Genomic DNA, 72,089 nt, shown 5'->3' on the forward strand with positions numbered 1-72,089 from the left:
ATAAGTTCGTACCGACTAAGGTCCAAAGCGAGGGGAAAGATCCACCGTGGTATAACAATCATGTACGAAAGGTACTACGGAAACAAAGAAAGCTTCATCATAGGTTTAAGAATAGTCGAATCATAGCTGATAAGGAAAAGCTGAACGAAGCGAAAAAGAGCGTAAAGAGAGCAATGAGAGAAGCATTCAACGAATTCGAACATAAAACATTGGCAAACAATCTAAACAAGAACCCTAAAAAGTTTTGGTCATATGTAAAATCGGTAAGCGGATCTAAATCCCCTATTCAGTCACTCGTTGACCACGATGGCACCGAAACAGAGGACGACCGAAGAAAGGCAGAAATACTGAATTCAGTGTTCCGAAACTGTTTCACTGCGGAAAATCGTAACACGGTCCCTGACTTCAGCCGTCGCACGGACGCCAAAATGGAAAATATTGAAATAAACGATATCGGAATTGAAAAACAACTGCTATCACTTAGTAGCGGAAAAGCATCCGGACCAGACGAGATACCCTTAAGATTCTACAGTGATTATGCTAAAGAACTTGCCCCCTTTCTATCAGCAATTTATCGTAGATCGCTGGAAGAACGTAAAGTACCTAGCGACTGGAAGAAAGCGCAGGTCGTTCCCATTTTCAAGAAGAGTCATAAATCAGATGCGAATAATTATAGGCCTATTTCGCTTACGTCAATCTGTTGTAGAATAATGGAACATGTTTTGTGTTCTCGTATTATGACGTTCTTAGATAATACAAATCTCCTTCATCATAACCAACATGGATTCCGCAAACAGAGATCATGTGAAACTCAGCTCGCCCTATTTGCCCAAGAAATTCACAGTGCCGTAGACACTGGCGAGCAGATTGATGCCGTATTCCTGGACTTCAGGAAGGCATTTGATACGGTTCCGCACTTACGTTCAGTGAAAAAAATACGAGCTTACGGAATATCGGACCAGGTTTGTGATTGGATTCAGGATTTCCTAGAAGAAAGAACACAACATGTCATTCTTAACGGTTCAAAATCTGCAGATGTAGAGGTAATTTCGGGAGTACCGCAGGGAAGCGTGATAGGACCTTTATTGTTTACAATATACATAAATGACTTAGTTGACAACATCGGTAGCTCCGTGAGGCTATTTGCAGATGACACGGTTGTCTACAAGAAAGTAGCAACATCAGAAGACTCGTACGTACTCCAGGAGGACCTGCAGAGGATTAATGCATGGTGCGACAGCTGGCAGCTTTCCCTAAACGTAGATAAATGTAATATAATGCGCATACATAGGGGCAGAAATCCATTCCAGTACGATTATGCCATAGGTGGTAAATCATTGGAAGCGGTAACGATCGTAAAATACTTAGGAGTTACTATCCGGAGCGATCTGAAGTGGAATGATCACATAAAACAAATAGTGGGAAAAGCAGGCGCCAGGTTGAGATTCATAGGAAGAATTCTAAGAAAATGTGACTCATCGACGAAAGAAGTAGCTTACAAAACGCTTGTTCGTCCGATTCTTGAGTATTGCTCATCAGTATGGGACCCTTACCAGGTTGGATTAATAGAAGAGATAGACATGATCCAGCGAAAAGCAGCGCGATTCGTCATGGGGACATTTAGTCAGCGCGAGAGCGTTACGGAGATGCTGAACAAGCTCCAGTGGCGGACACTTCAAGAAAGGCGTTACGCAATACGGAGAGGTTTATTATCGAAATTACGAGAGAGCACATTCCGGGAAGAGATGGGCAACATATTACTACCGCTCACATATATCTCGCGTAATGATCACAACGAAAAGATCCGAGAAATTAGAGCAAATACGGAGACTTACAAGCAGTCGTTCTTCCCACGCACAATTCGTGAATGGAACAGGGAAGGGGGGATCAGATAGTGGTACAATAAGTACCCTCCGCCACACACCGTAAGGTGGCTCGCGGAGTATAGATGTAGATGTAGATGTAGATGTGGAAGACGTAGTATACCGTTAGCAGAGCCTGTTCTGTTGATGGTGCGAATGGAGCGGTCTAAAGTTATGGCAGTGCTCACGTACGACTGTGATGGTGTTATCCTAACGCATTGCGTTCCCCCACGGCAGACCGTCAACGCACACTATTACTGTTCGTTTTTGGAGCATCACCTGCGACCAGCTTTGGGAAAGAAGCGGCGACACTTTCTGCGCAACACACTCATAATTTTCCACGACAATGCGCGGGCTCATACAGCGCAGGCTGTGGGTGCTCTATTCGGTCGATGGGACTGGGAACTACTGTACCATCCCCCATACTTCCCCGGCTTAAGTCCTTGTGACTTTGATTTGATTCCGAAGATGAAGGAATCACTTCGTGGCATTCGCTTCAGAACTGTTCCAGAGATTCGACAGGCAGAAGAGTGCTCCACTCGCTCCATCAACAGAGCAACAGGCTCTGCTAACGGTATACTACGCCTTCCACATCGCTGGCAACGGGTTCTACACAACGCTGGTGACTACTTTGAAGGACAGTAACAGCTGCAAACATGTAACTAGTTTGTATCGGTTGTGAATAAATAGTTGCCACTATTTAAGTTCCAACCCTGCGGTTGGATAGAAAGTTTTCTAACAGACGGAGAGCAGTATGTCGTCCTGAATGGGGAAACTTCAACAGAAACAAGCGTAACATCAGGTGTGCCCCAGGGCAGCGTAATAAGTCCGCTGATTTTTGCGATTTACATAAACGATCCGGTTGATGGTATTGACAGCGGCATTACACTGTTTCCCGATGATGTTGTAGTCTACAAAAAAGTAGTGTCTCATTAAAGTTGTGAACAAATCAATGAGGATTTGCAGAAAATAAATGCGTGGTGTAATGACTGGCTGTTATCTCTCAATATTAGTAAGTGTAACCTACTGCGTATAACAAGGCGAAAATCCCCATAAATGTAAGAGTAGAAAATAAATGCCCAGTCTTTGGAAGAAGTAACATCCGTCAAGTATCTGGGTGTGACTATTCGAACTGATCTCAAATGGAATTATCAGATTACACAAGTAACGGCTAAGGGGAACTCTAGATTGCAGTGTATTGGTAGAATCCTGAAGCGATGCAGTCCTTCAGCAAAGTAAATTGCAAGGAATACGTGAGTTCGTCCAGTCTTAAAGTATTATTCGTCTGTATGTGACCTTTGGAGAAAAGAGAGCCACTTGTGCGAATATCAAGAGCTCAGATGGAAACCCAGTTATAAGCAAAGAAGGGAAAGCAGAAAGGTGGAAGGAGTATATACAGGGAGGGGACTGATGACCTAAGATGTTAAGTCCCATAGTGCTCAGAGCCAGCCAGTATATAGAGGGTCTATACAAGGGCGATGTACTTGAGGACAATATTATGGAAATGGAAGAGGATGTAGTTGAAGATGAAATGGGAGATATGATATTGCGTGAAGAGTTCGACAGAGCGCTGAAAGACCGGGGGTCGAAACAAGGCCCCGGGAGTAGACAACATTCCATTGGAACTACTGACGGCCTTGGGAGAGCCAGTCCTGACAAAACTCTACCATCTGGTGAGCAAAATGTATGAGACAGGTGAAATACCCTCAGACTTCAAGAAAGCATGTGTTGACAGATGTGAAAATTACCGAACTATCAGTTTAATAAGTCACAGCTACAAAGTACTAAGGCGAATTCTTTACAGACGAATGGAAAAGCTGGTAGAAGCCGACGTCGGCGAAGATCAGTTTGGATTCCGCAGAAATGTTGGAACACGTGAGGCAATACTGACCCTACGACTTATCTTAGAAAATACACTCCTGGAAATTGAAATAAGAACACCGTGAATTCATTGTCCCAGGAAGGGGAAACTTTATTGACACATTCTTGGGGTCAGATACATCACATGATCACACTGACAGAACCACAGGCACATAGACACAGGCAACAGAGCATGCAGAATGTCGGCACTAGTACAGTGTATATCCACCTTTCGCAGCAATGCAGGCTGCTATTCTCCCATGGAGACGATCGTAGAGATGCTGGATGTAGTCCTGTGGAACGGCTTGCCATGCCATTTCCACCTGGCGCCTTAGTTGGATCAGCGTTCGTGCTGGACGTGCAGACCGCGTGAGACGACGCTTCATCCAGTCCCAAACATGCTCAATCGGGGACAGATCCAGAGATCTTGCTGGCCAGGGTAGTTGACTTACACCTTCTAGAGCACGTTGGGTGGCACGGGATACATGCGGACGTGCATTGTCCTGTTGGAACAGCAAGTTCCCTTGCCGGTCTAGGAATGGTACAACGATGGGTTCGATGACGGTTTGGATGTACCGTGCACTATTCAGTGTCCCCTCGACGATCACCAGTGGTGTACGGCCAGTGTAGGAGATCGCTCCCCACACCATGATGCCAGGTGTTGGCCCTGTGTGCCTCGGTCGTATGCAGTCCTGATTGTGGCGCTCACCTGCACGGCGCCAAACACGCATACGACCATCATTGGCACCAAGACAGAAGCGACTCTCATCGCTGAAGACGACACGTCTCCATTCGTCCCTCCATTCACGCCTGTCGCGACACCACTGGAGGCGGGTTGCACGATGTTGGGGCGTGAGCGGAAGACGGCCTAACGGTGTGCGGGACCGTAGCCCAGCTTCATGGAGACGGTTGCGAATGGTCCTCGCCGATACCCCAGGAGCAACAGTGTCCCTAATTTGCTGGGAAGTGGCGGTGCGGTCCCCTACGGCACTGCGTAGGATCCTACGGTCTTGGCGTGCATCCATGCGTCGCTGCTGTCCGGTCCCAGGTCGACGGGCACGTGCACCTTCCGCCGACCACTGGCGACAACATCGATGTACTGTGGAGACCTCACGCCCCACGTGTTGAGCAATTCGGCGGTACGTCCACCCGGCCTCCCGCATGCCCACTATACGCCCTCGCTCAAAGTCCGTCAACTGCACATACGGTTCACGTCCACGCTGTCGCGGCATGCTACCAGTGTTAAAGACTGCGATGGAGCTCCGTATGCCACGGCAAACTGGCTGACACTGACGGCGGCGGTGCACAAATGCTGCGCAGCTAGCGCCATTCGACGGCCAACACCGCGGTTCCTGGTGTGTCCGCTGTGCCGCGCGTGTGATCATTGCTTGTACAGCCCTCTCGCAGTGTCCGGAGCAAGTACGGTGGGTCTGACACACCGGTGTCAATGTGTTCTTTTTTCCATTTCCAGGAGTGTAGATTAAGGAAAGGCAAACCTACATTTTTAGCATTTGTGGACTTCGAGAAAGCTTTTGACAATGTTGACTGGAATACTCTCTTTCAAATTCTAAAGGTGGCAGGGGTAAAATACAGGGAGCGAAAGGCTATTTACAATTTGTACAGAAACCAGATGGCAGTTATAAGAGTCGAGGGGCATGAAAGGGAAGCAACGGTTGGGATAGGAGTGAGACAGGGTTGTAGCCTGTCCCCGATGTTATTCAATCTGTATATTGAGCAAGCAGTAAAGGAAACCAAAGAAAAATTCGGAGTAGGTATTAAAGTCCATGGAGAAGAAATAAAATCGTTGAGGTTTGTCGATGACATTGTAATTCTGTCAGAGACAGCAAAAGACTTGGAATAGCAGTTGAACGGAATGGACAGTGTCTTGAAAGGAGGATATAAGATGAACATCAACAAAATCAAAACGAGGATAGTAGACTGTAGTCGAATTAAGTCGGGTGATGCTGAGGGAATTAGATTAGGAAATGAGACACTTAAAGTAGTAAAGGAGTTTTGCTATTTGTGGAGCAAAATAACTGATGATGGTCGAAGTAGAGAGGATACAAAATGTAGACTGGCAATGGCAAGGAAAGCGTTTCTGAAGAAGAAAAATTTGTTAACATCGAGTATAGATTTAAGTGTCAGGCAGTCGTTTCTGAAAGTATTTGTATGGAGTGTAGCCATGTATGGAAGTGAAACATGGACGATAAATAGTTTGGACAAGAAGAGAATAGAAGCTTTCGAAATGTGGTGCTACAGAAAAATGCTGAAGATTAGATGGGTAGATCACATAACTAATGAGGAGGTATTGAATAGAATTGGGGAGAAGAGGAGTTTGTGGCACAACTTGACCAGAAGAAGGGATCGGTTGGTAGGACATGTTCTGAGGCATCAAGGGATCACAAATTTGGCATTGGAGGGCAGCGTGGAGGCTAAAAATCGTAGAGGGAGACCAAGAGATGAATACACTAAGCAGATTCAGAAGGATGTAGGTTGCAGTAAGTACTGGGAGATGAAGAAGCTTGCACAGGATAGAGTAGCATGGAGAGCTGCATTAAACCAGTCTCAGGACTGAAGACAACAACAACAACAACAACATGTGACCCTTACCAGTTGGGTCTGATTCAAGAAATTGAGAACGTCCAAAGAACAGCGGCAAGATTCGTGATTAGTACATTTAGCCATCGCGAGAGCGTTACAAATCTCAAAAAAAGTTTGAAGTGGGACACATTTGCAGATGGACGACGCGCTAAACGGAAGGGGCTGCTCACTAAATTCCGAAATCCAATCTTCGCCGAGGATGTCGAGTATATTTTACTACCACCAACTTTCAAATCGCGCAGTGATCACCATTCAAAGATAAGGGAAATCAGAGCTCGTACTGAGGCTTTGAGACAATCGTTTATCCCTCGCGCGATCCGAGAGTTGAACAGAGGGGGGGGAATATGACTTTGGTGCGAGTAGTTCCCTCCGCCATACACCGCTTGGTGGCTAGCAGAGTATATATGCAGATATAGATTCAAGCTCCTTCTAAATATAGCTCCATCGTTCAAGAAAATACCAGATTTCTCCAGTAGTGCGGGTCTGGAACTGTTTAAGCAGCGCCACGTGGAAGTATAAAGCAGTTCCCATTTGATTAATGATCTGATAAGACAGTTCTTTCTAAACGTAATACGAACAACGAGTGCAAGTTAGTAATATTTAAAGTGTGTACGGCGGGCATATAGGGCGTTAAGTGTTTAATGACGTGGTGACGGAACGTCACATAAATTGACATTTCGAGAAAAATTAAAACGGTTTTTTGTGCGTTAAAAATTAGTGACGTGTGAACTATAAATTATTGAAAGACTGCGTTCGTGCACGCGATGAATATCAAATATTAAGAAGTGTAGTTTATTATCTGCAAAGCTCGCAAACAGCGATGTGTTTAACAAATAGCCTTTTGTTTATAGGATCTGTGTAATGTAGATGAAGAAGAACACAGATAATTTTTTTTGGGTTAGACTTTTTCCTAGCTTGTTTCGTCTAGCGGAAGGTCGCCATTGTATCACAGTCTGATATTTAATGTAAGTCTGTCTGTAAGTTATCAGAATATATATCCAATTGTTATTAGAAGGTGTTGGTTATTGAAGTAGTGAGGACCTCCCATAATAGCCACTATTAATTGTAATTAGTAACTCTATATCAGAACTTCGTGTTGTGGAGAGCTCTCTTTCCTTAGTAGCATTTGGTCGGCCATTAAGCTGACGATATTTTTTAGTTAGAAATTCAGTGTGTTATATTAAATGTAAATGCGGGACACTTCTCTATTTTGATGTTTTAATAGTTTCAAAGCTAGTAAAGTAAAGACAAAACCCATTCCTTAATATTTTCGTACTGAATGAGTTCTATGTTTAAGATTGGCCGCTTAACGGCAGATGAGATACTCGTCAGTGTTTGCCTTGCAGATAAAGAATAGTAAATACAGAAAAATAATCCGTTTAATAAGCATAAAGAATATCTCAGTTTCTTTGTGAAGTTGGACATAAACGACCAGTAGCCCCTGAGAACCAAATTAATCATTACAGTTTGTGTAAAAGCATGCATATTTTCTCTCCATAATAGCAGCGCTGACGCGAACTATCTGTTAGAAGGTGATGAGTCGCGCGCTGTGTATAAAATATTATTTCGTGCGTACTTCGGTATAGCCGATTTCCGTACGTATGTTATCGTAGTATTGAGTTATTTCAGAGTCTCATGCTAGCCCACAATTAATATTGCAGTATTTAGTATTTATTTTTTTGATTTATCACTGCATATATAGAATTTAACAAAACTCCCAATCCCGAGTACCACGATAACGTGTACTTCGATGATTAAAGTATTATTTTTCGATAATTACCGTCTAATAAAATTATCACAGCTTACGCCTAAGGATGGAAAGAGAAAAGTGTCACCTTTCGAACGATTACACGAAAGAGTGGTCTTTTGTCAAGAACGGACTTAAGGATCAATAAGAGTTGCATGGCATTTGTAGCTGTTTCATCTCAGAAACTCACAGAGGTAAGACACATATGAGGCATCATCTTTCTACGAAGAATCATACAATACATTCGAGGCAACATCGGAATCAAAGGCTAATTTTACATTCGTGATTAAAAAAGGTAGCCAAGAAGTAACATCGTTACTGCTGCAGAACTGACAAAAGTTTACAAAGTTGTCAAGAATCATCAATCCTTCAAGCCTCTTGACTGTATCGTAAAACTGAATATCCTGAATCCAAAGAAATCGACTGCCGCCAGGGTCTGTGGAATCAAATCTTACAGTGTTGTCCGGCAGCCTCGTCCAGCGGCCAAGTCCCGTTCAAGGTCACCCGCCTAGCGTGCAACCAAGAGCGGCACGGCCACCAAAACAAAAAGTGAATAGATTTTTTGAATAAAAAAAGGGAGGGAGATAAGGAAAAGAGATAAGAAAAGGACAAAACACACTTTATTGTGTATAATAAATCATACAATCACCGTTGATCTTTATTAACGGAAACGGCCGAACGCAGTCCATTATCAGCGCCTATTGCGCAACCGGAAGTGAATTATTCTGCAACACGATCTAAGTAGAACTAGAGATCGTGTGTTGCAGCAGCCGCGCCAGAGACTAAGTCCCGTTCAAGGTCACCCGCATTAAGATGCGAAACGTAGAATAAACTACAAGCTGACTTGCGGATTTTTATAAATACGTAAAAGGGAAAAAAGACTTGCTGAAAAATGCGAAATTTTCCGAAAACTGTGGTGTACCAACTACTTCTGCCGCGACAAGTTCCATATAATGTGTTCTCAATAAAAAGTAATTACATTTAGTAAATTAATATCTCAGAGTGTCCCGACGAGGCCTCAGCTAGATGTGGCAACCTAGGTGTGGGTGCAGTCAGTAACGGAAAGGTAAGAGTTACAAGTGACAGCTTTATGTAAATACAGTAATCCATACAACAAATGTAACATCTCTGACTGTGTCCAAGCTCTCTGTGAAGCCATAGTGTCATAATATGTTTGTAATTTATTTTTATTTCACACACATTGTCCGTGATTGTTTGCACGTGTGTGGATTTCTGTGTAATGGCACAGTACCTCGAATAACACACACAAATATGTTATTTTCTAAGATTAGCCGACTGTCTGTGGGAGACGATGTGGGGGCGACGCTTTTTTGAGTTGCGTGTGAGTGGGGTGGCGGTAGAGATGTAGGAGGGGAAGAGGACACCACTTCACTTACCTGTTTCACGGCCACGATGACCGTACTTACACACCTGTATGCCTATATCTTGCTTAAATTACTTTTATTCACTTTCCAGGTTTCAGAATCAAAGGTCAGGATGGGTGTATAGAAAGGTCAATACACCATGTTTGCCTCCTATGACGTATCTTTATTCCACACAAAGCTCATGTATGTTAGCTTATGAAGGAAAACATTCCTGTAGAACATTCATTGTTCTCTCTCACTGACAGAACCAATCGTCAACAATGCAGACTACAATGCGCTAGTGAAAATGTTTTAGCGTGTGAGTGTGTGTGTGTGTGTGTATGTTTCGGTGATCTCTTGGACTACAACAACAACTACAATGTGTTGTTCAGTAGATACTCTGAAATACAAAATTGTTGTGGCTTCCATGTCCATGTGTTAAGGAATTTCCTGGTCGCCTCGTCTCGAGATTTTCGGCCAATAGTTTAATGATTTTTCTGACGATGGCGCGACAGAAACATACACACTGCATCCCAGACGAAACCCGACAGGCAAATAGTCAGATCTTCTGAAACTCTGATAACTAAACACGATGAGATTTTTTTAGCTCTAACCAGCGTACTATATAGAGGCGTTTTAATATACCACGTCGGCACACATTGCATGCTCCACCTCTTGAGGCAGAAGTATTGTAATCAACAATATTTAGACTATTACAAATAGTTAAATACACGAGGTGTTGTTCTCTACATTAAGCCAGTTTGGAGAGATACATTTTTACAAGGATTTGGGGAAATAACAAGTGATGTACTCCTCTTACTGTTACTGTTACCAATTTATTTCAGCCTCGCAGCAGTTAGCCATCAGTCGTATAAGTCAGAAACAATGCGGGAACCAAGTGTAGCAAACATCATCTGACGTGAATCAAAAGTAAACATGAGCTACATACAACACAGAACATGAAAGATGAATCATTAAATAGACCTGGTCATTATCATTCACGAATTTTATACCACCTTAACCAATAAATAGATTTTTAAAAAATCTTATTTCTGGTAACGTATCAATAGCGAACACAAATGTGTCTGATACTTCCTGGCAGATTAAAACTGTGTGCCAGACCGAGACTCGGTCCCGTGTTCGAGTTTCAGTCCGGCACGCAGTTTTAATCTGCCAGGAAGTTTCATACCAACTCACACTCCGCTGCAGAGTGAAAATCTCATTCTTGAAACATATATGTCTCTTCGCAATGACCACAGTTTTTATCTGAGAAGCACAATACGTTTGAAACATGACACAAGAAAAAACAATAAATTTTTATTTTGTGGTTGTACATGTAGTTTATTAAGAACTCGAACTCACAGTAAAATTTACAATGGCTAAATTGTATCAATTCTACAGCGAGATATTATTTATTCAAAGTGGCTAAAAATGTTGTATCAGTTCGTTAAAGGATACAGATCCAAACTCAAGGAGGTTTCAGTCCAACCATAAAATTGGAGATTTTCAAGACACACGACGTTGTAATGCCTTCCTTTACTGCTTAAATGTTTCACAAAATGAAATTTACCCACTAGAAATCAGGATGCAATAAGAGATGGAAAACAGTCTAGATGACTTTATGGTCAGCATCATACACTTGCATTAATATCTTCGAAACGATGACTACAATCGTTAATAATACATATATTTCAATATAATTTCAAAGTAAAAAACTTAAAAACGATGTTAGATACCAGGTGTATAATGCTCGCAATTTTAGTTTAGTTTACACAATGGATGAGCGCTTCTGCCATGTATCTCTGAAAAGAATTCTATGTTCGTCTCAGTACAGCTCCTTGAAGGATTCCACGCCCCTCCCCCTTCCCAAAATGTCTACGCTAAATAATCTCGCTTCAACGTGCAGATAGAAAACAGTCTCGAATGTGCTTTGACAGTCCCTGTGAGAAGTTTAAAGAGTAATAGCATTTGTACGCATGAATTCTACTGCCCCCAAGGAACAGAGGCGATTGGTAGGAACCGCCTGAACGCCGAATGCCCCCCGGTCCGGCTCAGAAGAATTTGTTGAGCGTGTCCACCATCTTCTTGGGCTCCGTCGTGGGCGCGAACCTGGCCACTGGATTGCCGTCGCGGTCGACTACAAACTTGGTGAAGTTCCACTTGATGAAGTTTCCCAGCGTCCCCGGCTGCTTGTTCTTCAGGAATTTCCATAGGGGATGAGCATTGTCACCATTGACCTCCACCTGCACAAGCGAACAGAAGGTAAACACAACACTGTGCCTTTAAACTCTGTCCTTCATTGTAACTAGACACGAACACATCGCTATGATAATTTTTTTAGAGCATGGAGAAAAAAAATTTTCGACCTTAAAGGGATTAGAAAGTCAAACGGGCCGACTTGGAGCAGGAGAGGCACCACAGGACATTCTGATTTCCACTGTCTATACTTTTACAAATAAATTCATTAAACTTCATCAGCATGACCAGGAAGGATTCAGGATTCACTCTCATAGTAGTGGAAGTTCAGAAACATAACAAAGTACATTTTTTTACATGTGAAATTTCATAATTTTTTTCACTTACTATTGGCTGCATTTGTTGCTGTAGGTACACTTTTCTTCAGAAGTAAGAGAGATTCTTCGATGAATTTTGCACAGAATACAAACCATACTTACGGGTGTGTGATGCTCTAGAATTTTTTTAATTTATGAAAAATGAATGAAGTGTTACATTTTAAACTTCACGTTCAGAAAAAACTCAGGTTTTATAGTTAATTATCTCAATTTTTACCACAGTTTTTAATAGGTTTGGAAAATTCTAGAGTTTCATACACCTGTAAGTATGGTTTGGATGCTGCGCAAAATTCATCGAAGAATCTCTCTTCCTTATGAAGGAGAGTGTACCTACAGCAACAAATGCAGCCAATAGTAAGTGAAAAAATGATGAAATTTCAAATGCAAAAAAATTTATTTTGTTATGTTTCTGAACTTCCACTGCTATGAGAGTGAATTCTGAATCCTCCCAGATCATGCAGACAAAGTTTTATGAATTTATTTGTAAAACTATAGACAGTGGAAATTAAAATGTCCTGTGGTGCCTCTCCTGCCCCAAGTCCGCCCCTTTGATGTCCTACATCCCTTGAGTCTAAATTACTTCGAATTTTGCAGGTCACCCAGTCACTCTTATTATGATCTCGAATTTTCGTTTAAAAATTGTCTTATATTGTCCACAGTAACAGCTGCTGTGTACGAGCACAAGAGCAGTTGAACACCCTAACTTTTGACAACTTGCACATTTATTGGTCATTTTCTTTGAATGCTGTTAAACGTAACATAGATGCTACATTCTGAAAGATAAAGCACTTAAATCTACCGCGCTGCTGCTGCTCCAGACTCCGTGAAACTTGCCATCAGAGTGGCGAGCACATCTCCTGTTGTGCACGTTTTAAGGAGATTCTGCGCATGCGTAATTCGCGTGACGTAATTAGCTTATGGGCCAGATACATATGCATTTGATGAAGAGCGTGCACAGTTCACGATGGGCACAGCTAGCCCTTGCCATTCAACTAGAAGTTTACGTCAGTGCACCCAGGTGATAGCACATTACGGCAGAATTTATCACCGTTCGCTCAGCATAAATCCTGCTATGTGATAGCACACTTCTCAGATACGCTAATTCACACACTAATAGTAAATTTAGATCGAATGTCAGTATATGTCGAAGTTGTGCTGGCAGTAAACATATTTTGTGGGTTTCTGAATGAGTTATAATACACTCCTGGAAATGGAAAAAAGAACACATTGACACCGATGTGTCAGACCCACCATACTTGCTCCGGACACTGCGAGAGGGCTGTACAAGCAATGATCACACGCACGGCACAGCGGACACACCAGGAACCGCGGTGTTGGCCGTCGAATGGCGCTAGCTGCGCAGCATTTGTGCACCGCCGCCGTCAGTGTCAGCCAGTTTGCCGTGGCATACGGAGCTCCATCGCAGTCTTTAACACTGGTAGCATGCCGCGACAGCGTGGACGTGAACCGTATGTGCAGTTGACGGACTTTGAGCGAGGGCGTATAGTGGGCATGCGGGAGGCCGGGTGGACGTACCGCCGAATTGCTCAACACGTGGGGCGTGAGGTCTCCACAGTACATCGATGTTGTCGCCAGTGGTCGGCGGAAGGTGCACGTGCCCGTCGACCTGGGACCGGACCGCAGCGACGCACGGATGCACGCCAAGACCGTAGGATCCTACGCAGTGCCGTAGGGGACCGCACCGCCACTTCCCAGCAAATTAGGGACACTGTTGCTCCTGGGGTATCGGCGAGGACCATTCGCAACCGTCTCCATGAAGCTGGGCTACGGTCCCGCACACCGTTAGGCCGTCTTCCGCTCACGCCCCAACATCGTGCAGCCCGCCTCCAGTGGTGTAGCGACAGGCGTGAATGGAGGGACGAATGGAGACGTGTCGTCTTCAGCGATGAGAGTCGCTTCTGCCTTGGTGCCAATGATGGTCGTATGCGTGTTTGGCACCGTGCAGGTGAGCGCCACAATCAGGACTGCATACGACCGAGGCACACAGGGCCAACACCCGGCATCATGGTGTGGGGAGCGATCTCCTACACTGGCCGTACACCACTGGTGATCGTCGAGGGGACACTGAATAGTGCACGGTACATCCAAACCGTCATCGAACCCATCGTTCTACCATTCCTAGACCGGCAAGGGAACTTGCTGTTCCAACAGGACAATGCACGTCCGCATGTATCCCGTGCCACCCAACGTGCTCTAGAAGGTGTAAGTCAACTACCCTGGCCAGCAAGATCTCCGGATCTGTCCCCATTGAGCATGTTTGGGACTGGATGAAGCGTCGTCTCACGCGGTCTGCACGTCGAACACGAACGCTGGTCCAACGGAGGCGCCAGGTGGAAATGGCATGGCAAGCCGTTCCACAGGACTACAGCCAGCATCTCTACGATCGTCTCCATGGGAGAATAGCAGCCTGCATTGCTGCGAAAGGTGGATATACACTGTACTAGTGCCGACATTGTGCATGCTCTGTTGCCTGTGTCTATGTGCCTGTGTTTCTGTCAGTGTGATCATGTGATGTATTTGACCGCAGGAATGTGTCAATAAAGTTTCCCCTTCCTGGGACAATGAATTCACGGTGTTCTTATTTCAATTTCCAGGAGTGTATATTAAGCTATGAATTGTACCATACAATAATCCATTTGAGGCGATGAGAATCATTATGGCCAAAACACATCACCGTCGATTGTGGCATTTATTCAGGCTTCTGAATCTGTTGATCTCATGAAGAGTCACGTTTAGCTGTGCTGTAGGCCTGCAATGTACATATGAAAATTCGCGAAAAGCTGTGTCACTGGTTTCTGTGATATTTACTTAAATATGGGTTCAGCGGCAGTGTTCTTTAGGCCCTTTTTGGATCTCAGCGCCTCACTTGTGCTCTAGCCAAGTGACGATGTTGGTACACATTTTACTTAAGTTTAATCATTTCCACAAACGGCACTTCGTGTTTGGAGTTGGTTGTTTACTGTGCGGGAATCGGCTTTCGTGTGCAGTGTAAACATGAACTATGTTGAATCTGTTTTAAATGCTAACAGAAAAGTAAAGCTGTGAGGACGGGTCGTGAATCATGCTTAGGTAGCTCAGTGCCCGCGAAAGGCAAAGGTCCAGAGTTCGAGACTCAGTCCGGCACACAGGTTTAATCTGCCAGGAAGTTTCATACCAGAACATATTCCGGTGCAGAAAGAAAATCTCGTTCTGGAAACAGAAAAGTAAATTACCAAGAAAAGTTAGCCGCAAAGAAACTAGGGTCTCCTGGAGCTGATCCTTCGAAAGAGTGACGATATCAAACAAGCGTGACTACAAGCGAACATTTAACAAGGAAGTGTACAGTTAGCACAAGCTATTGTGTGGATGCACCGTAGGAATATCAGATTTTCAGCCCGGAAGTAAATTCGTAACGTAATACATTTGTCCGAAAAATTGAAAAGCACGAAAACTCCCACTCACACAAAAATGCGAAATGGAGAGTTGCGAAAGCTTACACATTATTTTCGTTATTGCCCTAAACTGTGCTTAATTATGTACAAAACAACAAAATTCCACAAAAACAATTCTTTCTTTTGTCAGCTAAGTTATGCACCTATTGCTATTACTATTATTATTATTGACAGTGCCTGTAGTTGTATAAATTAGTTGATACTGCAGATGCTATTAATTTCACACTCTCAAATTTATCTGGATCTAAAAGTTTGTAAACACCCAGAATGTATACTCAGGAGCCGCCACTGATGTCCAACTACAGGGTGGCACACGAATAGTCGGCCCTAGTACTACACAGCTCATTGTCACCCACCAGTTGTCATCTACTGTTCCGAAGAAGTTCTGATATTGTTTTGTATTGTCGGTACGAAAACCGTTGCCAATTGGTTAAGACGTGTTAAGTAAATATCTCAGCGAGATGTATCCTCTTCCAGAAAGAACCGTAATAATGGAGGCGTACATGTTTACCTGTTCGTTTAAGGAAACGCCGGACATTTATACGAAGAAATTTTCTCGTGTTCCCATACCAGCAAAGCGCGGTATGCTGGTTTTGATTACAAACTAGCCTACTACAGGATCAACTACAAATGCAAAAAACATCGAGCCCCGTCCGTTAAGTAAACCGGCTGTGACCGCGTGCATTCGAGAGTGGATCCCAGACTCCAAAGAAGCCGACACGTAAATTGCCGCAACAAGTGAACGTTTCGCGTGGGTCTTGTCAACATGTTTTACACCACATAGGGATGAAATGTGTACAAGAATTGAAAGAGAAAGGGTAGACAAAAAGTGTGAATTACCGTACACCGTCAAACAACTGAGAGCGGAATTTTGGATCCGCTGCTGTGTTTCATGAGTGATGAAGCCTGGTTCCATCTGACAGGACATGTGAAATCCTAGAGCACCAAATAACAGGCAACAAACAATCACTGTACGATTAATGAGGAACCTCTTCATGCTGAAAAAGTCAAAAAGTAGTGCGCCGTGTCATCAAGTCGGATTGTGGGTCCCATATTTTTTGAGACGACAAAAAACACTACAGTGCTGTGTTTATACGAATCTTCGCGGAATTTCAAGCACTGTTGACCTCTCCCCCACCCCCACCATGATCGGACGTATGCTGTCTTTCAACAGGCTGGGGCGACCTGTCACACTTCACGCGAGTCAGCCTCACAGACTCATGAAAGATTTCCAAAACAGAGGACTGTCGGCAAACGATTGTGGTCGCCGCCATCGCCGAACTTAACCACTTGTAACTTTTATCTGTGGTGTAGTCTAAAGGAAAAAGTGTATGAAAATAACCCAATAACTTAAGAAGACCTGAACGACAATATTCGTAAGGAAATTATGAGAACTGATGCGGCAGACTTGCGCAAATGTTAGAGAGTACGTAAACGTACACTAAACACTCGGATGTCATTTTCAGCACCTAATGAAATGTAACGTAAAAGATAAGATCAATTCAGTAAATATACACCTTCGCATTAGCTTTTTTATCATCTCTTTGATATCTAATTATTACATGTTTATCTAACTGTTGTTGTATCTCCTCGTTTCGGGTAGCTATTCGTGCATAATTTGCGATTAATGTGTACTCTGGGCCGGTGTTTCATGCGCCTCCCTGTAAAATTCACTGTAGCAAACGTGTGAAGTATGATCGACACCTGAGCGGAGGCTGTTACTCTCCTGGACTGCTGACACTTCTGTAGACAGAATAAACACGAACTTCCCAGAAAAATTTCGGAGGTTGTTCAGAGATATTTTCTGAGCATTTTGGTTTAGGAGACCCGTCTTCTCCAGTTACAGAGACTCTGTATGTAAACTGAATGAGTCACTTTATTTCGCTGAAAACTGTTGACGTGTATCATAATATGCCCTGTAGTATAGCATTCGTCAGTAGCGTGATATATGAAATGTAAAAGTCGTGTTGTTCTTTGCTTTTCCCTGATGACGGTTAAAAACCGAATCCGGTTGGAATAAATATGTAAAATTCAATACAGCAAAGATAACTTGCATTTTCTGAAACATTTTTTAATCGTAGAATGCAATTATCAATGAAAACTGAGATTAAAAATTTGAGGTAATGCAGTAGCCCTATCAGAAACAAGAAGATATGTCTGTGTGGTTATGAATAAAACGAAGTAACACCTTCTTGGAAAATTATAAACAGTACTTCTAAGCACAGTTGCAAATGTGAGAAATCTTATGGCACAAATATTTAGAAACAACAGTAACTACCCGGACCGCTCCAGGACCACGTACTCTCTTCCCTCTCTTGCTCCTTCCCCTCGTTACTTTTTTATCAGTATGATTCTTTCAGAGTTACTTTTACGGCTATAGGAATGTACCTCACGTGCTAGAGCAGTCGTTAAAGTGTCGGACATACATAATTACTTTAGTGGGAGGCATCGTCCGTAGAGCAAAGAAACGTACTGCCACTACCAAAGAACTAAAGGTGAACAACTGTGTCTCAAATGTCTCGCCTTGAGTTACACTGTTACGGTAACAGATGCAAAGTATTAACACAGCGGATACCTAATGACGTAAGTTAGCCATTAGCCTATCAGCTTTTCTCATCATAAAAATCACCCATGTTAAAGATTTGGGAGCTCTGTAGGACAGTATTCAATTTCAACAGATAGCTCCACAGCAGGCAAGATTGGATACGGGACAGAAAAGAACGAACAATTTTTGTTCGACCTAACACCCATATATTCATTGATTTGGGAGATATATGAAGAAAGCTACGGAGAATCCTCGTCCATGCGAATATTTTCACTCAGCGATTTGCCAGTTATAAATGTTTAATGAATTTGGATCAAAAGAATCGAAACTTCTTAGGTTCTGGCGTGTAGCATAACACAGTCGTCAACTGGATTTACTGCACGAAACAAAATAAAATCAACATTACTGCTGTAAAAGTCATTCCGAGTAATTCGATCTTGTTTATGTTTGTTAACCGACAATGAAAACTAAAATTTCTGAAGCTAGCGTATCAACGTACTGTTTATGGATCGCAATGTCCGCTGACCTTTCAAGGAATATTAAAATTCTTAACCTCTTTGGCGGCAGCAGTAAGTGAATCTACAAAGCGGTCGGCAGTAATAAATTTTCACGTAAAACGGTCTGAACTAAGTTCATCAGCTCTGTTCTCCCGCAAAAACAATATTCTAACGACCTTGTTGGGGGATTTCTAAATTTCGTAGTCTTGCCTCCCGTTTAGTTGATTATAGAGTACTTCGAGTTAACCACCATCTTCAGCAGTATACACTTTATTTTTTTTTCTTTATCCATAAAAAACTAATATTGCACCATCATCTTCAAACAGGTGCGGGGTGTCCTAACTAAATAAAAGTAACCTGCAAAAGATTGTTAAGTGTAACACGAAATTAGTTACCTGAGTAGCTGTACAGAAGATTTACTCTTTGCGTAAGATCGGAATGGCCAAAGTTGGCGCTGGTGCAACACTGCGCAGTATATCAGTGAGACAGGTTGTATTATCGTTGCTCTGGGCGTAGCAGGATTAGCATTTCCAATGTTCTCCTTTCGTTCTTCCAGTGTGTGCGTAAATTTGAGTGCACTCGATCCTCAACTTTCCTTGCAGGTAAAAATCTCAGTAAGAGAGAGATCGGATCATCTTGGACACCAGGAGATTTTACTTCCTTTGTTGGTTACCATCGAATGCTTCATGAACTCGTGCCGTTGCTCCATATTTCTGAAAATATCCGAGCAACTTTCTTTTCTTGTAATTTCCTTACTTGTTGGATTATGTTGTCACTAAATGTAAAAAATAAATAAATAAATAAATAAATCAGGCTTGTTTTATTCTAGCTGCCCCGAATTTACTGATAAGAATCATAGCTTTAACGCTGTATATATTTCGTAGATATTCATTGACGTATTTGTTTCTATAATTGGCTGCGTACCTATGTCGTGCAAACAAACTTTTATTTGCAATTTGGACTTTGTAACTAAGGCAGCTTTTTCTTTTATATGTCCGTGCCTAACAGAAATAGATTTGTATCAAGTAAACAACACAGCGTTTAAGCACTGCTTTGTGCCCAGTAACATAGTATAGGCATAAGAATCCACGTCAAAAAGCAATGAAAAGTTAGTGGGAACAATCAATACAAATGTTTCCTTGTTCACAAACAACGAAGATGGAACGTGAAATAGCAAGGTCACATATGAAATCGATTTTGGTCACGAAAATTCAGATGCAGAAGCTCACGTCCAAAACCAGAACTATCAACAGGTAAAAAAAAATGTATCAGCGCAGTTCAGATAATCACAGTAATATTTTGTTTAGGCGAAATATTTGTTCCACAAAAAGATAATACTTCCATTTGCGCATGACAAACTGTTGAAACGTTTCGCCAACGCCAACTGAGGTAGGTAGCACAAAAAGAGAACAGTATATAAGGTATGAGTTTGAAAAAAAAAATTATGTTAGGTCTATTGTGAGTTTAAAACAACAGTATGAAAACCGCATCAAAATCGTAAAGGGTCATAATTTATTTTAGTCATATTATGCCATGTGTAAATGAAATTTCACTGAAAGAGAACTATTATACCTCTAAGATCGTAGTACAATATTAATAATTTTAATTGTGAATTATTATGACTTTCATTATTTTTTATAACAAGAGATAAGTTCTGTAAATATTCAGTACAAGAGACGACTATGCCATATCCAAATCTATACAGTATTCATTGCTACACAACAGAGTCTTTTCTGTATCGTAGTTCTTTGTGATCAGACAGAGCTTGTCATTTGTTTTCAGAGCAGTATAATACACGAAGTTCTACCTTGATGCTAGACTGTTATCTGGCTGCTCTTTAAATGATTGTGGATACGGCTTAGAAAGTCTAAAACAGGGCTTTCCTGTTCTTTAACTTAGAATAACTGTCGAGGTGACGTTTCGCTCTTCAGTTTGTTGAGGAAATTGTTTTAGTGTTGATATTTATTTGGTTTAGTCTCCAATGAAGACTACGTCTTACCTGTCTTTCAATGGCAGTGGTTCGCTAACAAGCCTGTCTCCCATATATCATATACTGACAGTTTATGGCAAGGCAGCCCATTGGCTCGGAAGGCAATTCCGAAATGTGGTCGTTTAGCACAAGAATTAACTGCCACGGCAATACAACTGTTGTTAACAAACAGCAGTTTGCATGCACAAATCTATAGAAATAAAGGAAAGATCAGAAATTATTCATTTATACGGCACCATACTTTGCAAACTCGGAACTACAACGCATGTAGCAAAAATAAAAAAAAATCTCAGAACCACCAAAGCACTACTAACAAGGGAACCTCCCCATCGCACCCCCCTCAGATTTAATTACAAGTTGGCACAGTGGATAGGCCTTGAAAAACTGAACACAGATCAATCGAGAAAACAGGAAGAAGTTGTGTGGAACTATGAAAAAAATAAGCAAAATATACAAACTGAGTAGTCCATGCGCAACGTATGCAACATAAAGGATTGCCTCACATCAGGAGCGCCGTGGTCCCGTGGTTAGCGTGAGCAGCTGCGAAACGAAAGGTCTTTGGTTCAAACGTACCTCGAGTGAAATTTTTTTTACTTTCAGACTATTATCAAAGTTAAGGCACTCAAACATAATCAACTTCGCTCTCCAAAATTCCAGGACATGTTCAGATTTGCTTGGACACATGCAGGATTTGACGGTCTACACACGGAAAAATTTGAAAACGTTAAAAACATATGTTTTGACAGAGCACAGGGAAAACTGTGCGACTGTGAAACTGTTGCATTCATTTGTTGCAGTTCATGTGACAAACTCTTATGTTTTCATCACTTTTTTGGGAGTGATTATCACATCCATAAGAAAACCTAAATCGGCAAGGTAGAAGAATCATTTTACCCATTCGCCAAGTGTACAAGTTAGATGGGTCTACAACATATTCCTGTCAGGTGACGCACATGCCGTCAGCAGTGTCGTATAGAATATATCAGACGTGTTGTCCTGTGGAGGAATCGGTTGACCCATGACTTTGCGAGCAAATGTTTTCGGCGGGCATTGTAGAGGCACGTCTTTTCGTCTACTAATCGCACGGTTTTGCGGTGCGGTGGCAAAACACAGACACTAAACTTATTACAGTGAACAGAGACGTCAATGAACGAACGGACGGATCATAACTTTGCGAGAATAAAGAAAGTAAAAATTTCACTCTATGGAAGACTTGAACCAAGGACCTTTCATTCCGGAGCTGCTCACGTTAACCACGGGACCACGGCGCTCCTGACCTCATAATTTTCTTAATGTTGCTTATGTTGGGCATGGACTACTCAGTTCGTATATTTTGCTTATTTTTTCGTAGTTCCACACAACTTCTTCTGTTTTCTCGATTGATCTGTGTCCAGTTTTTCAAGGCCTATCTACTGTGCCAACTTATAACAAAATCTGAGAAGGGTGCGATGGGGAGGTTCCCTTGTAAGAGTCAGCGATGAACCGATGACATTCAGCAACTAGTATCTCATTACCGATGTGAAAGCCCTACACTAAAACCGATTAAAAAACACTTAAAGACTATAAACGATAACTCACTCTTCTTCTGGGTGTCTCAATGGTCATCAACTATGGAATATATATCTTAAAAATTCTGAATGTTCTGCGAACTCGACAGTTAGTTAATGGGGAAAGAACAGAGAATATGACGGATAAATCAGAATTTCCGACTAGTGCAGTCAGTTACGTTCATTCCAGTCTTATCACAGACAAAGTTCAAACATTCTGTACTGAATGCATCAACAGCAAATAGTTTCAAATGGACAGTAATGTGATGAGACACTTTGTAGCGAATTTTGGTATGAAATCACACATCTGCAAGCTCGCCGAACCAAAAATAATAATACATGAAATATATTCGAAAAACTACCATCAGCCGTATAATGAAATGACGATAATGAAAGTTCGTGCCGGGTCGGGACTCCAGCGGTCGCCTTAGCATTTGGCTATCCCAGCACCACTCACGGCCGGACGCAAACTTCCATACGTCGTCAATCATGTGTCCAAACCTGTACTCGTACATCCATCATATATATTCCCGTACAGGTGAGACATTTTACTTTCTTGCCCGGTGTCGGGGGATAAATACAATTATCCCGAATTTACGATGCCGACACTGGGTAATAACTACCAGAATCATCAAAAATGCACAGATGCTTAGAAGCAGTATTAAAAGCAGCTTGTTTCTGGCCTGCTACGGTGCTAATTACTTAGACCTGCATCTCGCAGTTCACTGACTGTCAGGACTGGCAGCTGAGGCGGTCCTCTGTTTCTGCTGAATCTCTCATCTGCGGCTCTGTTAATGCCTCCAAGCTGCCGGCCATAAGTGCGACTACAGCGCACTACCAAGGCTGCAGTTACTGGTTTAAATCGTTTCTATAAATTTTATCTTACTCGTGGTAAGTACGAGGGCAGTTCAATAAGTAATGCAACACTTTTTTTTTCGGCCAATTTTGGTTGAAAAAACCGGAAATTTCTTGTGGAATATTTTCAAACATTCCCGCTTCGTCTCGTATAGTTTCATTGACTTCCGACAGGTGGCAGCGCTGTACGGAGCTGTTAAAATGGCGTCTGTAACGGATGTGCGTTGCAAACAACGGGCAGTGATCGAGTTTCTTTTGGCGGAAAACCAGGGCATCTCAGATATTCGTAGGCGCTTGCAGAATGTCTACGGTGATCTGGCTGTGGACAAAAGCACGGTGAGTCGTTGGGCAAAGCGTGTGTCATCATCGCCGCAAGGTCAAGCAAGACTGTCTGATCTCCCGCGTGCGGGCCGGCCGTGCACAGCTGTGACTCCTGCAATGGCGGAACGTGCGAACACACTCGTTCGAGATGATCGACGGATCACCATCAAACAACTCAGTGCTCAACTTGACATCTCTGTTGGTAGTGCTGTCACAATTGTTCACCAGTTGGGATATTCAAAGGTTTGTTCCCGCTGGGTCCCTCGTTGTCTAACCGAACACCATAAAGAGCAAAGGAGAACCATCTGTGCGGAATTGCTTGCTCGTCATGTGGCTGAGGGTGACAATTTCTTGTCAAAGATTGTTACAGGCGATGAAACATGGGTTCATCACTTCGAACATGAAACAAAACGGCAATCAATGGAGTGGCGCCACACCCACTCCCCTAACAAGAAAAAGTTTAAAGCCATACCCTCAGCCGGTAAAGTCATGGTTACAGTCTTCTGGGACGCTGAAGGGGTTATTCTGTTCGATGTCCTTCCCCATGGTCAAACGATCAACTCTGAAGTGTATTGTGCTACTCTTCAGAAATTGAAGAAACGACTTCAGCGTGTTCGTAGGCACAAAAATCTGAACGAACTTCTCCTTCTTCATGACAGCGCAAGACCTCACACAAGTCTTCGCACCCGAGAGGAGCTCACAAAACTTCAGTGGACTGTTCTTCCTCATGCACCCTACAGCCCCGATCTCGCACCGTCGGATTTCCATATGTTTGGCCCAATGAAGGACGCAATCCGTGGGAGGCACTACGCGGATGATGAAGAAGTTATTGATGCAGTACGACGTTGGCTCCGACATCGACCAGTGGAATGGTACCGTGCAGGCATACAGGCCTTCATTTCAAGGTGGCGTACGGCCGTAGCATTGAATGGAGATTACGTTGAAAAATAGTGTTGTGTAGCTAAAAGATTTGGGAATAACCTGGTGTATTTCAATGCTGAATAAAACAACCCCTGTTTCAGAAAAAAAATGTGTTGCATTACTTATTGAACTGCCCTCGTACCATTAAACAGTGTAATAACTGTAGAAATGGAATTTTTTATCGTTTAGTACAGTACATACACTTTGAACACATGTGAGAGTTAAAACTGAGTGTGGATGATACTCAAAACTCCATAGCTGTCTTTCCAGGGAAATGTCCTTCCAAATGGGCATCAAAGGAATGGCGAAAAACCAGCGGCCAGTAGATACTGTTGTCGGTTCTAGCGGTGTGCTTGGCTGACTCTTTAGGAAGACCTCTGTGACACTCTCTGGGTCAAGCTTTTACGAAAAGTACTTTCCGAACGCTTTTTGGTCGGCTTCAGCATACAGTTTTTACATCAGTACTGAGGCACTAATCGAAGAACCCACCCACTGGTCGCTGACTTTTGTGGTGGGAAGATTTTTTTATTGTATCTTATTTTATTTTTTCCCCTACATGCATCGTAGTTCTGAGCTGTCAGATTACGACGCTCTACAAACGAATCCTTTTTTCTTTTTTTTTTTTTTTTCTCCTTCTCACTTTGGTTCGGTAGATTTCAGTGCGCAAGTTACTCACGTTCGTCACGAGACATGTATTACCGTGGCGGTCGTTTCAAGTACTAAAATATCTTATTTAGGAATTGCCTCCAAAGAGAACGGGAATGCCTTGATGTACACATTCAACAAGGTCAGCAAACCAGTGATATTAAACAAAAGATTCTGCATAGTCTTAAGTGGAATAAACCAAATAAATAGCAGCACTGAAACAATTTTTTAAGCAACTGAAGAGCTAAACTTCTCCGAAGGAATTCTTCAGAAGTAAACAGCTGCGAAGTGTGCTTTTAGACTTTTCAGATTGAATCCACAGGCGTTTAAGGAACACATGGAGAAAAATTTGGGATCAATGCAGAGATTTATACCTTACTGCTCTGCAAACAGATTGCAGGATTTACGTTATTAACGAAATCAGCGGTATAGAAAATGTCCTCAGATGTAATTGACTATGATGGCATGGATGGATATGGCATCCCCGGATTTTGCAATGAATACTAACAAAACTGATGTAACGATAAGCCGCTAGTGATGTTCAGTTCTCACTTCGAGATTCAATTTTAACTTTTCACACGCCTCCAAATATTAGATCTTCACAGCATCAACTATGCCATGCAAAAAATCCAGTGAGAGCGTACCTTTTCGAAGAGGTCAAAGGTGGCGCCCATCGTCTTGAGCGCGAAGCAGGCTATTTGCTCGCTGTTTCCCGGCTCCTGGCCGTTAAACTGGTTGCACGGGAACGCCAGAATGCGCAGGCCCTTGCTCTCACCGTATTCCTTCTGCAGCTCCACCAGCTCCTGTCAAATAATGGCAAATATTTCTCAGACATATTGATCAGATACCAAGGAACGAAAAGATATTTCAATAACTGAAAAGCGCTAGTTTGCTTTCGTTCTACATTGTTTAATTTATTGTGTTAACCGGATTTCGGCTTACAAGGCCATCATCAGACATTTACTGACTATTGTCGCCAAAGAAGTTACATGTTTGTACGCGACATTGGTAAAGAAGCTACACATCTAAATTGAAGCACAGAAGTATAGTAAACAATATGTTTCATACTGTGATGGTAATGCAATATGAAAAGTAAAAAAGTTCTCAATGAGTAAATATAAAGGGAGAAAACAGGAAAAAACTTTAACACAAAACAGGAAAAAAAACATATCTACGTAACAGTTTGTATTAATAAACAAAACCAATAAAGTAAAATGAAATTAGTACCTGACAAGGCTACTTCAAGAGATATAAGACATGGGAAGTGATACACAAACCATTCATTACAAGAAATAATTATGAACTGTGACCACAGAATATATGAAGACCTCATGCAATATCAATGAGATAAACAGAAATGAGTAAATGCAGGAAAACAGAGGAATGTGAAAGAAAAGCACAGTCGCTTACCAGTGGAAAAGCTTCATGATCGGATCAGATACCTATAAGACTCTATAAAGATTATGTGAAAGAACTTGGTTCCCTTCTAGCAGCAGTTTATTGTAGATTGCTTGAGCAACGAAAGGTACCTAACGACTGGAAAAAAAGTACAGGTCATTCCCGTGTTTAAGAATGGCCGTAAGAGAGATCCACACAATTATAGATGTATATCTTGACGTCAATATGTTGTAGGACTATAGAACATGTTTAATGCTCAAGAATTATGACATTTTTGGAAAACGAACATCTCCTCTACAAAAATCAACATGGATTCTGCAAACAGAGAGCCTGCGAAACTCAGCTCGCTCTGTTCCTCCATGAGATCCATATCGTAATGGACAACGGCGCTCTGGTTGATACAGTGTTCCTTGGTTTCAGTAAGGCATTTGACACAGTCCTGCATTACTGTTTAATGAAAAAAATACGAGCTTACGTAGTATCGGAGCAGACCTGGGATTGGATTCACGACTTTCTTGCAGATATAACTCAACAAATCGCTCTTAACGGAACTAAATCGACAGATGTAAAGGTAATACCCGGAGTACCACAGCGAAATCTGATAGGACCGTTGATGTTTACAATATATATAAATGATCTAGTAGAAAGCGTCGGATACTCTTTAAGACTGTTTGCAGATGATGCAGTTGTCTGTACCAGAGTAGCAACGCCAGAAGATAGTAAGAATTCGCTGAACGACCTGCAGAGAATTGATGAATGGTGCAGACTCTGGTAGTTGTCCTTGAACGTAAATAAATGTAAAATATCGCGCATGCATAGAAAAAGAAATCCACTGCTTTACAGCTACAATATTGATGACAAACAGCTGGAGGTAGCGTCTGCCGTAAAATATCTAGTCGTAACTATCCAGAGGGACCTTAAGTGGAATGACCATATAAAACAGATAGAGGGAAAAGCAGACACCAGACTCAGATTCATGGAAAGAATCTTAAGGAAATGTAACTTATCCACGAAAGAAATGGCTTATAAGGCGCCTGTTCGCCCGATTCTTGAGTATTGTTCATCTATCTGGGATCCGTATCAGGTAGGACTGATAAAGGAGATAGAAAAGATCCAACGAAAAGCGGCGCGTTTTGTCACGGGATCGTTTAGCTGACGAGAGCATTACGGAGATGCTAAACAAACTCCACTGGCAGACGTTACAAGAGAGGCGTTGTGAATCACGGAGAGATTTACTACTGAAATTTCGGGACAGCAGTTTTCAAGAGCAATCGGACAACATATTACTTCCCCTCCTCCCTAACCCCATACATCTCGCGTATTGACCTCGAGGAGAAAATTCGAGAATTAGAACCAATACAGCGGCTTACCGACAATAATTCGTCCCACGCACTATTCGCGAGTGGAACAAGGTTGGAGGGATCGGATAGTGGTACCGAAAGTACCCTCCGCCACACACCATTAGGTGGCTTGAGGAGTATGACGTAGATGTGAACATACATTTATTGTTGTTGTCGTGAGGAAGTGGAAGCTCCCTCGCACTTTAAATAAGGACTGGAGGCGATCTGAGCACATCTGACAACAGAGTTTAATACTGAAGCAGGCACAAGTGTTTAGGAGCAAACCGACCAGTGCACATTGTTATAGGGTAAACAAACCTATCTTCGTGACGTATTTTATTTCGTGATAGGGTTCACATTCCTCGTTCTTAATTATGGCAAGACTTCTACAGACAGTTCCGATCATCCTTAGCAGATGGCAGGAATGTCTTCACAAGAGAAAGACATTCTAGGCTGGAACAAACGCTGCATGTCGAACGGGTAGTTTATTGTTTGTTGTGTGGTGGGAAATACTTCCTCTGTTGCGCTGATCCTGTAATATAGGTTCAGTAAGGTAAATTGTTCAAGTAATTAGTCAGTTATCGGCAGTCGTATTACCAATTTAATCCTAGTCATCATAGTTGGATTTAAATGCCTTACTACTGAATCATTTCCTTAGCATAACGACAAAAACTCTTTTAAGTTTTGTGTCAGTTCCAGAGACAATGGCTCCATTTCTAAGCAAATGTGCGAATTAGGACACGTCAAAAGTGGGTTATGTGAGCAAGAGAAGACAATCCTATTCAACTGATGACTTTCTTGAAGCACTTCAGAAGGTTTCGGAAGAAAAGTGGTCGATGTACGAAAGTGCTAAACGGTTCTCCATTCCATGGAGTACTTCAAAAGACTATGTAGACCGCAGCGGTAGTGACAAAGTAAATGTGATCTTAGCAAAATTGGTAGACGCTTTGCCCTTACGAGTGAACTGGAAGTTAATTTCATAATGTAAATACAGGAAATAGGGTTCGGTCTGAACGTTAACCAGATAATCCACTAACCTTGTAACACACTGAAATTAGTGTCTAAGGGAAAATGGAAGTCAAAGAACAAAAGAAATGATGAGATCTGCACCACTTGTAAAGAGAGCTACAGCTGTGGGAACAATAAAAGTCATTGGATTCAGTACTGTTTTTCTGTGCAATGGTTCTATGAAAATTGTACGTCCATCGATTCACCTGATGCTACGGTATTTATGTGTGATATTTGTGCAAAGTGCTGAAAATGAATTAAAAGTGCATTAAGTGACGTAAAAGAAAATTACTACGGAATTATGCACAGTTCAGGAAGAAATGGAGACTGCATCGGGTTCGTCTATGCACGGGGAAGTCAGCGCTCATACAGTCGCACGTCGCACCGGCATTCCATACACTACTGTTTGGTTGGCACTTAGGCGTACCCTCCGATGCTATCCGTACAAAATCCATCGGCATCGTGAACTGTTACCTGGCGATTTAGTGAAGCGGAGGGCATATGCGGTGTGGGCGTTTCAAAAGATGGAGGAAGATGACGACTGGTTGAGTAACGTGTTGTGGACCGACGAAGCTGATTTCACGCTCCGAGGGTCTGTCAACGCCCACAACTGCAGAATTTGATCTACCGAAAATCCTAGAACTGTCGAGGAAACTCCATTGCACGACGAGAAAGTCACGGTATGGGTTGGATTTACCACATCTACCGTTATCGGGCCTTTTTTCTTCGGAGAAATGAGTGATTCTGGTTTTGTAACTTCTACCGTGACGGGTGAGAGGTACGCCGATATGTTACAGAATCGCATCATCCCCAGCCTGGCTGATAAACACCTGCTGGAACGTACGATGTTTATGCAGGATGGCTCCACCTCATATTGCTAGACGCGTGAAAGATCTCTTGCGCGCGTCGTTTGGTGATGATCGTGTGCTCAGCCGCCACTTTCGTCATGCTTGGCCTCCCAGGCCTCCAGACCTCAGTCCGTGCGATTATTGTCTTTGGGGTTATCTGAAGTCGCAAGTGTATCGTGATCGACCGACATCTCTAGGAATGCTGAAAGACAACATCCGACGCCAATGCCTCACCATAACTCCGGACATGCTTTACAGTGCTGTTCACAACATTATTCCTCGACTACAGCTATTGTTGAGGATTGATGGTGGACATATTGAGCATTTCCTGTAAAGAACATCATCTTTGCCTTGTCTTACTTTGTTATGCTAATTATAGCTATTCTGATCATATGAAGCGCCGTCTGTCTGACATTTTTTGAACTTTTGTATTTTTTTGGTTCTAATAAAACCCCATGTTATTCCAAGCATGTGTGTCAATTTGTACATCTCTATCTACATTATTCCGTGATTTATTCAGTTTTCAAATTATACTGACTTTTTGATCACCTGGTATTTGTCTCTTATATGTAAAATATACAATTTCCAAATTACATATTTGTTCTGTTTGTTCATTTACAATACTTAATATCACGAAGTTAGGTAGGTTTATCCTGTATGAAGCCCCGCAGCAGACAATCACCATGTTCCCATGTGGAGGCAATGATATCGCTATGAATGCAGTGGCATAGGATCATCAAAATTGGACCGTGGATCAATGGAAACGTGTCGCCTGGTCAGATGAACCACGATGATGGGTCTGTCCGGATACGCCGTCATTCAGGCGAACGGCAGCTCAACATATACACCGAGCGATCGACACCAGCCGGTAGGGGCAGAATTTTGCTATTGTTGCTTGATACGAAGATGAACCACTCAGCATGAGAGGAGGAAACAGAACGAAACTTCACAGTTCGACGAAAGTGTATGTTATGTTATGCCAGTGATTACAAAATCGAGTAAAATTTACACAGAACCTGGTAGTGTGACCCCACTTATCAGCATCACGTCGTACTCACTCTCTTGTGGGTGAATGGACTAATTCGGTTGGTAAGGACGTCATAAGGCCATTGTATCCTCTCCTGAGGCAAGCTGGTCGACAACTGTTGGAATCGGTTCTTGACATCCCGGATACTGAGAGAATGGGACAGAACTGACGTCCGAGCTCGCCCCACAGTCCGTTGGGAATCGGGGATCTTGCTGTCTAGGACAGTACATCAATATCTACATCTACATCTAGATTTATACTCCACAAGCCACCCAACGGTGTGTGGCGGAGGGCAATTTACGTGCCACTGTCATTACCTCCCTTTCCTGTTCCAGTCGCGTATGGTTCGCGGGAAGAACGACTGTCTGAAAGCCTCCTTGTGCGCTCGAAGATCTCTAATTTTACATTCGTGATCTCCTCGGAAGGTATAAGTAGAGGGAAGCAATATATTCAATACCTCATCCAGAAACGCACCCTCTCGAAACCTGGACAGCAAGCTACACCGCGATGCAGAGCGCCTCTCTTGCAGAGTCTGCCACTTGAGTTTGCTAAACATCCCCGTAACGCTATCACGCTTACCAAATAACCCTGTGACGAAACGCGCCGCTCTTCTTTCGATCTTCTCTATCTGCTCTGTCAATCCGCTCTGGTACGGATCCCACACTGATGAGCAATACTCACGTATAGGTCGAACGAGTGTTTTGTAAGCCACCTCCATTGTTGATGGACTACATTTTCTAAGGACTCTCCCAATGAATCTCAACCTGGCACCCGCCCTACCAGCAATTAATTTTATATGATCATTCCACTTCAAATCGTTCCGTACGCATACTCCCAGATATTTTACAGAAGTAACTGCTACCAGTGTTTGTTCCGCTATCATATAATCATACAATAACGGATCCTTCTTTCTATGTATTCGCAATACATTACATTTGTCTACGTTAAGGGTCAGTTGCCACTCCCTGCACCAAGTGCCTATCCCCTGCAAATCTTCCTGTATTTCGCTGCAATTTTCTAATGCTGCAACTTCTCTGTATACTACAGCATCATCCGCGAAAAGCCGCATCACACAATCAGTTCATAGAGCAATGTGCCATGTGTGCACGAGCATTGTCCTGTTGCAAAATGGTACCACGATATTGTTTCGTGAGAGTTAACACATGAGGACGCAGAATATCTGTGGCATACCGCAACAGTTCCTTCGATCACTATCACCCACGACGTGAAGTTATACCCGACGTCTCCCCACACAATGACACCAACAGAAACTACCACTATGCCCCTACTTATTTTGAAAAATTGGGAATTCTCTTCAGGTCGCCGTGTTAGGGAATAACCGCGATCCATTGCTAAAACACAATGTGATACCTTTCATCAGCAGACAATACTTCCAGATCACGACACCACTCCAAACGGAGCTGTTTGTGTTGCGGCGTTAACGGCAACCAACGCATGGGACGGCAATTCCGTTGCGCTACTGCAGTTAGTATCCGGTCAGTGGTGCGGGATGACACAGAACGTTGTAATGAATCCATTGTTTGTTCTGCGGTGGCATGTGCAGATCAGAATATGTTACGATGTGCTTGTGGTGCGTGTGCCCACTCTCACGTTCCCATGCAGTCCAACATCGACCAAACAATCTGATTATTGCAGACTCGACAACCCGGCCAAATGGGGACCCACAATGAGGCCCATTTCGAACTCTGACAACACTGTCTCAGACAAGTACGCTGCATCTCTGTGTCTCCCACAGTGATCACTAACGCTGTTCAAGCCCCTTATTGACCCTCTCAGACACCGTAAAAGCACTAAACTCTAACGACACTAATGCTCTCTTGTGGCTATTCTACCTGTCACGGACATCTGTAATTCTAATCATTTGGACACCCGATGGTGATGTGTATCTGTTCAAAGTTACACTGACATTCCACAGTCTCTTGTGGGAGCTTCACTTTTTTTGTTAGGCAGTGTTTTTATGAGCAGCAGATGGGAGATTATCCCATCAATGTAACGGGAGAAACCAGTTAATAATTAGCTTAATACTGGCTGGTGTATGACACGAACGATCTTGAATATTTTACCCTATTTCCATAGAAGTATACTTCATCTCCCTAGCTTTAGATTAACGGTTCGTGGTTTAGTATCTATAAGCAGGAGCATTGAGCAGTTCTTCGTCTGTAATAAGAAAAGTTTCACAATCGACGTCTTAATCAGCTCTTCTCACTTTCTGAAATCTAGTCATGAATATGTAAAAAACGTACACGGTGTCAGCAACTATTATTGTTCTCCGATGAAACAAGTAGTAATTTCGGCGCATGTGTATCATTCCTATCCCACTATAAATTTGTAGAATGAACCTTTCACTGTGCAGCCGAGTGTGCGCTGTTTTGAAAACTGCCGGGCGCATTAAAACACTGTGATGGACTGGGACTCAAACCGGGAACTTTGGCTTTCGCGGATCTTTTTTTTTACCGGCTGAGCTATCCACGTACGATTCACAAGCGGCCGTTGTCTCTTCAATCTGTTAGTACCTGTCTCCTACTACCGAACTTTTCAGAAGCTCTGCAGCATGCATTGTTCGACTAGCACTCCTGGGAGAATCGATAATGCAGAATAATGGCTGAGCCACGGCCTTGTCAATAGTTTCCAGAACAAATCACTCTGCAGCGGAGTGTTCATAATTTTCCAGATTGGACACTACACAGATCTGACACATAAGCGTACGCCTAGTTTACTCTTTGGAGGCGTCACTGAGGTAATAACAATGTTGTTTACAACAACGAATTTCAGCTGGTTGTCCACGTCCAAAGAGGCTCACATTCTATCTCTTTTCGTGCATTTCTTTAACTTCAGATCGGTTTAAAAACTGTGCAGTTGAGCAGGCAGCTAATTTCTGTCAGCACAGGGCTAGTTACGTACCTTGTAGTTGGTAGCAGTGAGGCCGCACCTGGAAGCGACATTGACGATGATGCAGACGTGACCGCGGTATTTCTCCAGAGACACGTCATTGCCCTGGATGTCTCGTGCCGTGAAGTCGTAGATGGTAGATGCTGACTTCCAATCCGTATTTCCAGACATCTTCGTTTGTCGTTGAGTATCTGCCACAAACAAAGACGCGCTTATTAATCTGCACACTGATTGGGCCCGTCGCATGTTCAAATAATGTGGGAGGAACCTCAAATCGTTCAGTCAGTGACAAGTATGGTGCTACCTATCACTCCGGAAGAGTGAAATGCGCACTTTCGTACGCCTTAGTCACGAATGATGCTCGCTAGCGACGGAACGATAAAATAAATTATTATATAGAACACCACAGCTACGGTGCGGATTTATTGCTTTGTGTGCATGCGGAGAACCAGGCCAGGGGACAACGCGTGTCTTCGAAATGGAACGGCGATAGGAGTAACTTCGTGACAGGCACTACCGTCGCGGGCGCGACGTACAGGGTGATTTTGTGATGATGTTACAAACTTTCAGGGATGTCGGCTAAGGGTAAATGTATCAATTTTAGGTAAAGGACCCTGGTCTGGAAACGACCGAGTCGAAAGTTATAATCGAAAATCGTTACGGTAACTCTGACACTACGTGTACCGGTACTGCTGTTGCTAGAATTGTAGGTTTGGCACTAATCAAATGCAGATGGCGTGTTGTGTACTGACATGAGCAATCCTTGTGTACACTGTCTGTGCTCTAGTAACTGCAGTCTGTGTTTATAAGTTGAAGTACTAACGTCAGTCAACCCTAACCAAATGGAGTTGTGCCCAGTGACGGTGAAACATCCCCTTAGAAAAATTTATGAATTACTGTGCTGATAAACCTCTTACATTATTTGATTTTCAAACAGCTGAGCAGAACTGAACGTACTCAGACATTTCGCTCTTTACCTATTCTGATCAACACTAAACTGACACACAATATTTTTAGCGCAACTCAATCTGACTTTCAATAATCTCTACAAAAGAATGGCCCTGACCAACAATAATCTATACCTTTCATGATTCACTTACCTCACAAAAATCTTCGTTACTCGAACTACTGCAATACAGCGACCGCCAATACTGCCAGCTAAATAAAAGCTTCTAACTATTGAAGGCACTAACTACTGATAGGCATACTTAGCAAATGAAAGATTTTGATAGAGAGCAAACAATGTATTTACCTAATAGTGTTCAAAAGTAATTACATATACCCGTCTCTGATGGACACACGTCCTGATCATCCGCTCTCAAAACTCCGCCATCTCTCTCCCCACTTCCACCACTGCTGGCGGCTCACCAACTGCGCAACGCTATGCGCTGTTCACATCCAACTGCCCAACACTACAATAGCGAATATTGCAACAATGCCAACCAGCCACAGACTGCACACAGAAGTCAGTGATTTTCATACAGAGCGCTACGTGGCGTTACCAACATAAAAATCTAAACAGCCTACTTACAACGGAACTTGTAGACAAGATTTTCGTGCATGACCAAGCAAATGAAAGCATAAGAGAACCAGAAACGTTGTGCAGGACCAAATATCCACGTAGAAGACACCCGGTTCACACGATGTTCCCAAGAGTTTTCCAACGATTGAGTGAAACAGGGCAGCTGGTACCACAGTACAACGACCGAGGACGACGAACTACACAGTCTCCCTATTTAGAAGATACAGTACTTACTCGAGTAGACAAGGCGCTAGCATCAACACTCGATCAGATGCACATGAAATGAATATTTCGCCGAGTACCGTGTGGCGAGTATTGCGGACTTTGAAACTACACTAATGGCCATTAAAATTGCTACACCAAGAAGAAATGCAGATGATAAACGGGTATTCATTGGACAAATACAGGGTTATTACAAATGATTGAAGCGATTTCACAGCTCTACAATGACTTTATTATTTGAAATATTTTCACAATGCTTTGCACACACAAACAAAAACTCAAAAAGTTTTTTTAGGCATTCACAAATGTTCGATATGTGCCCCTTTAGTGATTCGGCAGACATCAAGCCGATAATCAAGTTCCTCCCACACTCGGCGCAGCATGTCCCCATCAATGAGTCCGAAAGCATCGTTGATGCGAGCTCGCAGTTCTGGCACGTTTCTTGGTAGAGGAGGTTTAAACACTGAATCTTTCACATAACCCCACAGAAAGAAATCGCATGGGGTTAAGTCGGGAGAGCGTGGAGGCCATGACACGAATTGCTGATCATGATCTCCACCACGACCGATCCATCGGTTTTCCAATCTCCTGTTTAAAAAATGCCGAACATCATGATGGAAGTGCGGTGGAGCACCATCCTGTTGAAAGATGAAGTCGGCGCTGTCGGTCTCCAGTTGTGGCATGAGCCAATTTTCCAGCATGTCCAGATACACGTGTCCTGTAACGTTTTTTTCGCAGAAGAAAAAGGGGCCGTAAACTTTAAACCGTGAGATTGCACAAAACACGTTAACTTTTGGTGAATTGCGAATTTGCTGCACGAATGCGTGAGGATTCTCTACCGCCCAGATTCGCACACTGTGTCTGTTCACTTCACCATTAAGAAAAAATGTTGCTTCATCACTGAAAACAAGTTTCGCACTGAACGCATCCTCTTCCATGAGGCCGGCCGCGGTGGTCTAGCGGTTCTGGCGCTGCAGTCCGGAACCGCGGGACTGCTACGGTCGCAGGTTCGAATCCTGCCTCGGGCATGGGTGTGTGTGGTGTCCTTAGGTTAGTTAGGTTTAAGTAGTTCTAAGTTCTAGGGGACTTATGACCTAAGATGTTGAGTCCCATAGTGCTCAGAGCCATTTTCTTCCATGAGCTGTTGCAACCGCGCCGAAAATTCAAAGCGTTTGACTTTCTTGTAGCAATTGTAAACCCTAAGGCTTCTGCTTTAGCCTTTTCCGTAAGATTTTCCAAACCGTCGGCTGTGGTACGTTTAGCTCCCTGCTTGCTTTATTCGTCGACTTCCGCGGGCTACGCGTGAAACTTGCCCGCACGCGTTCAACCGTTTCTTCGCTCACTGCAGGCCGACCCGTTGATTCCCTCTTACAGAGGCATCCACAAGCTTTAAACTGCGCATACCATCGCCGAATGGAGTTAGCAGTTGGTGGATCTTTGTTGAACTTCGTCCTGAAGTGTCGTTGCACTGTTATGACTGACTGATGTGAGTGCATTTCAAGCACGACATACGCTTTCTCGGCTCCTGTCGCCATTTTGTCTCACTGCGCTCTCGAGCGCTCTGGCGGCAGAAACCTGAAGTGCGGCTTCAGCCGAACAAAACTTTATGAGTTTTTCTACGTATCTGTAGTGTGTCGTGCCCATATGTCAATGAATGGAGCTACAGTGAATTTATGAAATCGCTTCAATCATTTGTAATAGCCCTGTATATTATACTAGAACTGATATGTGATTACATTTTCACACAATTTGTGTGAATAGATCCTGAGAAATTAGTACCCAGAACAACCACCTCTGTCCGTAATAACGGCCTTGATACACCTGGGCATTGAGTCAAACAGAGCTTGGATGGCGCGTACAGGTACAGCTGCCCATGCAGCTTCAACACGATACCACAGTTCATCAAGAGCAGTGACTGGCGTCTTGTGACGAGCCAGTTGCTCGGCCACCAAACGTTTTCAGTTGGTGAGAGATCTGGAGAATGTGCTGGCCAGGGCAGCAGTCGAACATTTTATGTATCCAGAAAGGCCCGTACAGGACCTGCAACATGCGTTCGTACATTATCCTGCTGAAATGTAGGGTTTCGTAGGGATCGAATGAAGGGTAGAGCCACGGGTCGTAACACATCTGAAATATAACGTCCACTGTTCAAAGTGCCGTCAATGCGAACAAGAGGTAACCGAGACGTGTAACCAATGGCACCCCATACCATCACGCCGGGTGATACGCCAGTATGGCGGTAACGAATACACGCTTCCAATGTGCGTTCACCGCGATGCGATCATCATGATGCTGTAAACAGAACCTGGATTCATCCAAAAAAAAATGACGTTTTGCCATTAGTGCACCCAGGTTCTCCGTTGAGTACTCCATCGCAGGCGCTTCCAGGGGGGCGTGAGTCGTGCTGCAGCGTCAAGGATAACCGTGGCCATATTCTCCGAGCTGATAGTCCATGCTGCTGCAAACGTCGCCGAACTGTTTCTGCAGATGGTTGTTGTCTTGCAAACGTCCCCATCTATTGACTCAGGGATCGAAACGTGGCTGCACGATCCGTTACAGCCACGGCGATAAGGTGCCTGTCATCTCGACTGCTAGTGATACGAGGTCTTTGGGATCCAGTACGGCGTTCCGTATTACCCTCCTGAACCCACCGATAACATATTCTGCTAACAGTCAATGGATCTCGATCAACGCGAGCAGCAATGTCGTGATACGATAAACCGCAATCGTGATAGGCTACAATACGACCTGTATCAAAGTCGGAAACGTGATGGTACGCATCTCTCCTCCTTACACGAAGCATCACAACAACGTTTCACCAGGCAAAGCCGGTCAACTGCTGTTTGGGTATAAGAAATCGGTTGGAAACTTTCCTCATGTCAGCACGTTGCAGGTGTCGCCACTGGCGCCAACCTTGTGTGAACGCTCTGAAAAGCTAATCATTTGCATATCACAGCATTTTCTTCCTGTCGGTTAAATTTCGCGTCTGTAGCACGTCATCTTCGTGGTGTAGCCATTTTAATGGCCAGTAGTGTACGTCACTACCATCCATAGAAAGTGCATGACTTCACTGCTGCTAACTTCCGACTTCGTGCCGTTTTCAGCCAATGGTTCTTGCAACGTCTTACAGTCGATCCTCACTTTTCTGTGTACATGTATGTACTTTTCACCACACGGGTGTAACATGTTTCACCAGATACGGAATCTTGAATAGTCGGAACAGTCATGTTTGGGCCGATGAGAACCCCATCTACAGCGGTGAAGAGCCACTGATACGGATTTTCAGTCAACGTGCTAGACCAGTTTCTATGCCCCCGTCGCTAAACTGCACCAGTGAACGCAGTGTGTTAGAAAGACATTCGGCCCAGCTTCCTGGAATATATCCCACTTCTTATTCACCAACGGATGTGGTCCCAACATGGTGGAATGCCACCTCACTTTTTGACTGCCAAGCATTCTCGCTGCCTGTGGCACTGTTCCATCGACACCACAGATATTATAACTGGTGCGACAGAACTTTTTGCAACGATGCCTTGCAAGCATCGCCACTAAAGGACGCCATGCTGAAATCTGCTGTAAATGTAGAAGCTTGTGAAACGTACACAGATAAATGGAATTCATTGCTACTGTACGGTAGATTTAGAATTTTCGGTCTCTCTGACATCAAGTTAAGTTTGTAACATCGAGAAAGTTTGTAACATCATCACGGAATCCCCTAGTAGAAGTTTCGTGAAATGCTGGCCTACGTTGGAGAAACGAGACGGTCCCAGAATAAAACGCAAGAAAATATGACTGGCTTTACTGGTATTAAAATTTACAGAACTGCTCTGTCATGCTGAATTCTGAATCCTTTATGCTACGTAAAAGTAAGTTTTTCGTAGTGCTTCCAACTGAGATACGATTTTGAAGTCTTTTGTTATCTGACGGACACTGTAACAAGGCTGCGGTCAACTGCGAAGATGAAGAAAATCATAATAATATTTAGTATCCACTACCTAAAGTAAGTCAAAGGTAAATTTTGGAACCCAACGGGAACAGTACACAATATTCACTCTTTCTCGCTGAATACCGAGTACGAGCTCAAAGGAATCAAAAGAAATGAATATTACAATTAGAGGAAATAATATAAAACGAGCAACATCATACAACTATTTAGGAAGTAAGATCACTGATGACGGGAGAAGCGAATAAGACATAAAATAAACAATTGGAGAAGCAAAAGCAATGTTCGTGAATAACAGAGAAATACTTTGTTTAAACTGCATAAATACTGAATCGACAAAAAAGGTGGTTCAGATCTTCATTTGGAGCGTAGCGCTGTACGACTGCGAAACAGAACGATAGCGAAAAATGAAATGGAAACTCTTTGTAGCATTTGAGGTATGGTACTGGAAAAGCCTGTTAACGATAAAGAGGACAGATAAAACCATCAGCCAGGACTCTGTTCAAACAACTGGCGAAGAAAGGTCATTTAGGAGATAAACAGAGCGCATAACACACGGAAGAATTGGTTACATAATCCGACACAACCACTTCCTTGTAAATGTCCTAGAATGAACAAGGCAGGATAGCCCGAGGAAGACCGAGACTGGAATTTTTAAAACAAACTATGCACACTGTAAGACAGTCTAAATATGTAAAAATTAAGAAATTAGCTTCTAATAGGTTCAGACCGAGAGCTGAAAACTAGTTGAAAGACTGATGAAAACCGAATATTTCACAAGGCATGATTATATAAAAAGAATGCAGATGCTTTGCCCTGGCTAAGGAAAATTCCGAGAAGAGTAAGACTTTCGCTCCGAGCGAGATAAATTAGTTGAGTGTGCGTGCCTGACACATGGTTTACACGGCGAGATAACTCGCGCAAACTGCTAAAGGTCAAACTGAAACTTTCCTGAGGAGATGAGTCTTGTTCCACAAAAAGACACTTCACTTTGTGCGTAAACTTGCCACCTCAGACAGTGATACTAAAATGAGAATTCTATAAGGCAACAGAATTTTTAACTATTATTTCAATACTTCACTCCCTAACAGTCCATCCGAAGAATGAGAGATTTAAGATTCTGTAGAGACCAGAAGTACAAAGGTATGATTTCCATTCAGGCCTATGACACACATATTTCTTTGGCTATATAATGTATTATATGCTGTCGTTAGCTAGGTTCTTACAGATTGATAGCTGTGTTTTGGGGAGAAAGAAGTTGTAATCTGACAGTACAACTGATAACACAGTAACACACAGTATGGTACAGGGTAAACTCTCTAAAAATACAATTCGATTAGTTAATCCAGTTAGTAGTCCTAGACCAATAGTCCACCATTTCAGATCCATTCCATGCAGCTAAATATACTAAATCATAAGTAAATAAACTAAATCACTGATTTTCATTCATTATTTCAAACAGCTTTTCGTTTGAAACTAGCTATAATTTTACAAATCGTCATTTAACAATGAAAACAACGTCTTGGATGTCGATGAACGTAACAATCCAAACGATTACAAAGTACACAACCACCAACAATAAGATGTTTGTCTTCTAATTGTGAAGGAAATTATTTAAATTAAAACTGTCAGAAATATTCTGGCGTGGTCAACGAATATTCTTGCTACTATCCTCTATCGTCTATCGCAGCAGGATAGCAGGGGTAATAACTCTTCTAAACTTCCAGAATGAGATTTTCACTCTGCAGCGGAGTATGCGCTGATATGAAACTTCCTGGAAGATTAAAACTGTGGGCCGGACCGAGACTCGAACTCGGGGACCTTTGCCTTTCGCGGGCAAGTGCTCTACCACCTGAGCTACCGAAGCACGACTCACGCCCGCTCCTCACAGCCTTACTTCTGCCAGTACCTCGTCTCCTACCTTCCAAATCTTACAGAAGCCTCACAGCCTTACTTCTGCCAGTATCTCGTCTCCTACCTTCCAAACTTTACAGAAGCTCTCCTTCTGTAAATTTTGGAAGGTAGGAGACGAGATACTGGCAGAAGTAAGGCTGTGAGGAGGGGGCGTGAGTCGTGCTTCGGTAGCTCAGTTGGGAGAGCACTTGCTGCGAAAGGCAAAGGTCCTGAGTTCGAGTGTCGGTCCAGCACAAACAGTTTTAATCTGCCAGGAAGTTTCATCTTCTTAACTTACTTGAATATCCAGATCTTCATTCGAAAATCTTTCAAACACCGGTCACTCCTCAACGTCTACACTCACACACCATACTGCTCAGTAGTTCACTGCCCGTTGTTTAATTTGATACGGTTGGTACACAATGCCGTAAGTAGAATTCCGGGTATATTTAAAGGCACACTAAAGATTGAATCAACAATCGTGTTATTTAGCAGTGAAAGCAGCACGACTCTTGTGATATGATGCTGTGTACCTCTACATCGTTGAATCATCGCATATGTGTTATATTGTCGCTGTTGGAGTGATAGTGAGGATTAAGTATGCTGATGACAGTTACAGCTACAGTTTCTCAGATTATTCAGTGTCGTTCAGCGTCTTGAGCGCGACTCAGCTTTAATAAAAATGGTTCAAATGGCTCTGAGCACTATGGGACTTAACATCTGAGGTCATCAGTCCCCTAGACTTAGAACTAATTAAACCTAACTAAAAGTAAGGACAGCACACTATCCATGCCCGAGGCACGATTCGAACATGTTTTAACATTGCTTTGGTTCTACTGAACGATTTTGTGTGATCCTGTATTTTTTGCGTTAGCCTCCTTCCTTTAAACAAAACCATCTGTTTGGCGCAAAAGCTAATCAGTGTTTTAACATTGTTTCGGTTCTACTTAACAATTTTGCGTAATCCTGTCATCCTATCTATGCCATGTTGAAACTGTATTTTACTTAACCTATATAGTCCACGATGTTGTGTTACTAACTTACACGTATACACCTAACTCCCTTTATCAATAGCGTGCTTTTTTTATTGTGTTTATTGTTTATAGTACTGCCGACTGCCGCGACGTGCCTTTCTGTCGTCTTTTGTTAAAGCTGTGACGGGTAGGTGCAGTTCAGTTTAATACGAATGGAATTGCTGGTGAGACTATATTTACGCACTCTGTCTTCAGGCCACAAGTGGCCCATCGGGACCATCCGACCGCCGTGTCATCCTCACTGAGTGCACCCCGAAAAATGGCAACAGCGCATGGCGACCCGGACGGTCACCCATCCAAGTGCCGGACACGCCCAACAGCGCTTAACTTCGGTGATCTGACGGGAACCGGTGTACCCACTGCGGCAAGGCCATTGCCCGAGACTATATTAGGAGCATTATTATTTAGTACGATTCTTTTCTGTACCTTAGTTTGTTATTCTTTCAGCAGTTAACAAGATCAATGAGTTATTACTTATATTAATTTAGTCAAATTTTACTTTCCAAATCACTGGAAGAGATTTTTGCATATGGGAATCTCCCTGGAAAGTAAGCATCCTTCTCTGAGAACTGTCCACGCTAAAAACTTTCACACGTTACATATGAGATGCTCCTGCTAAAGTACACATACGATGTCCGCGGCTCTTCCGTTGTGTACTGTTGACAGTTCGTTATCGTTGGTCGAAGCCATTCGGGTGACAGTGAACGGAGGGCGATAAGAATCGCTGATTCTATCACAGATTTTTTTTTCGATTATTTCTTGTATTCCGAGATTGTGATAAGGTTGGAAACTAACAGCAGAGACTGCATTCCTGTGAGCGGAAAGAGCGGCAATTAAATTTATAATCTTGGTTGCCGCAAATATTTGGCTGTTTTTCTGGAATGTGTCACAGTTTCCGAGGTTGTGGTTAAGATAGGACCTGAGAGCACAGTTTAATTTGGTGCGACTGAAACGAGCAGAGACATGTTTACAGTCACTTGTCGTAATATACAGCGATTTCCGAGTTGGTGGTTAAGCGGGGACCTAATAGCTCAACTTAACTAACTGCTGCAGGTGAAATTAAATACCAGCTAATTTCATTTACGAAAAATAGAAAATAACACACGGGCAACGTGATTGGCTACCCACATCCGACTCGTGACTCGTCGTGTTCTCTGTGACTCGTCGTGTTCTCTGCCCAACATTCATCATGCGAAACGTTATCAACAGCTTTTCTCTGCCTCGTGATGACTGGGTGTTGTGTGATGTCCTTAGGTTAGTTAGGTTTAAGTAGTTCGAAGTTCTAGCGGACTGATGACCATAGATGTTAAGTCCCATAGTGCTCAGAGCCATTTGAACCATTTTTATCACCAGCAACACGTAACGGAAAAGCCGTGGATTATGCGTGCACTTTTGTCGACGCTTCGTGTCTGTGATTTATCAGATGTATTGCAAGGGAGAATAGCTATATGGATATTTTTGCCTTCTTATATGTCTTTTGTACCACGTTTTTAAATTTTTAACAGTGATTTGTGACACAGTTAAATGGTATATACTTGCTCCTTGGTATTTATCTGTTTTCTGTTAACTAAAAAGATAATAATAATCAATTTAGCGATTAATTAATGACGGAAGACATCTGAAATGATAATTCATGTATGTCTCTACATAAGACGCCGCCAAGTCCAAAACGAGCCGCAAGTGCAGAATGTTCCATAGTACTTCTCGTTGACACGCTGTATGTTGCTCAGAATAGCTTTAATCGGACTGTCAGCCACCTGCAAGATACAAGGAGGTCCTACGGTTTTAAAATGTTGGACGTTGTCTTTTTTAAAGCATTCTAGGGCAACGCCACGGCAATTTCTCGCTCAAGGTCATAGGCGAGTCCATTACGGCCAGTTTCCTTTTCAATAAACTCACATTTACGAGCGCGTAAACCTGACGGCACAGCAGTAAAAACCCCTCTCTATTTACTCCACAATAATGCAACCACTTCCATTTCTGATCGGATGGTCACGAGTTGCAGGAAGCCGCCACTCATGCTGCAAGCGGAAGTCGCGCCTTAGCAGTGACCTACTGAAGCAGGAGAAATCAGCTGCGCCTCGTTCCTTAGAGTGAACCTGCAGTTTTTTTATATACTGCTCACCCAGAAACAGAGGTCGCTCACGCAGGAACACAATTCATAGAAATTACATTTTTCCGGTTTGTTAACGCCTTACGTCAAACAAGATTTGTCAGAAAGCCCTTCTTCTACAAAGAAATTCAAATCTCTTATCTTCTTCGCAGAATTTGTAAGATGTAAACAGTACCTCTTCCACCAATGTAAGCATGTATAAATCATGTTGGCAAAAATATATGAGCGTTATTCGGAACGTAAGGTGCGATAGGTTGCGAAATGGAAACGATAGTGAATATCCGATGAAGCTTTGCACAGATGTGTTGGGCAGTGTTTCTAGTACACCTATCGATAGCGTCTCGTCGCTATATTCAGATCTGAGCACACAATGAGCACCTAAAGATACCTAGAACAATAGTGTCTCCCGCCAAGTATGGTTGGCCGCTGAGAGGTTTCGACTGATTTCATTCAACCCCGAACAACGTAACTGTCATGCATTTCGTTCTTCATGACAGTTCTCGGCCGCACACTGTAGGAGTAATGAGGACGCCCCATCATCCTTTTCTACGGGAACTGTGTGATCGCCCACCATACAGCCAGGACCTGGCTCCCTCTGATGTTCACCTCTGCTCACATGGACCGCTGGCTATGAAGACAACATTTTGGCACAGACAACGAACTGCAGACCAGCGTTGAGAAGTGCAGGAAAGCACAGGCGGCTGCCTTCTGTGACGATGGTATTGAAAAGTTGGCACAACGCTACGACGAACGTCTAAGATGGAGCGGCGACTATATAGAGAAGTAGCTGCAAGGGGTAGCAAACTGTTGCACGTGAACCTTTTTTATTTTCACGCTAGTTTCCATTTCGCGACCGATCGGACCTTACTTTCCGAATAGCCCTCATAGTCTACTGGTAATGCAAATTTGTTTTTGAGCTACGTATCTCACCCTATCACATTCTCAACTTGAATAAATTAACAAACCGAAATAAAAATCACTTTAACTTTGCGACAAGCTGTAACTGTGGGCGGGGCAACAGCTCTTCCAGCAGTGCTATCCGAACGATAGCAGGAAATCAAGCTAAACTCCAAAGTGAGTTGTGGCCTACTGTGAAGCTGTATTGTAATTCCGTACTTTTCTCACTGGACTTGCATTCGGGAGGACGACGGTTCAATCCCGCGTCCGGCCATCCTGATTTAGGTTTTCCTTGATTTCCCTAAATCGCTCCAGGTAAATGCCGGGATGGTTCCTTTCAAAGGGCACGGCCGACTTCCTTCCCCGTCCTTCCCTAATCCGATGAGACCGATGACCTTGCTGTCTGGTCTCCTTCCCCAAAACAACCCCAACGCAACCCCGCGCTTTTCTCAAATTATTTCCTTGCGACAGATACCACTGAAATTATTTAGGTCACTTCAAATTCAGGAACATGTGATTATAAAAAATGGCTCTGAGCACTATGGGACTTAACATTTGAGGTCATCAGTCTCCTAGAACTTATAACTACTTAAACCTAATTAACCTAAGGACGTCACACACATCCATGCCCGAGGCAGGATTCGAACCTGCGACCGTAGGGGCCGCTCGGTTCCAGAGTGAAGCGCCTAGAGCCGGCCAGGGTGGCCGAGCGGTTCTAGGCGCTACAGTCTGGAACCGCGCGACCGCTACGGTCGCAGGTTCGAATCCTGCATCGGGCATGGATGTGTGTGATGTCCTTAGGTTAGTTAGGTTTAAGTAGTTCTAAGTTCTAGGGGACTGATGACCTCAGAAGTTAAGTCCCATAGTGCTCAGAGCCATTTGAACCATTTGAAGCGCCTAGAACCGCTCGGCCACTCCGGCCATGTGATTATAGATAAATCTTACTTCATATCTGCAACTTCCGTAAATATACCTGACTTCTGGGATAAACAATGAGCTCGGTAAGCCGCTGACACTGTCTGAAATATCTGTTCGTGAAAAGCGCAAGCAATCCCGCAAAACATCTCACACTTACATCTCGATGCTAAATGCTTGTAATCTAGACGTGATTACAGTAACTGGCAACTTCCAAATGAATACATTCGCAGAAAAACAAAACAGTGTGTTTCGAAATACACGTAAATAAACAGAAGGCAAAGATATACCTTTTCGAAACATGGCTTTAGAAAGCGATTGGCGACTACTTTATTGTCGAACAAGAAGTATATACTCCCTGCTTCGCCGCTGGAAACCAATTTCTGCTGTTGTGGATACTAATAAGTCGAGAAATAAGTAACTATCTGATGGAAATGAAAACATCGGAACATCTGCCGCTTCTGGATTCTCAGACTCGCAGTTCATCACAAATACGCGTTGAGTTCTCGCTAGGGACGCGTCGCGTACAAAATTAATTCACGTAACGTATCGCCCGTTATCTTCGCTACAGAACCAGCTCTGAGATAACGCAGTGCATGCATAACTAAAACACTGGGTAGAGGAACAAAATGAAACAATTTGGTGGTACCACAATGTAAAGAAGTGTGTATTTTATTTACATACACGAATCTACTTCTGAGAGAATCAGGCTTGTTAACGTTCAGCTGATGGTGCATTAACCGAATGTTTTGTACAAATGTCGCTTCGGTATTTGTGGTCTGAGATTGTGTCGATGATGTTATTGTTCCGTGATAACGCTATCGCAGAAGAAAATATTTTCCATTGCGTCAGAGACGTGATTCAGCTAATGAGACAGAACGTCAGTTGTATCGACTTCTGTAACTGTCACTGATGCCGGCTCCATAACGGTTCAGAGTAAAATGTAATATTTCGCATATTTGTTACTTTCGTCCTTCAGTGGAGTTTGCACGAAAAAGACAGAAAAAAGAGCAATTCAAGAGGTATGCTCTGTCATCTGATTGATGTTCTATGTCTTCATCTGTTTTCAGCGAATCACTACAAACAGAATGTTAGAAAGAACTTTATATGCTGCCACAAAATAGGGTTTCTTGACGTTCCATTTATTGATTCTTACACATTTCCTTTCAAGTAAAGATTAGTCTAATCTTGTTTCGGCGGTTTCTACGGAAAGGACAGGCAGGTAGCTGGAAAATATTTGTAAATTCTGCTCCGAAAGCAGACTCTTGGCTTTTCTAAGCTGGTTTCCTTGATGCCCTTGCCGTCTTTCTGTAAGTTACTCGGTGTTTCACTCCCATGTCCTCGTCAGTCTCATTAACATTTAATTATCCTCCCAGCCCTTCCTTTGTCAATCTCGTTGTCTGCTGTTACTTCGACCTGATGTGGATTCCATATACTTTAGAAACATTCCACTATGCACTCTCCAAGTGTTTTGTAAGCTATTGGTTTTAGAGGCAAACTGCTTTTTTCTAAAGGTGGCAGTATTTTCTTCCGTTCCTCTGACCTTTGAACAGATTTACCCTGGAAATTTTGGAATTCGAACTACGCCAACTTGGTACATTTCGCCGATTCGGATCATTGCCAGAAGTGAAAGAATCGATAAGAAAGAAACAGAAACACAATCGGTGAACTGAGCCAGGAATTTACCTCAACCTTGGATTCTGTAGTTTGAAATGTTACTCCCAGGTACGACATAACTGACTCCATTTGTCATTCATTGCTCATTCTTTCGGAGGATATTAAAAAGTTTTAGTTGCATAAGAACACAACTTAATAGAGTTTGCATTTTGGAGGTAGTAGCGATTATTTGCACAAGACTAATATTTCGCACATCCACTGAATGTTATCACAATTTTTATCAGATATCTTCTTTTGTTGATGATTTTGTTCTCTGCGAAAACTCTGAGATTAGAAATTAAATGCACATGGCGCTAAGGTGTCTGAAGGAACTTTAGCGTTACATCGAAACTAACCAAAACAACACCCGTCAGAAGTTTGAAATACACTATTCATTCACGTATCAGCAAACCTGTCTCGTGCGCAATCCGCTTACAAGGATTGTAAGATTTTTTGTGCTGAACACTAGTATAACGAAAAACTTTTAAAGCTATCGGTACCGGTATTGCTCCATATCTTCAAATTATGGCACAACACCGACGACCGTGGTCACTGGAGAAAACGAGCGTAACACACACGGCGATAGTTACATCACATCGGGGTGTAATACCTCGACTCACCTTAGGTAGGCCGGCGCTGCAACGAGTTTGACGTTAGTATGATATCCGTGCACTCGGGAGAATGGCGTCTCGGTGTCTTATGACGAGCTATTGTCCAGCGCCGGAGTATCGCGTGTCTTGGTGCGCTAGCCAGTCAGCAAAGCGCGTTGCGCCACAGACGTGGCGACGTCCTCGTCCGCCCGCAGTGGGAGAACGTGGTGGGGGAGGGGCGCGGGGGGGGGGGGCCGGTTGTGGGAGGGAAAAGGAAGAGGAGGGGGTGTGGGAGACCATGCCCAGGCCACAGAGCTTTTCGCGGTGAGTTGGAATGCCGCGCTGTTGCGGGTTCAGAACACGCGGAAAGTGCGATATTGGTATTAGGCCGTTTCAAGGTTTCAAACCAACATGTGAGTCACGTGACGAGGAAAAAAGCTGTGTTTCTATCATTACGCACTATACGAAATAGAGATGACAGTTACTTTTCTTTACATTAGTAGCTGAAGTCGAGGATTGATTTCAGTAACGGAAGAACTTCTTGTATTACAATTACACATGTAGTTAGAGTTGTAATTCTACTGTATGCTGCCGTAGACTATCATAAGTAAGCATGGACTAAGGTAGTTTTCCTAGTAGCTTTGATCAGTTAACTTCGTATCCGCGTTATCTGCACCTTGGGTGTGTTGCATACCTATCGAACGTTACTTCAAAACGATCGCCAGTCTTAATAGCGTTCCCCAAAAACCGGAAGCGGTATACCGTCCAAAAACTGCATGAGGATGTACAAAGTGCCGCGTGACCTACGGAACATTTTTGTTCTGCATACTTATCCTCCTGTCTGTTACTTAAAAATAAACAGTATTTGTGGCAAAACAGATCTTGTCAATGTTAAAACAGGTTTTATTCGATAACTGTTGATTTGTTACGTGAAGTAGAGGAATATTGAAGAAAAATTAAGAAAACAATAAAGATTTGTCATATAGCTCTAGGAAATGCGATTTCCTAGACAAAAAGATAAAGTAGAAAAAACTGCAAAACAAAAATGTATGCAACATCATTTTAATGCTTCATCGAAATTATGTGAAACGTGTTTCTGTAATTCATAAACAACCTTCTAATTTATCAGTAACAGGAGGAAACTCTTGCCTTTGACCGTGATGAAGAGCGTTCTACTGAGTACAAACTAACAATAACAATTATAAAAAATGATTCAAATGGCTCTGAGCACTATGGGACTTACTCAGACCCACTTAAACCTAACTAACCTAAGGACATCACACACATCCAGGCCCGAGGCAGGATTCGAACCTGCGACCGTAGCGAATAACAATTATACAAATATTTTATGTTTGTGCATGTAAACTGTACTTGCATCAAGAGTAATTGCTATGATTACATAAAAATGCAGAAGTTACGCGTTCAACTGATTTTTATTACTGTAAAATGCAATTTATATTCTGTAAGGATATAAAATACACAATGAACTAACACAGAATGATGTACGATTCTAATTATGTGCAAAACAAACAACCAAACTTACAAAAAAACAAAGAGAAGTCGTCGGCTTCCATTTTCTCTCTTACACATTCATCTGCGACTGACTGCTTAGCTGGGTGGTAACGTGCTCGCCTCCCATGCAAGCGGGCCCGGGTTCGATTCCCGACCGGGTTGGAGATTTTCTCCATTGGGGGACAGGGTGTTGTGCTATCCTCATCATCATTTCATCCTCGTCACCGGCACGCAAGTCGCCCAATGTGGCGTCGACTGAAAAAAGACTTTCACTTGGCGGCCGAACTTCCCCGGGTGGGGCCTCCCGGCCTATGATGCCATACGCTCAGTTCGTTTTACATTCATCTGTGTTTCCATCCCTACCAACGCAACCGACAGCACCGATAATGCTACCATTCACTGCGCCATTTATTTAGTGAACCAAACCAACTTTAATGTTATGGTTATAGTATTTACGTCTAGCCGGCCGGAGTGGCCGAGAGGTTCTAGGCGCTATAGTCTGGAATCGCGCGACCGCTACGGTCGCAGGTTCGAATCCTGCCTCGGGCATGGATGTGTGTGATGTCCTCAGGATAGTTAGGTTTAAGTAGTTCTATGTTCTAGGGGACTGATGACCTCAGATGTTAAGTTCCATAGTGCTCAGAGCCATTTGAACCATTTCTTTACGTCTGACCAGATGATGGGGTAACAAACAGTTTGGAGCATAGTAATGTCCCTTCTTTCTTTTTACTAGCTACAGAATTACAGTTCTTCAATGAACAGCTGTTTTCGTTCCACTGTGGGTCATTTAGTTTACAGGTTCAATAGGAGCAGACGATAAAATATCGGTCTGGCAGGAAGTATTTACTTTCCCAAAGATTTCTTAGCAAGTGCGAAACGCTTTACTATGATTTTATAAAAATGAGGGGAAAAACAAAAGCCTTGAGGTTTGCTGATGACATTGTAACTCCGTCAGATACCGCGAAGAACTTGGAAGAGCAGTTGAGGTAAACAAAAGCAAATCAAGGGTAATGGTTCAAATGGCTCTAAGCACTATGGAACTTAACATCTGAGGTCATCAGTCCCCTACACATAGAAGCACATCACATTCATCCATGTCCAAGGCAGGATTCGAACCTGCGACCGTAGCAGCAGCGCGATTCCGAACTGAAGCGCCTAGAACCGCTCGGCCATAACGACCGGCAAGGGTAATGGAATGCAGTCGAATTAAATCAGACAATGCTAAGGGAACTGGATATAGGAAATGAGACATTAAAAGCTGCTATTTAGACAGTAAAATAACTGATGATGCTCACACGCCGGGCGCGGTGGCCGAGCGGCTCTAGGCGCTTCAGTCGGGAACCGCGCGACTGCTACGGTCGCAGGTTCGAATCCTGCCTCGGGCATGGATGTGTGAGATGTCCTTAGGTTCGTTAGGTTTAAGTAGTTCTAAGTTCTAGGGGACTGATGACCTCCGATGCTAAGTCCCATAGTGCTCTGAGCCGTTTGATGATCAAACTACAAAATGTAGACAGGAAACGACAAGAAAATCGTTTATGAAAAAAAAAAATTGCTGACATCGAGTACAAATTTTTGTGTTAAGAAGCCTTATCTACGGATATTTTTCGGGACCGTAGCCTTGTGTGGAAACGAAACGTGGACGACAAGCACCTCAGACAAGAAGAGAATGGAATCTTTTGAAATGTGGTGCTTCAGAAGAATGTTGAAGATTAGATGGACAGATTGAGTAACTAATGAGGAGGTACTGAACAGAACTGGGGAGAAAGGAAATGTATGGCACAGTTTGATTAAAAGAAGCGATCGGTCAAAAGATGGTCTGGAACATCAAGGAATTTCCCGTTTAGTTATGGAGGGAAGTGTGGAAGGCAAAACTTATCGAGGGAAAGGAAGAAAGGACTACAGTAAGCACGTTCAAATAAATGTATGTTGCAGTAGCTATGTGGATATGAAGAGGCTTCCACAGGATATAGTAGCTTGGAAAGCTGCATCAAAATAGTCTTCAGACTGAAGAAACACAGCAACAAGAATTGAAGTCCGTAATGGCAGATTGTTACATAAAATAAACGTTTGTGCTGTATGCACTTGGCTTAACCTAGGACAGATATCGAAACAGTATCCAGAAAAGAAGCATAACACACTGACAGGAAAAAAATTGTATCACCAAAAAATTAATTAATGTAGAATAATGAAATATCGGGAATAGATTTGTCTAGGTCATATATTTAAGTGTTTAATATTGCAGGGTCACAAGTTAATGTAAGCTAGAGGTAAGCAAATGCAGATGTGAAATGATGATGCGTTAATAACCGGTGTAACCGCCAAAAAGTTGAATGCAAGCACGCAGAAGTGCATGCCTTGTGTTGTATAGGGTGGATGACGCTGGAGATGTAGTCCGATGATGCCCCATAGTGCTCAACTGGAGAACAGACCTGGTGATCGAGCACGCCAAATGACATGTCGACACTCTTTAGAGCATGTTTCATTACAATAGCAGCATGTGGACGAGCGGTATCCTGTTGGAAAACATCCGCTGGAATGCTGTTCGTGAATGGCAACACAAAAGGTCGAACACCAGACTGACGGACCCATACGAAATTGAAGCCCAGGCCATAACTCCAGGTGTCGGTCCGACACAGATCCTTGAAACAACCAATTTGTATCAGTTCGCAGTGTCACTGTGGTGCCAGCTGCTGCTCAAACGTGAGACTCTTCCTTCTCGGTAGTGCCACGTAGCCGTCCGGAGCCGTCGCGCGGAGTAGCCGCGGGGTCTGGGGGCTGGGTATGGTACCGCGTCATAATGTATAAAACCACTGCTGCTGGACAAAAACTAACGTTTCGGCCACGGTTGCAGCGGCCTTCTTCCGGGTCTACTGATACCAGCGGTTTTATATATTATGACGCGGTACCATACCCGGAAAACTTTCATGTCGACTGACTCTGGCCGCGAAAGCCCACGCAATTAGCTTGAGTTAGATTAAATAGTGTGTAAGCTTAGGGACCGATGACCTCAGCAGTTTGGTCCCATAAGATCTTACGACAAATTTCAACTTTCCGTCCGGAGCCCGGGCTTCTTGCAACCGTACATTCTCGTGACACCGCTGCGACTAATCCTGTACAGTGGCTACATTCTTGCCAATCCTTTCAGCAGTATCGAAGAAGGAACATCCAGCTTCTCGAAGTCCTATTACACGTCCTCATTCTAACAAATGATCATGGCGTCTGTCATCTTAAAGGCATTCTTAACAAATATCAACTCACCAAGCCAAATGTCAAATATTACTAACGCTCACGACGGTTATGGTGCGTACTTTAAAGCAAATCAGATTTGCATCTTCGTAGTGACGCTAGTAGCTCCAGTCTTATGCGACTGGCGCGAAATTTGAATAGACACCATCTTTGAGATATAGAAACACCCTACCACTTTCTTTTACGTCGCCCAACACCTTCCTAGTGCTGCGATTTCCTTTTCCATCAGTGTATATTACAAAACGTTGACTATAGAGAAAACTCTTGTAGTGAGTATCAAATTAGCATTCTGTCTTCTAAATATCTTCATCATTCATCGAGTTTTAGATCTGAAGACCAACGTATTTTAACCAGAAAGGTACATAATTACCCACATCATTCACTTTTATTTAGACACATGTAAATACTCCCGGAAAGAAGCGCGTTCACCTTTCCTTGATAAAGAAATCACTCCGTAGCTTCAACCTCAAAATTCACTAACTTAATCTCGAAATATATATTCCTAGTTTTTTCGTGTGTGTGTGTGTTTTTGACACAATTTTACCAGTGGAACGTAGTATTACTTTCTTTCACATATCTTTCGCTGCAGCCAAGAGCTGCACAATATTTCACCAATGTAATAAAGAAACTTTTATTGAATACTGTACTACAATTAAAGTGAGCTGAAAAATATTACAGATGTCGCATGCAAATGGATGCCGCCACCAGACAGGTGATCGAGGTGTTGATTTCAATATCATGAGGTCATGCCTGGTCTTTATCATCCATGGTCTAAGGCCGGCCGCTGTGGCCGAGCGGTTCTAGGCGCTTCAGTCCGCAACCGCGCTGATGCTACGGTCGCAGTCTCGAATCCTGCCTCGGTCATGGATGTGTGTGATGTCCTTAGGTTAGTTAGGTTTAATCGCCCGCCTGGTTGGCCGTGCTTTCTAACGCACGACTTTCCGGGAGGGAAGGAGCGTCTGGTCCCCGGCACGAATCCGCCCGGCAGATTTGTGTCGTGGTCCGGTGAACCGGCCAGTCTGTGGATAGTTTTTAGGCGGCTTTCCATCTGCCTCGGCGAATGCGGGCTGGTTCCCTTTATTCCACCTCAGTTACACTATGTCGGCGATTGCTGCGCAAACAAGTTCTCCACGTACGCGTACACCACCATTACTCTACTACGCAAACATAGGGGCTACAATCGTCTGGTGTGAGACGTTTCCTGGGGGGTCCACCGGGGGCCGAACCGCACAATAACCCTGGGTTCGGTGTGGGGCGGCGGAGGGGTGAAGTGGACTGTGGTAGTCGTCGTCGGGTTGTGGACCACTGCGGCTGCGGCGGGGACGGAGCCTCTCCGTCGTTTCTAGGTCCCCGGTTAACATATAATACAATACAACAGGTTTAATTACTTCTAAGTCTAGGGGACTAATGACCTCAGATGTTAAGTGCCATAGTGCTTAGAGCCATTTCAACCATCTATGGTCTAAGGCTTTGACTAGTAGCGTGGAGAACATGTGCCAGAAGACATGAACAACATCGCCACTATAACGTCATTCTTTGGGCAAATTCTGAACTGTACATACACTGAGGAGACTAGATACCTCATAATATCGTGATGGACCTCCTTTTTCCTGGGGTAGTGCAGCAGCTCGACGTGGCCTGGACTCAAAACGTCGTTGGAAGTCCCATGCGGAAATATTAAGCCATGCTGCCTCTATAGCAATCCATAATTGTGAAAGTATTGCTGGTGCAGGATTTTGTGCACGAAGTGACCTCTCAACTATGTCCCAGATATGTTGAATGGGATTCATGTCGGGCGATCTGGGTGACCAAATCTTTCGCTCGGACTGTCAAGAATGTTTTTCAAAGCAATCACGAACAATTGCAGTCCCGTGACTTGGTGCACTGTTATCCATAACATGAAGTCCATGAGTGGCTGCAAGAAGCCGAACATAACCGTTTATAGTCAACGATCGGTTCAGGTTCAGTTGGACCGGAGGACCCAGTCTATTCCACGTAAACACAGCCCACACCATTATGGAGTCACCACCAGCTTGCATAGTGCTTCGTTGACAATTTCGGACCATGGCTTCTCGGGGTCTGCGGCACACTCGAACCCTACCATCAGCTCTTAACAACTGAAATCGGGACTCATCTGACCAGGCCACGGTTTTCCACTGGTCTAGGGTCCAAGACGAAATGGCTGCAAGAAAAATGTGAAGACATCGAAAAAGATATGATTGTCGGAAGGAAAGTCAAAACAACCTTTGGTGACATTAAAAGCATCGGTGGTAACATTAAGAGTGCAACGGGAATTCCACTGTTAAATGCAGAGGAGAGAGCAGATAGGTGGAAAGAATACATTGAAAGCCTCTATGAGGGTGAAGATTTGTCTGATGTGATAAAAGAAGAAACAGGAGTCGATTTAGAAGAGATAGGGGATCCAGTATTAGAATCGGCATTTAAAAGAGCTTTGGAGGACTTACGGTCAAATAAGGCAGAAAGGATAGATAACATTCCATCAGAATTTCTATAATCATTGGGGGAAGTGGCAACAAAACGACTATTCACGTTGGTGTGTAGAATATATGAGTCTGGCGATATACCATCTGACTTTCGGAAAAGCATCATCCACACAATACCGAAAACGGCAAGAGCTGACAAGTGCGAGAATTATCGCACAATCAGCTTAACAGCTCATGCATCGAAGCTGCTTACAAGAATAATATACAGAAGAATGGAAAAGAAAATTGAGAATGAGCTAGGTGACGATCAGTTTGGCTTTAGGAAAAGTAAAGGGACGAGAGAGGCAATTCTGACGTTACGGCTAATAATGTATGCAAGGCTAAAGAAAAATCAAGACACTTTCATAGGATTTGTCGACCTGGAAAAAGCGTTCGACAATATAAAATGGTGCAAGCTGTTCGAGATTCTGAAAAAAGTAGGGGTAAGCTATAGGTAGAGACGGGTCATATACAATATGTACAACAACCAAGAGGGAATAATAAGAGTGGACGATCAAGAACGAAGTGCTCTTATTAAGAAGGGTGTAAGACAAGGCTGTAGCCTTTCGCCCCTACTCTTCAATCTGTACATCGAGGAAGCAATGATGGAAATAAAAGAAAGGTTCAGGAGTGGAATTAAAATACAAGGTGAAAGGATATCAATGATACGATTCGCTGATGACATTGCTATCCTGAGTGAAAGTGAAGAAGAATTAAATGATCTGCTGAACGGAATGAACAGTCTAATAAGTACACAGTATGGTTTGAGAGTAAATCGGAGAAAGACGAAGGTAATGAGAAGTAGTAGAAATGAGAACAGCGAGAAACTTAACATCAGGATTGATGGTCACGAAGTCAATGAAGTTAAGGAATTCTGCTACCTAGGCAGTAAAATAACCAATGACGCGCGGAGCAAGGAGGACATCAAAAGCAGACTCGCTATGGCAAAAAAGGCATTTGTGGCCAAGAGAAGTCTACTAATATCAAATACCGGCCTTAATTTGAGGAAGAAATTTCTGAGGATGTACGTCTGGAGTACAGCATTGTGTGGTAGTGAAACATGGACTGTGGGAAAACCGGAACAGAAGAGAATCGAAGCATTTGAGATGTGGTGCTACAGACGAATGCGGAAAATTAGGTGGACTGATAAGGTAAGGAATGAGGAGGTTCTACGCAGAATCGGAGAGGAAAGGAACATGTGGAGGCCGGCCGGTGTGGCCATGCGGTTCTGGGCGGTTCAGTCTGGAACCGCGTGACCACTACGGTCGCAGGTTCGAATCCTGCCTCGGGCATGGATGTGTGTGTTGTCCTTAGGTTAGTTAGGTTTAAGTAGTTCTAAGTTCTAGGGTACTGATGACCGCCGATGTTAAGTCCCATAGTGCTCAGAGCCATTTGAACCATTTTTGAGCATGTGGAAAACACTGATAAGGAGAAGAGACAGGATGATAGGACATCTGCTAAGACATGAGGGAATGACTTCCATGGTACTAGAGGGAGTTGTAGAGGGCAAAAACTGTAGAGGAAGACAGAGATTGGAATACGTCAAGCAAATAATTGAGGACGTAGGTTGCAAGTGCTACTCTGAGATGAAGAGGTTAGCACAGGAAAGGAATTCGTGGCGGGCCGCATCAAACCAGTCAGTAGACTGATGACCAAAAAAGGGTCCAAACGATGTGGTCACTAGCCCAGGAGAGGCGCTGCGGGCGATGTCGTGCTATTAGCCAAGGCACTCGCGTATGTCGTCTGCTGCCAGAGTCCATTAACGCCAAATTTCGCCGCACTGTACTAACGGATGCGTTCGTCGTAGGTCCCATATTTATTTCCGCTGTTATTTCAAGCAGTTTTGCTTGTCTGTTAGCTCTGACAACTCAACGCAAACGCCGCTGCTCTCAATCGTTAAGTGAAGGGCGTCGTCCACTGCGTACTCGTAGTCAGAGATAATGTCTGAAACCTGGTATTTTCGGCATACTCTTGACACTATGGATCTCGGAATATTGAATACTCTAACGATTTCCCAAATGGAATGTCCCGTGTGTCTAGCTCCAACTACCATTCCGCGTTCTAAATCTGTTAATTGCCGTCGTGCGGCCATAATCATTTCGGAAACCTTTTCCCATGAATAAACTGAGAGCAAATTACAGCTCCGTTAATGCACTGCACTTTTATTCCTTGTGTACACGAGACTGCCGCCATCCGTATATGTTTATATCGCTATCCCATGACCTTTGTCACCCCAGCGTACAACAGTCAATATCGATAGCAAGAATTTACTGCACTGTGAACAGAAGTATTTTGCGTTAGAACAACGATGTTCAGTCACGGATTTTCGAGACAAACATTTATCGGAAGTAATAAGGATCGAATATCGCTATCGTAAGAAAACGTCTATAATTGTAAGGGATACGACAACACACAGTGCTAAATTTTTAAAAAATTGTAAAGTAACTGAAGCTTAACACTCCTTCCTTAGACAGCTAAAGTGATACGAACTCACAAATAAGGTATGAATATGCCTGGAGCAGATAAAAATGGCTATCACAAGAAGAACTGCAACTATTAATCGGAAATAAAACGATTCAGGCATCATAGAAAAATATCTACGTCTGTAGTGAAGTACAAGATACACAATATGGATTAAAGACAATATTTTGTCATAAAATTAAAAAAAAGAAATCGACTAAATATTAGAATTCCTGCCGAAACAGAGGAGACAGTACTTTGTTTCTCGTTCAAAGTGGAAATTTTTAAAAAAATATTTTCCCTTGAAACCAAGGAAAATACGGCAACGAATTGCGTTATAAACAAATGCAACCCAAAATGTGTACCAGGAACTGACGTCATTACGTGAATGGTCAAAGCGGATGGATAGAATTGTAAATACTTCTTGATCGCGTGGGAGAGGTTCTGGAACTGGCGAGAGGGGGCGGAGGGTGTTTGCAGGCAACAAAGTTTTCCGCAGCGAGTTAGAAACCGCGCTGGTGCGAGGTCGTCAGCAAGCGTCGATATTCCGAATGTCGTCACTGCGTAGCCTCGCAACCGACACAGCACGCAACAGACTATTCCTGTGCGCGATGGGCGGGTTTGTTTCCCGGAGTGGCTTGCCAATCAACAACTCTCTGCGCAGATTGTCCCGTAGCCGAACAAAGAAGTCTACAACAAAGTAGACGTCAGTAATAATCGGCAGCATACGAAAACAACCCAAAAACGCTTTTCTTGAGGTAAGGTTCTCACAGTGAGGGTGCCAGTACTCAGTATATGTCATTAAAGTAATAAAAACTCTAACAACCCATGTGTGGCTTTCAAGAAGTAAAATAAAATAAAAGCACATTATGTTGTGTCTGTTCTTTCGTACACGTCAGAAAGAACTGACGTCAGGTGAAATCCCCCGCTGTGATACATATTATGTAAATTGAAGGGAGAGGGAGTAGAAAGGAAAGGTAAGAGAAGGAATTCAGCTGATCTCAGCTGCATCGCGACTTTATGCGGAATCAGCGGCGACGTTGAAAACGTGAGCCTGACTAGGATTCGGACCCGGGTTCTCCTGCTTATTAGGTAGTTGTGTTACCCACTGCCCATCCGGACATGTTGTTTATCGCAATTCCGCAGACTACCTCGACACGCCTCTCGGCCGATTCACGCATAGCGTCACCTGTCCGCAGTCCCTAACATGTCCTCCATGCTCGCTACTTGGAGATTACTGCAGGAGGTCGAATGTAAATGTACATCTGCGCTGTAGGTTGTGGATTCATTACCCATCGAGGCGAACGGTCTGCGATGTCTGTTCTTTCGGAAATGTCCACATTCATGTAATTCAAAAAATGGTTCAAATGGCTCTGAGCACTATGGGACTTAACTTCTGAGGTCATCAGTCCCCTAGAATTTAGAACTACTTAAACCTAACTAACCTAAGGACATCACACACATCCATGCCCGAGGCAGGATTCGAACCTGCGACCGTAGCGGTCGCGCGGTTCCAGTTGTAGCGCCTAGAACCGCTCGGCCATCCCCGACCGGCCCATTCATGTAATCGATTCGCCTCGATGGGCAATGAATCTACCGCCTTTATTGTGGATGCACAATAATGTTCGACTCCTGTGGGAATATCCAAGTAGTCAGCAGGGAGGGCACGGTCGGGAACTGTGACGCTAGGTGGGAATATGGGTCGGCCGGGAAGCGTGCTGAGATAATCTGTGCAAGTGCGATACACACTGTGTTGTGGTTAAAGCAACTGTCTAGTAAGCAGGTGATCCTGGGTTCGAGTTCCGGTCCGACACACATTTTCACTCCTCACCGCTGATTCTTCAGGAAGTCTCGATGCAACTGACATCAATAGTTCCTCCCCTTTCTTTTCCTTTCCTTTCTCCCTCCTCCTTCTTCAATTTACATAAAAACATACTGAACTACATGTCCTCGTATTACTTTAAGACCGTCCCTTTATGTCCTTCGCATTCCACACAGTGACTACGCGCCAGTCTATGTCCTCATCAGCTGAGACGATTAAGGACGGAAATGGACGATCTTGAAGTACGACGAGGTCGCACAGTTTAGCGTGTACTAATGTGCCATAGTATGTCATCATCTGGTGTTGTCTACCGCGAGTGACCACTACGAGGAAGATATTTAGTTTTTTTTTCCTCACTAGAGGGATTAAACATTCGAATGATGTCGCTGTGATAACTGACAATACGGCTTCAGCTTCCTGAACTGGCAACCTTCATGAGTAAAGGGACAATAAGCGCACGATCACACAGATAATGTTATGGAGGAAAGCAAACCAGAGATTACGTTTTGTTGGCAGAACGCTTGGAAGATGCAACTATTCTACCAAAGGAAGTGCCTACTCTACGCTTGTCCGTCCTATGTTGAAGTACTGTTAAGCATGAGATCCGTATCAGATAAGATTGGCAGAGTACATCGAAATAGGTCAGAGAAGCGGAGCTCGCCTCTTATTATCGCGAAATAGGGTAACAGAGTCATAGATAGGATATGCGATTTGGGTTGGCAATCATTAAACAAAGTTTTTTTTTTTTCTCTCTCGGCGAGATCCTTTCACGAAATTTCAGTCATAGACCTTCGCCTCTGAATGCGAAAATATTTTGTTGGCTTCCACCTACATACAAAATTAGAAAATTCTAGAAATTAGAATTGATACAAAAGCTTACCGTACATCAATCTCCCCATGAGCATCCCGCAAGTGGAAAACTGAAGGGGGGTCAGTTAGTTATACCAGTGAACCCTCCGCCACACACTGTTTGCTGGCTTGCGGAGTATGATGTAACTGTAAATAGGGGGGAGTGATAAACGCAATAAAATAAGAGAAATTAGAGCTTGTGCGGAAAGATTTAAGTCTTCGTTTTTTCCCACGCGCTTTTCGAAAGTGGATCAGTAGAGCAATAACTGAAACCTTTTGTACTCCGCAAGCCACCCTCCGCCACACACCGTCAGGTGGTTTGAGGAGTATGGATGTAGATTTAGATGTAGAAGGTGGTTCAATGAACCCTCTGCCAGACACTTAATTGTGTATCGCAGAGTAGTCATGTATATGTTGACGTAGAAATAACCCTAGAAGGTTCATTCTCCCGTACACGATTGACACTGTGTACTCTACTGAACAGCACGAAGAACGTACGTCTACTTTTCAAACTTCCTGGCAGATTAAAACAGTGTGCGGACCCAGAGTCGAACCTGAAACCTTTTTTTTGTCTTTCGTGTGCAAGTGCAGTACCGACTGAACTATCCATGCGCGACTCATGTCCCATCCCCACATCATTACATCCACCAGCATCTCATCTCATCTCCTACTTTTCAAGGTACTGCCGGAAATAAAGCAGATTCGGAGGCCTGTCTGGCAGGTCAGTCGTCAGAGCACTTGTCAGTGAAAGACAAAAGGTTCTGGTTTCAAATCCGGGCCCGCCACACTGTTCTGATCTGCCAGGAAGTATCAAATCAGCGAACACTCCACTGGAGAGTGAAAATTCATGCTCGATGTATTCTTCTATTTCTGTCACAAGTTACGAGTTCCTGTGGTCAAAAAAGTACTGAGAAAACCTGTAGGTTGAAACCTCTTTTGGCAACAGCTATATTTGTCTTATTATACTCTAGTATCTAAGTTTACCACTAATTTGATACCAAATCAGAAATCCTACACTGCATCAAAGTTTTCCAAGTTCCTCAGTTGAGTCTCAAATTTTATTAAATATCATTCAGTTCATTGCAGTTCTTCAATTTTCTTAAGCGATCAAGAACGTCTCTTTAAATCATTATTCCAGCAGTGAAATTGAAATTTTAGCAAGCAAATATATTTGTAAAATAAAGTGCAATACACAAATGCAACGACCTACAATTTTTGGAACTTAATATTAATTCGCGCATTGATTTCAACTAGACCTCTAATCTATGCGACCTTATATATATATATATATATATATATATATATATATATATATATAATGTGTGTGTGTGTAGTCAATATCTTTGATGCCAATAAACTTCTCTATGATGTACAACATAAATGTCGTTTATACGACGTTTATTTACAAATAGGTTAGAGTTGTGACAATTGGACTCACTCTTCCTTAAATATTACGAATAAGACATTTCACAGCAAAATATCGTTCATATAGTAAAGCTTGAAGACATCGTATATCGCCGTTCCACGAGTGAGCCATCTTTACGCACAGATACATCTAGTACAAAATAATGACCGCTAGCTGCCTTCCAATGCAAATTTCAATTAACTACGCGTATTGTCGAAATCTTACGCAAACCAACATTAAAATTAAATTGTCTCCCTGAGAAATAAATAACTACTATCCACATCAAGATAAGTACAATCACAAAAGTTACGAAAAAATTATTTTCTTATATGATTGTTTCTACAACTTAAAAACATTAGAGTTAGAAGATAATCATAGAAAATTTGAAAAAGCTCCATTTGGTATAATATTACAAGAGCGTAAATAGATTTTGGACGAATGGTGGAGCGGGGCTGGGACGCAGGGCACATGCAGCTCGAGAGAATTCAAGCAACATGCTGAAAGAAATCTTTTAGAAATGAAAGAGCTGTAGAATGTTCTGTTGTCATATACAATATGCCCCTTCATCTCTCCACAAATTCCCGCACATCGTTCCGTATCGGAACTGGTTTTCATAGCTGAATACCGTACGGGTGACCTGAGTGGTCGATATTTCGCCATTTGGGCTACTAACGATAGAATTTTGATTAATTTTATTAAGGAAATACAACCATCGCCGTGTATGCGCTATTTTGTTGGTCAAGAGATATTTGGCTGACACAAGCACGTGCATAAATTGATTTTAATTTACTGTTATTTGTGATGATGTTTACCGCTCCTCTGCCTTGCGAAGTACTGAATTATTGCAACCCCAAAGTTCTACCAGTCTCCAAATAACGACTCCAGTGCTAACATTAAATTGCTTTAGATACGTAATTAGCCTGCCTTAGTAGTGCGAACATATATTTAATTTATAGCACTAGTGGACGAATCAAGATCGGTTTTCCTCATCTTTATTGTTGCAAAGTTATCCATAATAATTAGAAACTGTCAGGTTAGTGTACAGCACAATGGCAACAAACGGCAGCACTTACATTAAATTCAACTGCTAGTAAGAACTGAACAACTAACGAGACAACAACTGAGCTCAAGTAAGGTACAGAGTTGGTCTTGGCGAAAATATGGATGGGCGATAGCCGATAGTGCTATCGATGACCTTGTTGAGTATCGAAAGTGCATATCCCTTTCTTTGGTATGATCAAAAATCAAAACACCTTTCAGTTTCACTGCGTGGTACGTAGGTCGCGCGTAATTTAACGTAGGTGATAGGCTGCGTCTGGACCCTCGGAGATAGGGTGCGTCTGGACCCCCGGACTCCCACTTTAGCTGAGTCCTTAGGTGGCGTCATTGGCAGCAGTGCTGAAAGGCTTCACCTGGTAGGATCTTTAACATGTCGGTCACGTTGTGTACATGTTTTCCAGAGTCCTAAATTTGCGCCCTTTTATGACATTTTTCAATTTCGGAAAAAGAAAAATGTCAGAAGAACTCTGATGAGGTAAACAGGGGCGGGGGGGGGTCTGTGTAGAGGAATGCCTTTTGAGACCAAAAATTCGGAGATGACAGTGGCCGTGTGACACGGAGCTCGGTCGTGATGCAACATCCTCTTGCCTGCAGCGTCCCGTCTCACTCGATTCACCCTTTTCCTCAGCCTTTCAAGGACACCTTCTTAAAACACTTGGTTGACAGTTTGTCCTGGAGGAACAAATACCAAGAAACGCAAACGTGTTTTCGATTATTGTTTTGCTCAATGGTGAGGGTTTTCGGCACTATTTTGGCAGAAACATTTCTCATGTGCAAAACTTCGGTCAAAATTTGATGTACGGTAAAAGTGTTTAACATGTCACCCGGAAGATCTTTCTGAACAAGGCTCATCTTCAACGTATTCTAGGCCTTCCAATAATGATTTGTGCCAGCGAAAAATTTATGCTCTTGGTAAGGAATGTTCCTCGTAGGCTTCTTTCAACTTCTCATAGGTCAAGCTCGCTGGTTCGCTAATTGAACTCAAAACTTGATGGTATAATGGTGCTTTAAATTCCGCTGTTCCATTTTCGTAATACACATGGAAAACACAACTTCATTGATGGCGCTTTCAAAAATCAAATTATGGCTGTACAGAGCTGAAACTCGGACTGGAAGGGATGAACACACTGGTCTGCACGAATAAAACAACACAGCGTTGACAGGTCGCTTGCAGTGCTGCCAGTCTCATGACTTTTCTCACACACGTCATGTGAACGGCTTCTATTTGGGTGTCAGAAATGATTGGAACCACAATTTTTAGTGTCGACAGTGATAATTTACTGAACAAACGAATACAGATTATATTACACGTATTCCCCGCCAGTGTCTATGCACCGTTGCCATCGTTCTGGCAGCTTCCGTATTTGCGTATCCGTGCACAGCTGGTGGACAACTACATAACTTCTTCATTGCATCGAATAGGCCGCAATTGATCGGGGCTGGATGCGTCGAATATGGGGAATATGGCAGCCCAGTACACCCTAGTTCACGCACGGTGGCAATGATCTGTCATGTGGCTGTGCACTGTTGTGTTGGAGTAGAACATTACGGGCCATTTTTCGTGTCGGCGCTGTTGATGCGTCGGCAGAGTTGGTGCAGCAGACTGCAGTACCGATCACTATTGAGATTCATATTGGGAGGGAGCCAATCCACCAGCACTATCCTTTCTTGATCCCAGAACACAGTCGCGATTTGTTTCTGTACGAATAGTCCCAGCCATGACTACTTGGAACGAGGGATGCTAATATGCTTCCACTTCATATAATGGCGTTTCTTTTCTAGAGTCTCGTGGTAGAACCATGACTCGTCGACGGTGACCAAACGCTCAAAAAACTCCACCGGATTCGTTGTACCAACTGTTGCCGTACCGCCACACGCTTATGCTTGTGAGGGAATGGAGCACCCATTGTGGACACACGCTTTCTTCATCTTCAAATCCCCATGGATGATGGTGTGGAGGGTTTCCAGTGATAGACTTGTTGCCTTCTCTAATTTATCAAACGCGATGCGCCTGCGCCTCATTATCAAGTCATTGACACGCTGGATATTGTATGGTTTGCGTGCAATTGTTGGAAGCCCGGTGCTTTTAGTGTTATTCAGCTTAGTCCCTGCGATCTCTAAACTCTGATAGCCAACGAAAGACGGATCTGCGATTTGGCCGGTTTCCCCACATATGGCTGCTAATCATTTGTGGATACTTGAAGCAGTCACTCCTTCCTTCCATGGAAACCACACTGTCCATCGTCGCCCATGCTTGTGTGCTTCCATATTGTGTTGTTGGTGACCGCCAGCGTACTCGCAGCCGAAACAAGTGCAGCTGCAATGTTCCACCTATCGGAAGTAGCAACACCATTTGGCGGCGGTAGACAATATTGTAGACTACCATCATGCATACATCGACACACACTTCAAACAGCTACTTGGCAGGAGTTATAGAGGAAGTGAAAAATCAATACTGAACGAACTAAATATATTGATCAAATAAAATTGGTGGAGGGTTTGCGCAATTACTCTCGAAACCAGTAGACAATTCTGTATCGCCATTCTTAGTTAGTAACATCAGTTGGCGGGCTGTATTAATGCTTATGATGGCTGCCATGAACTTATGTAACGTGATAGTTTAACATGGAAACGCTGTGTAGCAAGTGGCAAACTTCAATGTGAGAGTGGAGCTAACTTTAACAGGTAATATGGTCGTAGATTGGTCTGGCCATTGTTAGGAAGTGAGTTACTTACGAACTCAATAAACTAAGTAAATGGTGTGAACTGTCATCTTTTCAAAGAAACATTTTCACTTACACTTAAGAACTTATGACTTTAATATTCGTGATGGAAATACACAGATTACGTTTTAGACAAGATGGTCGTGTTTCGTACGGAGCAACTTCTCTCCGTTGACCATCCCTTACCCATGTCCAGCCGCCGCAAAGCAGGAAATTTTGTTTTAAAAATTTGTTAGTGGCCTTTGGAAATTACCCACACACCTAAAGAATGATTGTTTAACATTTAAATATATAACAGCCTGAACAGTTAAAAAATAATTACCCATTACATTTAATTAACATGAAATCAAGTCGATGATCTAAGAAAAGTCATTAATTTCAAAGGAAGATTTATAACACAAACCATACCTACTCATTTACTATATATAGTATATTGTAAAAAACAAAACAAATGATTTTTCTATTTTTCATTTGTCCTTCTACTATAAAATCATTTAGGAGTTTGTAAACTCTTATGTCTTTTGTCGCTACAAGAACTTGAATAGTTGTTGGTGAAGCCAGAAGACATCAGACGCTGTACTAGTTTCGTAGTTTCTTGGTGCTGTAGTTTCGGACTGGCGATAGGATTCGGGAATAAAGTGAAATAGTCGACTGGTTTAAGTGATAGAGAAGTCTTGACCTGATGATGTTGTTCAAATTCCCATACTACAAAACGTAAGGCTTGAAAAAATACGCCGGCCGCGGTGGTCTAGCGGTTCTAGGCGCTCAGTCCGGAGCCGCGCGACTGCTACGGTCGCAGGTTCGAATCCTGCCTCGGGCATGGATGTGTGTGATGTCCTTAGGTTAGTTAGGTTTAAGTAGTTCTAAGTTCTAGGGGACTGATGACCATAGATGTTAAGTCCCATAGTGCTCAGAGCCATTTGAACCATTTGAAAAAATACCGAATGACGATCACTATGAGTGTTTTACAACTTCTGATTTTATTCAGGGAATACCGTCAACCTAGTATATCTTTGCTCTAAATGAGTTGTATCCACGAGAGCGCAAGTCTTTACACAGAGACTAAATAGCACCGTTCCATCCATTAAAAGAACCTGTCGATACTAACTTCATCTGAACTCATGACACGACAAGCAATGTGCTCAGCTACCCAGCTCGAACCATCTACTGTTCCGATCCACCGCAGCTAACTCTGCCCAGCCCTGTTCGGCTAATAATATCGGCTGTTTCTACTAATACTGCCATCTCTCCACTTCCACTAGGACCTGCCTGTCCTATCTGTCCTCCACTCCTGTCTGCTCTAACTGCCGTGACTCTCACCTCAGAGCGTCTGCATCCGAGTTTTAATCAATGTCCCCTTTGCCTCCGCCAGTCCCTGACTTGGCGTAATGTTGAAGAACTCTTCCCGACTCACTGGTTCTAATCATGCAGTTTTTTAGAAGTTGAGAGGAGGGAGGGAAGGAGGCGTCTGTAGTAAATTCATGTTCTGGGCCTGCTATAAGTGCTTCATGACGAATATGAACCTCTTCCAGAGGCTGTCTTCCTTACGTCTCTGTTACTCTTATTCCGAGTGATATTTACGGCTTGCAGTGTTATTTCTTAAGTGCAGCCGGCGTCCCTCTGGTGTGACCGGCTGGATAAATTCTTTCTATGTCACTTGAAGTATCTGACATTTTATGTAGCCCTATTGTCATGCTCTGGTGCTGCCTGGCTGCCTCATAACTTTACCTTCGTTATACTCGTGAAGCTTTCATGTGTTATTAACTTTCAAGATCGGGCTGTCATTTCTGTGGGTACAGGACCGTATCGTCTGCCAGAACTGAAAAAAATGTGGTTAACCTCTTTCTCACTGCCGCATTCACATAAAAAAGATATGATCGTGTTGATGTGGTAGATGCGTTGCTGGAATCTCTTGTGTTTGCGACGAAGTTGTGCCAATCTCACTACAAAGTACCTGCCGCATCTGCAGCTTTGGTACAAAAGACATGAGTAGTAGGGTAATGGCGGCACAAGCCGAGCTTTGATATCAAATTGATATGCAACTTAATTTAATTAATTAATTAATTACCCCTCCAACCCCCACCCTACTCCCAGATGATTTCATGCGTTTTTCTCAGCCACCGTGTGTGTCCCCGCCCCCTCCCCTCCGTACCCATCCCCCTCCACCACTCCCACCTACCCTATTAGTGGGAATTTCGAATTTTTACAGGAATTTCGAATTTTGGTGGAATTCCCAGTTTTGGTGGGAATTTCTTTGTCCCGGTCCTGTACTAATATCCCACGCTATCCCTCACTCGGAAATTGGAGGGAAATTAAAAATGGCGGTGTCCTTTCCTCGACTTGAACACTGGTCATTATGGACAGAAAGCCCAAGTGCACTCCTCCCACCCCACAGACACAAGGAAACTGTGCAGCTGCAGGAAAGGAAGGTGAGGTTAGTGTAACATAATTATTTTTGTTGGGAAAGTGAAGTAAACACTGGCCCAATTACATAATTAATGTTAAAGATCAATCATAATAACACAGCTATATTCACAGTGCTACATAAGTAGTGTCTAAAATTGCAATATAGGTCAAAAACTGACGATAACATACAACTGATGTCACACTGCTGAGAAAAAATTTCACATTGCTACTTGAAGCTAGTGGCAGACATACTCAAACTCTACCCCTCATCTATAAGCTGGTGGGAGATGCTGGTGTTGGTCAGAGAGGGGTTTAATAATTGTATCACCTGTAAGCATACGATTGACGTCAGAGTTTGCTACAGACCCCCCCCCCCCCCCCCTCTGCATTGCTCGACAATCAACCTGCAGCCTAGGTAATTGAAGCCAATACAAGCTGTTCTAATTATGCATCGAAGCTGCCATGAAAAAAACCTCCCCTCGTAATTAGTGGGTCATAATGCAACACATTTACGATGGACTAGAAAATTGTCATCCCAAAAGATTGCAACAGAGAGAGAGGTAGCAGTTGACCATGCGTTCTCCTCGATATGCAGTCAGGAACTAGCGAAATTAGAGTCACTCTTACCTTCCCTCATCCCTTCCTCTCCCTTCCTCCCTCCACTTATGGTGGGGATACAGGTGTTTTCAACTGACCAGCTGCTGCCATTTCTGGAAGGTGCCTATGTTGACTGCAGACTCACACAGATCTGGTGGCAGAGTCTTCAGTACAATGCATCCCTGGTGGGACACAAGACTGGGCGCTCCAGACGGTGGTTCTTTGCTAACACAAAACACTGTAACGCTGACTGCCTGCAGAACAAAGCAAGATAAATGATGCAAAAATGTATCCACATGGTTGGTGCACAGCTGTGACTGGGGAACACACACACACACACACACACACACACACACACACACACACACTCACACTGAACTGTTCGTGACACAGACCCCCAAACGACCGCTGTTCTGAGTGTGAAAACACTTCACTGTAACAATTGTACTTAATCTCAATGCACATCCTGTAAGTGCACATCTACTAAAAAAAATCGGTACAGATTTTACATTCAGTGGCAGGATACAATTTGCTCCTCTCTCTCCCCCACCTCCTTTTTTTCCAACACCCAACGAAGTGAGAAACAAAAACTACAGCAGTGCTGCCAATTACAAAATGCCCTCATTATTTTGAAACCATCAGCAGAGTAAAGAAAAAGCGAGAATGTAAACTCTGAAGAAGAGACATGTGTGTTAAGTGATGTCTTTCAGCTTCATGGACAAATTACGTGGCCTGAGACCGCCCTTCACATTCAAATGAGTGTCTTTAAATAAAGTGTCATGCATGTGTGTATTACAAACTTTTCAGACACGTGAAACAACGTTACAGAATACAGCCTTTCATGCCGTTTGCTTACATGTCGATAGAAAAACAATCATTTTATGTTCAAGAACGACAAGCTAAAATTCAAGAGGATGTTGTTGTTTTGTACACTACGGCAGGTCCCATTTTACCAGTTCAGTGATAAATATCACACTGGTGTTTACAAAAAAAGAAAAGAAGAAAGTGAGAGCTTATCTCCTAACGCCACCTAGTAGAGAACCATTTAAGATTTCTCCAATACATCTCAAGCAAATACCTGCTGCACAACTCGTCTCCAGTGACCAGTCTGTAATGTTTCTATCATCCAGCAGACAATCATTCGCATTCCATGTTAAACCCGATCAACGGCTGCCCTAGTCTTGCATAAGAGCGTGTGAACGATAGTGTCTGGTCATTGTTGAACGAAACAGCAACACAACGCATCCTACCGGAAAAGGTGCGCTCCCTCCGTATATTCCAGAGAGCCAGAGATAGTGCTCGCGCCTCGCATTGACAGTGCGGTCTGTTTGGCTCTGATTGATGGCAGCCAAGACGGGGCATGCCTGTTTCATGTTCTTAGGGTGTTTAAGTATTTCGATGGCCTCTCTGATTTTGTATCTCGTCATAACCGGCTGCTTGACCAACACACATGCTTCGCTGAATTTTATTTTTTTTCCGCAATCTAGCTGATGTTCTGCCACTGCAGATTTGTTGTGTTGCCCTAACGAATATAGCGCTCGTGTTCCTGAATGCGCATTGCTATTGGCCTGCCAGTCTCGCCAGTGTATGTCTCTCCACATTCGCATTCCACCTTGTACACGCCTGCAGTGTGGAATGCATCTACCTTGTCCTTAGTGGAGCCTAGAATGTTCTGGATCCTTCGACGACGGTAGAAGACAGTCTGCACCCCATCATGGCGAAGATGTTTGCCTATACGGCCATTAACATTTTTCGCATAAGGTAAGCGCACTGCTGGCTGCAGTTTGTCAATTTCTTGCTTACTTGTATTCGTTGAGAAGGCTGTGTGGATCGACGTATGGTTGTAGCCATTGGCTAGAAACTTTTTTTGTAGCCTTTTAAGCTCAAATGTTTTGTTTTGAGCATCACTTAGGCGCTACGCACGGGTTGCCAAAGAACGGATGACCGAGTTCTACGCTGGGTAGTGGTAGGTTTGGCCGTGCAGATACCTGTCTGTATGTGTAGGCTTGCGATGTACTCCGTGCCCCAGTGTGCCCTCCGTTCTCCTGTATACTTCGACGTCTAGAAATGGAATTGCACCATTCTTCTCTGAGTCGAGCGTGAACTGTATCTTCCCGTGCAGTTCTTCAAATATTCGTGAAACGTGTAGCTCCGTTTCACCTGTGTGTTTGCCAAGCAGCCGGTTATAATGAAACGCAAAATCTGAGAGGCCGTCGATATACTTAAACACCCTAAGAACATGAAACAGGCTTGCCCCATCTTGGCTGCCACCAATCAGAACCCATCACACTGCACTGTCAACACGAGGCGCTCGCACTACTGGCGAGTAACTGCCGCCGCGCTGCCGACGTCCAGTATTTGGTAAACAGGAGCCATCTTCTCATTCGCCGGTGACCACCAATCATGGCACATACAGAAGAGCCAATAGACAACACCGCGATAACCTATTAAAACGAAGTTCCCTCTCCTCCTTCCTTAAGTGACCAGTGAAATGAGAAATGTTGATGATGATGTTTGGTTTGTGGGGCGCTCAACTGCGTGGTCATCAGCGCCCGTACACATTCCCAATCTGTACACAGTCCAATCTAGCCACTTTCATGAATGATGATTGAATGATGAGGACAACACAAACACCCAGTCCCCAGGACCAATAAAATGAACTATCTTTTTAAAATCATGACGTAATGGCATGCGCAGTGAACAGTAATAATAAAATATAAATGAAACTGCATATCTAGAACGCACCAGTAGACCCAGAAGAAGGCCGCTGCAACCGTGGCCGAAAAATTGGTTTTTCTCCAGCAATAGTTTTATACAATACGCCGCGGTACCATACCCAGAAACAGCGGAGTTAGTCAACGAAATAGCTGCTTTCAAATTTGCGGTGAAAGAGCAGATGAAGAGCGGTAACACAACTTACCATTTGGATATTTTGAAGATTTTTTTCAAGTATGGCCTAAGAGACACTTATCCAAACATCAAAATAACCTTGAGGATATTAATGGCATCTGCAGTATCTAATCAACGCAGTTTCAGCGAACTAAAGCCGATAAAAAACTACTTAAGGCTGATTATTGGTGAAAGCAGACTGTCCGCTTTAGCTGCGTTGTTGGTGCAATTCCACACAGCTGCATAGCCTGACTTCCATGACGTAATCAATAAGTGTCCATCGCTCAAAGTAAGAAAACGCAAAGCAAAATTATAATAAAAACACGGTACCTAAAAACAGAATTTCCTCAACTCATAATTATAGCTCCCTTTATTGGTTTTCAATTATTAATTTGTGCACATTTAATACGATAAAGGGAGCAAATAAATTCTGTTGTTTATTGTACATCACACTAAACCCAATATACTATACTTCCATAAATAATACCGGTACGATATAGAGTCTGTTTTACTTGAGAAATTTTTTGAAACTCTATACATCA

General features: G+C 43.2%; 1 protein-coding gene and 1 pseudogene across 1 annotated transcript; both read right to left on the reverse strand.

Moving 5' to 3' along the window:
• Positions 1–10,250: 10,250 nt before the first annotated feature.
• LOC126472681 (glutathione peroxidase-like) lies at positions 10,251–48,295 on the reverse strand. Its single transcript, XM_050099951.1, has 4 exons — positions 48,127–48,295; positions 33,324–33,502; positions 25,425–25,583; positions 10,251–11,677 (listed from the first exon to the last, which is right to left on the reverse strand). The coding sequence occupies exons 2-4, from the start codon at positions 33,480–33,482 to the stop codon at positions 11,486–11,488; spliced, it is 510 nt and encodes a 169-aa protein (XP_049955908.1). The 5' UTR covers positions 33,483–33,502; positions 48,127–48,295; the 3' UTR covers positions 10,251–11,485.
• On the reverse strand, positions 42,186–42,303 carry LOC126427271 (5S ribosomal RNA; annotated as a pseudogene).
• Positions 48,296–72,089: the final 23,794 nt, after the last annotated feature.

The sequence above is a fragment of the Schistocerca serialis genome, chromosome 1, assembly GCF_023864345.2.
Source record: "Schistocerca serialis cubense isolate TAMUIC-IGC-003099 chromosome 1, iqSchSeri2.2, whole genome shotgun sequence".
In the NCBI taxonomy this organism is placed as follows: Eukaryota; Metazoa; Arthropoda; class Insecta; order Orthoptera; family Acrididae; genus Schistocerca; species Schistocerca serialis.

Coding starts and splice junctions, on each gene's coding strand:
- LOC126472681 (XM_050099951.1), bottom strand. CDS start 33,482: ATGTCTGGAAATACGGATTGGAAGTCAGCATCTACCATCTACGACTTC. Junction 25,584..33,323: donor TCACTGCTACCAACTACAAG/GTACGTAACTAG, acceptor ATTATTTGACAG/GAGCTGGTGGAGCTGCAGAA. Junction 11,678..25,424: donor CCTTTGACCTCTTCGAAAAG/GTACGCTCTCAC, acceptor TCGCTTGTGCAG/GTGGAGGTCAATGGTGACAA.